We start from the raw sequence: 71,160 nt of genomic DNA on the forward strand, positions 1-71,160 counted from the left end.
GCAGTGTTGGTCCTGCTTTCCTGTCTCTCCTCTGCCTTTTCCTTCTCTTCACCAACTTCTACCGAGTGCCTCTGGTGTCCCAGACAGTGGCAGTGGGAGGACAAAGGCTAATAAACCCGGCCCTGGTCCTCAAAGAATTGATGTTTTCGGTGCAGACATTAAGTTACACTGTCATATATAGTGTTGACAGACATTGACACAGATTTCCTGTGAAGTGCAGAAGCACCATCCTGGAAGCAGAGATGCAGAGGCAGCACTGGTGACTCACACATGGAGAGCTGGAGTTCTTGGTCTAGTGGGATAAACTGACCTGGACATCATTTCAGTGCAGCGGAGTGAGTGCTGGGATGGGCTCCCTCGGGGCATCTGGGGCTGGGTTTGTCTGGTGTTTAGTCTCCTGCTTGGTACTTAGAGTTTATCAGTAAGATGAGCATTGGGAGGTTTCTAAGTGAAAGGAAAGGCAATCACTTACCTGAAACCTGAAATTTGTAGGTGTTCTGGGCCATTTATAATTCACTGAATCTGTTTTGTCAGAACAAGTCTATCATCTATTGTTTTGGATGGAGTGTGGCCAGCCCTGTCTTGCGATGTAAGGAAGTCCGGAAACGCCTGTCAGGTGTCAACACCATGCCAGACACTCTTCTAGGGGTTTCCATGTAAATCACTGTATTCATTTCTGTTGCTGCTTTACCACATTTCCACAAATTTCGGGGCTTAAAACAATTGAAATTGTATCATCTCACAGTTCTGTGGGACAGAAGTCTGACGTGGGTGTCACTGGGCAAAAATCACCATGTGGGCTGGGCTGCATTCCTCACTGGAGAATTGTTTCCAAGCACTTTTGGCCAAACATAGTTCTTTGTGGTTGCAGGACTGAGGTGTCTGTTCCCTTGCTGGCCATCTGTTGGGGGCTGCCCACAGCTCCTGAGACCTCTATCTGGTCTTTGCACGTGGTCCCATCAGCTCAGGACTAGCTAGGCCAGGGACCTGGTCAGCCTCTCCAGTTCCCCTGTGTGCCTTTCTCTTCTTCCACTCGGAGAAAGTTCTATGCCCTATTTTAAAATTTTTTTTGAGATGGAGTCTCACACTGTTGCCCAGGCTGGAGTGCAGTGGCGTGATCTCAGCTCACTGCAACCTCTACTTCCTAGGTTCAAGTGATTCTCCTGCTTCAGCCTCCTGAGTAGCTGGAACTACAGGTGCCCGCCACAACACCCGACTAATTTTTGTATTTTTAGTAGAGATGGGGTTTCACCATTTTAGCCAGGATGGTTTCCATCTCTTGATCTCGTGATCCGCCTGCCTTAGCCTCCCAATGTGTGGAGATTACAGGCAAGAGCCACCGTGCCTGGCCAGTTCTATGCTCTTAGAGGCTCATGGGATTAGACTGGACCTCCCTGGATAGCCCAGGATACTCCTCCTAAGGCCTGTGGCAAAGCCCTTTTGCTGTGTGACATAGTCACAGGTCTCGGGGGGGTTGGAATCTCCCATCACAGTTACTGATCCAGTTACTACAGCAGCCTGGGAGGTGCTTTTCATTGCCTCTGGTTAACAGATACCAATTTTTTTTTTTCATTTTTGCAAATTGGCAAGAACATGAAGATCCCTCTTTTTTTTTTTTTCCAGACGGAGTCTCATTCTCTTGCCCAGGCTGGAGTGCAGTGGTGCAATCTTGGCTCACCACAATTTCCACCTCCCGGGTTCAAGCAGTTCTCCTGCCTCAGCCTCATGAGTAGCTGGGACTACAGACATGTGCCACCAGGCCCGGCTAATTTTTGTATTTTTAGTAGAGACAGGGTTTCACTATGTTGGCCGGGCTGGTCACAAACTTGTTAACTTGTGATTTGCCCACCTTGGCCTCCCAAAGTGCTGGGATTACAGGCGTGAGCCACCACACCCAGCCATGAAGATCCTTCTTAAGTGAAAAAACCGTTCCTCTGACTTGATGTGAGGCTGTTGGTGAGATTGATAGCAATGGAGACAGGTCCATTAGAAATGGAGCTAAACTTTGTGTTTTGGAGTATTTTGATGGCCTGCCCTGATTATGTAAGTTTTGCTAAGAAGTCATTAGAGTCATTCCTCTACTGGAAGAAACACCCATATGGGGAATTTGGGACCTTGCCTTTTCAAGTTTTACACAAAGGACTCTCTATGAGTGAAAAGTACGTGATTCCAGGTCCATTTCTAGAATGGAAACAGCTGCATCAGCCCAACAGCGATTCACATTCCTGAGTTTGAGAGAATCTGACTATTTCAAGGCTGAAGCCAAAAGCCCGATAAACAATGTTTGTACCTTTATTCATAGTTAGGACTTAGGTGCATCCTGTGGTCAAGAAAACAACTGATGGTGGCCAAGTAGTTTAAAACCAAGCAGGACCTCATTTTATCATGTGGGTGTTTTTGATTTTTTAAATGAAGTTTTTATTTTCCTGTGCAATAAATGACAAGCTCTGACTTGAAATACATTTCCTTTAATAAACCAGAATCTAGGGCTGGGCGCGGTGGCTACGCCTGTAATCCCAGACTTTGGGAGGCCGAGGAGGGCAGATCACGAGGTCAGGAGATTGAGACCAACCTGGCTATGGTGAAACCCTGCCTCTATTAAAAATACAAAAAATTAGCCGGGCATGGTGGTGGGCGCCTGTAGTCCCAGCTACTCAGGAGGCTGAGGCAGGAGAATGGTGTAAACCCATGAGGCGGAGCTTGCAGTGAGCCGAGATCACACCACTGCACTCCAGCCTGGACGACAAAGCGAGACTCTGTCTCAAAAAAAAAAAAAAAGAAAAAAAAAAGAAACCAGAATCTATAATCCTAAGGTTTTTAACCTGGCTTTCAGAAATGTATGAAGTCCCCAAAATCCTGTGCAACAATTTTGTGTATATGCATCCATGTGTGTTTATGGGGAGACGATTTATAGCTCTCCATACATTTTCAAAGTGGTTGGATTCCAAAAAATTTTAGAATACGCCACTTGGGCTTGGTGTGGTGACTCACATCTGTAATCCCAGCACTTAGGGAGGCTGAGGCAGTAGGATCCACTGAGATCAGGAGTTTAAGACCAGCAACATAACGAGACCTCCACCTCTACCAAAAAAAAAAAAAAAAAATGCTGGGCGTGGGGGTGCATACCTGCGGTTCTAGCTGCTCGGGAGGTTGATCACCTGATCCCAATAATCTGAGGCTGTGGTGAGTTAGAATTATACCACGGCACTCCTCCCTGGGCAACAGAGCAAGACCCTCTCAAACAAAAACAAAAAACTATATCACTTAATATACTATTGTTGTTGGTCAAGTATCAGATTTTGTTTAAAAATTAAATACTCTTTCTTTTTTTTTCAGATGGAGTCTCGCTGTGTCGCCCAGGCTGGATTGCAGTGGCATGGTCTGAGCTCACTGCAAGCTCTGCCTCCTGGGTTCGCACCATTCTCCTGCCTGAGCCTCCTGAGTAGCTGGGATTACAGGTGCCCACCACCATGCCTGGCTAATATTTTGTATTTTTAGTAGAGATGGAGTTTCACCGTGTTAGCCAGGATGGTCTCGATCTCCTGACCTCGTGATCCGCCCACCTTGGCTTCCCAAAGTGCTGGGATTACAGGTAAATACTCATTTTTGCAAAGTTGTACAGGCATACAGCTCTAAGAGTCAGAAATTAACAAGGCTTACAATAAAACCCAGCAATCCCCCACCTTACCCTTCACCCTGATCCCTGCTCCTTGGAGGTTACTATGTTTATGTTTTAGCTGGTTCTTCTAGATTGTGTGGAAGACAAGGATTCAGGTTGCTTACCCTCTCCCCTCCTCCTGTTGCCCACGTTTTTCTCCCCCATCCTCTCAGTATAATTATTGTGATAGTGAGGCCAGGCATGGTGGCTTGTGACTTATCCCAGATTTTTGGGAGGCCGAGGCAGGCAAATCACTTGAGGCCAGGAGTTGAAGGCCAGCCTGGCCAACACAGTGAAACCCTGTCCTACTAAAAAATACAAAAATTCGTCAGTTGTAGTGTCGCACACCTGTAGTCCCGCTACTCAGGAGTGTGAGGCACAAGAATTGCTTGAACCTGGGAGGTGGAGGTTGCAGTGAGCTGAGATCGCATCATAAGCTGTACACACCACTGTACTCCAACCTGGGCAACAGAGGTCGACGCTGTCTCAAAAATAAAAAGTATTGTGATAGTGGGATACATAGTACAATAGTGTATATATTTAGTATTCTTCCTGGTTTTTGGCCCAGAGCTTCTAAAACCCTTGTAATTTCCTGAGTGATAGGAACATCATTGGTTATAATATTTGGTCTTAGGTTTCAATACCTGACACAAGAGCTTCTAAGACTTTTGGAATCTCTGGGGTGATAGGAGTGTCTTTTGTATGATAATGAGATGACAGGTGGCTTCGGGCCCCTGGACAGGTTCAGGATTGGGGCTGGTTGCCAGAAAGATGAGTCATGAGTAAAGAGTTGGACATACCAGCCCCACCCCTACCTCTGGGAGGGGAGACGAGACAGGCTGGAGATTGAGCTAGTCATGGGTGGCCAATGGCTTCATCATGTCTATGTTATGAAAACTCCATAAAACCCTCTAAATACTGGGTTTGGAGAGCTTCTGGTTTGGTGAACTCATTTGGTGCTGGGGAGGTGGCACTTCCAGGGACGGCATGGGAGCCCCGACCTCTCTGCCCCGTGGTGTGCTCTGTGCATCTCTTGCATTTGGCTGCTCGTGTGTTCTCTTCTTTGTAATAAACCAGTAAGAGTAAGTAAGTGCCAAGCACTTTGCGTCTGTCACCTCTCTTACTTTTTCAGCAACACTGTGTGGCGGATAATGTCCTCATTTTGCTGGTGACAAAATGAGATTGATGCCTTGAGTAACTTGCTCAAGGTCACCTAATAAGTGGAATTCAAGCTCTGACTCCGAAGCCTGTGCTTTTAACCAGCATGCTGCATAGCCGCCTCTTTATTTGTTAGGATTTTTGGTGTCTTTAGGGCCTGACACCAAGTTGGTCGTTGTGGCCTAGAGCTGTTATAAGGGAGCTTTTAGCAGCCCTGCTGAGAACAGAGCCAGCACCTCCGGATTGGCAGGGCAGGGGCTGTTCCTGCTGGGAGCCGCAGGCCATTCATTCCCTGTGGCCCTTGGCTATCTTGCTCATCCACTCCCTCCTTCATTCAGTAGGTCCTGAGTGCCGCCTCCGTGTGGAGGAGAAGGAGGCAGCCTTCCAGCCCAGGTGGGGCCTGCAGGTACACACAGGGAGAGGCAGCTGTGCACTGAGCTGGCTGTCGGCTGGGACAGTGTGGCTCCAGAGGTGGCGATAGAATGCTCTGGGACTGCAGAGGGAGCACGTGCTTGTGAAAAGGAGGAAGGGGCAGGCACCGCAGAGGAGGTGTACGTGAGTTGGACTTTGAGGGAGGAGTTGCATTTCCACAGTGGAACCGAGCAGCTGAGGCTTTCTCAGCAGCTGAAGATTACAGCCAGCCAGCCTCAAATGTTCAGCTTTTCCTGAATTCTCTTCTTTACAACACTGCAGTAAGTTTTCAACAGAGATGAAGCAGTCACCTCCATGTCATTAATGTTCTGCAAATCCTGTGTGTAGTTTTCGATGCTTAGCAGATGGGGGCAGCCTGGGCCATAAGAGAAGAGCCTGTGTGTCCACCTATTGGGACAGCAGTCAGGTGTGGCACAGGGCAGTGATCACTGCCTGCCCCTGAGGAACTCAGTTGTACTTTTATGTGGAGAGGCCAAAGAAAGCTGTGGTACAGGGGGCAGGAGACATTTCACCTCCAAAGCAAGGCACAAAATACATAGTCTGTGCCCTGCATGAGAAACCGAGCAGAACCGTGTGCTGATTCCCACCCCTGCCTCCCCTCCTGAGAGCGAACCGTCCATTGTACTATGGCGGAAGGCATTTCTGCAGCCTCTGCAATTGGAGTGATCTGTCACTTGCCCATTGAGCCTTAGGGGCAGCAACCAAGTGGTGTGGCTGAAACACAGGCCTTGGCCAGACCTGGTTGGATATGTTGGTTCTGCCACTGATTGTGAATTACAAAACCTTGGAGAAGTCATTATCTTTCTCTGTGCCTCTCATGTAAGATGGGGAACACTGCGGCCATTGCAGAAAAGCAGATAGGTGGAGCGAGTATGAAGTGCTTTGTGTGTGTGTCACACGGTGAATGAAATGGCACTGATTGACATTATTGATAGTAATGACAGGATTCATTCAGGAACAAAACCAGTAAAGTAAGCCAGGTGCAGTGACTCACGCCTGTAATCCCACCACTTTGGGAGGCCGAGGCAGGCGGATCATGAGGTCAGGAGTTTGAGACCAGCCTGACCAATATGGTGAAACCCCATCTTTACTAAGAATACAAAAACTAGCTGGGTGTGGTGGTATGCCTGTAGTCCCAGGTACTTGGGAGGTTGAAACAGGAGAATCATTTGAACCCAGGAGGCAGAGGTTATAGTGAGCCAAGATGGCGTCACTGCACTCCAGCCTGGGCGACAGAGTGAAACTCTGTCTCGAAAAAAAAAAAAAAAATCTGGTGAAGTGTTTTACCCAGCCTAGGTACGTGTGGCAGAGCCAAATGAAAGCTTAGAAAAAGATGACTTGAGAACTAGCCCAGCAGAAGAATCAGGCGGGATGTGTTGTTACTGAGTAAGTGAAATTTGCACCTGCTTTCTCCCAGGCCTCGCTGAGTTGTGTACAACAGAGAGCTCAGGTGTTGGGGGCAGTTGACCGGTTGAAGAATGCATTGCTATTATGTGAGGAACATTGGGCTTTGAAAAAGCAGAACTGGATCCACGTTCTTGCCTGGTAACTCTAATTATCATCTAGTTTGTAAAGGGGAATACAGTTCACTGAAAAATTCGTATGACAGTGGGACAAGGATTGGGCCTCTGCATTGGTTTGTGTAATATAGGTCATATGAAAGAGCATTTAGGCTGCAGGGAGACTTTTCATCTCTATAACTTTACTTTCACAGGACAATTCCATCATGATTTGAAGATTTTGGAGTCAAAACTACATTGTTCTGGTATGTGTTTCGGGGCAAATTTATGCATACAATTTGCTTAAATATTTCAGATGATACAAGAATATATGTGTGGGGTAAAAAGCTGAAATTTGCATTCCCCCTTCTCTAGAAGTAACCATTGTGAATAGTTAACTCTGTATTCCAGCTATTTTGTATATTATAAATACACTGTGAACATTTGAGTGTATATAGACATGTATGTTACACACATTTTTAGAGATGGAATATTGCTGTGTTGCCCATGCTAGTCTCAAACTCCTGGGCTCAAGGGACCCTCTCGCCTTAGTCTCCCAAAGTTTTGGAATTACAGGCGTGAGCCACAGCGCCTGGCCTGCATGAGTATATTTACTAATTGCTAAGTTACTCTGTTCAATACGTGTCTATTGAACTCCCCATGTGCCAAGCATTGTTCTGAATACCTTATATGCACCAATTCACTTAATTTTTAGAGCAGCTCTATTATTGTGGCCCTTTTACAGTGAGGAAACTGAACCACAGAGAGGCTGGGGACGTTGTCTAACATCACACAGCCAGTGCTGTTGGAATTGAGGTTTGAACCCAGACAGTTGGCTTCAGATCTCTTAGCTGGTATCATAGATGGCACACCCAAACCTTAGGGCCACCTCCCAAGCCTTGCCTCTGATACGGGCTCGCCTGAGCTCTGCGAGAGCCGTGTACATGAGGTTTCTTTCCTCTTTAAGAACACAAGTCTTGAAATTGTCCCAGACCCTGGAAGGACCTCTTGAGGACCAAAAACAGGGATTCTTCAAGCCTGCCCCAAGGGCCAGATCTCTGATTTAGCTACTTGGAAGGTAGATGTAGAAGAGAGTAATTTTGCCAGAACAAAATGTCAGGATGGCTGGGCTGACTCGGCCAGATGCAGTGGCTCATGCCTGTAATCCCAGCAATTTGGGAGGCCAAAGCAGGTGGATTACCTGAGGTCGGGTGTTCGAGAGCAGCCTGGCCAACAAGTTGAAACTCCGTCTCTACTAAAAATATAAAAATTAGCTGGGCGTGGTATCGGGTGTCTGTAATCCCAGGTACTTGGGAGACTGAGGCAGGAGAATTGCTTTAACCCGGTTTACAGAGGTGGTAGTGAGCTAAGATTACGCCACTGCATCCAGCTTAGGTGACAGAGTGAGACTCCATTTAAAAAAAAAAAAAAAAAAGAAGAAGAAGAAGAAGGGGGAAGGAGAATGGCTGGGCTGACTCATAGGGTAGAGGCCCTACAGCGGCCGTAGGACCTTGGCCACTTGGGTGGAAAAGAAGGAAGGAAGAGCTTCACCCAGGGCGGTGACCTGGACTGCAGAAACCACACTAAACATCCACATCCTAGAGCCTGGCCACCCCATTTGCTTCTCTTCTCCTTGGGTAGAGGGTGTGGGGAGCTTTCTACCCTGGAGGCTGAGCAGCGCAGCTTCCAACCAGGGTAGGCGTTTGTCTGTCCCTGGGAATACAGACAGCATTCTCATAAGCAGCCCAAATACTCCTGAACAGCTTTTTGTAGGGTGGGGCGGGGCGGGGCAGAGGGTCATTTTGACTCATAGGTACCTTTTCCACTTTCACTGCTGATAACTGTGTTACAGATTAAAGTTTTGTTTTTGATACTGAAGAGGGCTTAAGAGAGTGAGCTATTATGGCACATCTAAGTCTGCTAAAATAGAACCACGGGGTAGTGTAGGAAAATCTCTTCTAAATTATGGATGATATATGGTGAACGTTAGAAGCCATGTGTACCTAAGTTGAAAAATCAAAACATGTCTTGTATTTGGGTGACCCCGGTAAGTCTGGATGCCACTGCGCCTTGTGTGAACACAGGATGCTGAGGTGTAGGGACCAACAGGCTTTTTCTGGACATCTTGTGCTTCTCCCTTGGGGTAAAGTGGGGCGGCAGTAGGAGCGCACAGCTGTTGGGCCCCTGATATTTGTCAGCTGGTTTACATGTGGGATTCCATTTAATGCAATCTTGGAGGTAAAATGATTTTATTGAAGATGAAGATAGAGGCTTAGAGAAGTTAAGAAAATTGTTCAATGTCACGTCATTTGTTTTGTTTTGTTTTGTTTTGAGGCAGAGTTTTGCTCTTCTTGCCCAGGCTGGAGTGCAATGGCACGATCTCGGCTCACCACAACCTCTACTTCCCTGGTTCAAGTGATTCTCCTGCCTCAGCCTCCTGAGTAGCTGGGATGACAGGCATGCACCACCACGCCAGGCTGATTTTGTATTTTTAGTAGGGACGGGGTTTTTTCATGTTGGTTAGGCTGGCCTTGAACTCCCAACCATGAGTGATCTGCCCAACTCGGACTCCCCAACTGCTGGGATTACAGGTGTGAGCCACCACACCTGGCCGAGGCCATGTAATTTGTTAAGTGGAAAGATGAAGTACTTGATGAACTCAGAAGTTTGACTTCAAGGCCCTTCATCTTTCCATAACACGTGGTTCCTTCCCTGGTTGGTGGGAGTGACTGAAGAACTCAAGGAAGCTGTGTTTTGTGGAAAGAAGACCTGAGGGGTGTATGGTCTTTCCAGGCTTGGAATCTGCCATGCTGGGCTTCTGAATTGTATAGCTTGGCCATATAGAGAGAAGCCCCTCATTTAAGACTTATTCTTTGGGGGAAATAAAGGAAGGCCGCCCGCATGAGACAGGCAGAGGTGATTTTCTCAGAACTGCTGTGGCAAGAGAGTCAGCACCATTACTTGCGTGTGGCAGAGACTGACATGCAAGTGAGTGGCTGATGAAGAGTGGGGAAATTTCAGGATGGAAAAGAACGGCTCCCAGTGGAGGCTGTTGTGGGGACTGGAGGCGGCTGTGCAGAAGTGGGTTGTCCTATGTGATTGGTTAGGGGCGTATTTGGCTTTCTCTGAATGATCCTAACTGGAAACAGGGGCCAAAATTAGGGTAGCTGTCAGTTTTGAGTCAAGTCCTGGCCACATGGACAGAGTTGTGGTTTAGTTTCTGGGTTGTGGAGAGAGAGCAGTCTGGCTTCCTGCCTGATGTGCTAGCCTGGCTGGCCTCCTGGCTGTTGACTGTAGATAGGGGATTGGTTTCCTGGGTGGGCAGCTACAGGTTGTGGTCTGAGTTCTGTCTTTATACATATGATCAGGCATGGTCTGTTTGTATATTCAGTCCCTCATTTTTCTTGTCAGTAAAAATATCAAATGACAAATTGGATACATTGGGAACTTTTTAGATGTCTGTGTCCCCTGGAGGAAGTTTTCATGTTCACATTTAATCAGAATGAATATAAACAATTGGGCATTTATCTTAAGATTTAAAATAGGAAATCTTCCACAATACTACCTCGGCGCCATTGCCTCTCTGTCTGTCGTTAGGGAATGTGTTTTTATCCACCCCCGGCTCATCGTCCACCAGTTTGTGGTTGATCCAGTTCTCTATACGTCTTGTCTTGTGTGCATCTCATTGTTTGCTAGTGTTAGCTTTCCCCTTCGTCAGTGTAGTTTATTTGTGTAGCATCTGTTGGTAGGAAGTTATTTGTGGAATTTGTGAATGGAAGGGACCTTGGAGGTCCGCTAGGTCAGCCCAGTGATTTTCAAGATAAATGGAAATACAGGGAAATGTTCCAGCTTTTTTGGTGGCAAAACCAGGAATAGAAAGCAGTGTTCTTTGTGCCACAATGTCATTGAAAGACAGCTCAATGTGGGTCTAAAATGCAGAGTAACTAACTTTCATTTATCTCTGCTTCTGACTCTTGTTATCAGACATTTTAAATTGACCTTAATGTGTTAGCAGAAATATGAAAAGTCCTGACTTGTTTACATATAAGGTACTTCTTTGCCTACTCATTTGGTTGTTTTTTTCAACAGGATTGAAAAGACATTGTTCTAAACTGAATGTTTATGTCTCCCCCAGATTCTTGTACTGGAGCCCTAACTGCCAGTGTGATGGTATTAGGCGGTAGGACCTTTGGGAGGTGATAAGTGTTAGAGGAGGTCATGAGCGTGGGCCCTTGTCTCACAGGATTAGTGCCCTTAGAAGAAGAGAAACCAGGCCGGGTGTGGTGGCTCACACCTGTAATCCCGGCACTTTGGGAGGCCGAGGTGGGCAGATCACGAGGTCAGGAGATTGAGACCATCCTGAAACCCTGTTTCTACTAAAAATACAAAAATTAGTTGGGTTTGGTGACACGTGCCTGTAATCCCAGCTACTCGGGCGGCTGAGGCAGGAGAGTTGCTTGAACCAGAGAGTCAGAGGTTGCAGTGAGCTGAGATTGTGCCACTACACTCCAGCCTGGTGACAGAGCGAGACTCTGTCTCAAAAAAAAAGAAAGAGAAAGCAGGCAGCTCCCACTGCCCTGGTGTGAGGAAACAAGAAGAAAGGTGGCTGTCTGCAAGCCAGGAAGAGGTCCCTGTCCCGGAACTGAGTTGGCCAACACTTTGATCTTGGACTTCCAGCCTCCAGAGCTGTGAGAAATAAACTAATGTTTAAACCACATAGCCTATGGCGTTTTTTATGGTATTTGCCTATGGTATTATGGCCATCTGATTTGACTGATACAGAGATGGTTCCAGAATACTGTAGCCTGTATCTAAGTTGGTGATACCATGAAAATAAATGTGGTAGTTCATTCCTTTATATGAAGATAGCGCTGTGAGCCCAGGGCCTTTGCTCATGTCTTAGTTGAGTCTTGTTTTCTTATAATAGCTTCCTAAATTCTCTTTTCCCCCTCTAATTTATATTATATATCTGAATTAATTCATATATGGTATGATTTTATACTTCATGTCTATACAAACTTTTAGTGATTTTATTTCATTTGATTTGATTTTTGAGACATGCCCTTGCTCTGTTGCTCAGGCTGGAATGCAGGCGTACCATCACAGCTCACTGTAACCCTAAATTCCTGGGCTCAAGTGATCCTCCCGCCTCAGCCTCCTGAGTAGCTGGGACTACAGGTGTGCTATCCTTAGCAGTCCTCTCGCCTCAGCCTCTCAAAGCACTGGATTACAGGCATGAGCCGCCACACCCAGCCCAGTGATTTTTCATTATTAAGATCAAGGACGGGTTCCCTGGCTTGGCATTCAAGGCTCATGATCAGGGCGTGATATGCAAGTTTGGGTTTCAGTGTTTCCATTCCCACCATCAGCCTTGCGTTCCAGCTTCTTTCCTAAGCCCTGTTCTGAAGCCCAGCCTCAGAGCTGCACTTAGAATTTATACCTTCTCATCTCTTCATCGTCTTCGCCTATGTTCTAATCTCCATCTGGGACATCGTCTTCGCCTATGTTCTTATCTCCATCTGGGACATCATCTCCACACTTCCGCCTCTTTAAATCTTCTCTATCCTTCAAGACTTGAAATACTCATTTCCTTTACATGATCCCTACTCTGACATCCAAGCTAGAATTAATCTTTCTTCCTTTGAACTCTGATAGTGCTTAATATTTTTCATTCTTTAATTATACAGCAGTCCTGTGTGTTAGATATTCTTATTCTCCCAGTTTTTCATAGTTTCTTTGAAAATATTTGCTGTAGTCATGTATTTTGAATATGTAATGTGAGTGACATTCAAAAGGTCCTGGAGAGTGAAAGGCAGTCCTACTCCCATCACTGCCCTGTGACCACTGTTGCCAGTTTTTGTTTGTTTGTTTGTTTTTCCAAGGCAGAGTCTTGCTCTGTCACCAGGCTGGCGTGATCTCAGATCTCTGCAACCTCTGCCTCCCGGTTTCAAGGGATTCTCCTGCCTCAACCTCCTGAGTAGCTGGGACTACAGGCGTGCGCCACCACGCCCAGATAATTTTTGTATTTTTCGAAGAGACGGGGTTTCACCATGTTGGCCAAGATGGTCTGGATATCTTGGCCTCGTGAGCCACCTGCCTCAGCCTCTCAAAGTGCTGGGATTACAGGCGTGAGCCACTGCGCCGAGCCTATGTGTCTTGTTTTTAAAAACACAGATGTTGGCATAAGATAAACACGGTTGTCCGCCGGTAAGTATTTAGGTTGTTCCCAACCGTTTGGATTAATCAATGCTGAGTTGTACATAATTCTTGCATATTTGCGTGAATATGTTCATAGGATGCATTGCTAGAAATGGAATTGAGGGATCCAGGGTTCTGCGCATTTTAAATTTTGATGGGTGTTGCTGGATTCCCTTCCGTTAGGGCCATACCGTTATCTCACTGTCAATGTGTAAGGGCGACTATTTCTATTTCCTTGCCACAGTTTCTTCTCAGCTGTTTTCTTTGACATCACACACACACAAATACCCCTTGTTCCAAAAACATGGACATTTTACATATCTACTTAAAGTGTGCATACACTGATTGAAGCTCTGTGTTGCAGTGATATGTGCTGCTAGGATTGTGGCTCTGTTTCGAATCTGCTAGCCAGGCTATGGCTTTCCAGTCAGGTATTTTTTGTTTTGTTCATGCTGTTGCTGTCATTGGGCTGTGTGAATTTCCCTCCATTGCCCATCCAGATTTCCTTTCCGGTGGGCGGGCTTAGTGTCTAATCTGGCAGCCCTGTTTCCTAGTGACCTGGGCCGAGTGTCTCATTCGGCAGCCCTGTTTCCTGGTGATCTGGGCTGAGTGTCTCTTTCGGCAGCCCTGTTTCCTGGTGATCTGGGCCCCATGTCTCATCCAACAGCCCTGTTTCCTGGTGATCTGGGCCGAGTGTCTCATCCGGCAGCCCTGTTTCCTGGTGATCTGGGCCAAGTGTCTCCCAGCAGCCCTGTTTCCTGGTGATCTGGGCTGAATGTCTCCATGAGAAGTTGCACCCATCTTCTCCAGTAGTGCATCTTTTCACAGCAAGCAAAACATTTTCACCACGTTTCCAGTGGGACAGGCACTAGCTCTTTTCTGGGCATCAGGAGACCTGGCTTTGTTCTGGTTCAAGCAACAGCTGGTGAGTTACCAAAGACAATTCGCATCTGGCCCCTGGTCCTTTTCTTTATAAGTAGAATCACAGTCCGAGTGGGCATCACTGCCCTGGTCTCTATGCGGTGCTGAGTGTTGTGGGGATGATGGCTAAGTGTCAGGGTGCATTTCCACCACTAGGGGATTACAGGCCAGCCAAAGACACAGGAGGAAAGCTAACAGCCCCGGGCAGGTACACAGAACCAGAGGAGTTTGGAAGGGTGGTTCCAAGCTCCTTGGTGTGATTGATGTGATCACAATAAACATTTTATCTCTAAGTCTTGGGCCGTTGGACCAAGAGAAGAGAGAGCTGGTGTTGAGTTGTAGTGAGAGGTGCGTGGTTCCTGTACCTGCTGAACCTGGCTGGGACTCAATTCCATTGAGTCCCATTCCATTTAACCTTCTGTTTCCACCTTTTTCATGCTCCTGCTTGTTTCTCCAGAAAAAAATGCAATAAATTCCTTTCAAAAACTTTACAAAAGCCATAGACGCTTATTGAAAATAGTTCAAATGATATGGAAGTCAGAAAGATAGTGAGTGTTTTTCTGTTGTGTGTTTGGATGAATGTGTCTTTGGGGTAGTCACTATTAACACTGGGTGTATTTCCTTCAAGATCTTTTCCAGTGTGCCTACAAATATGTATGTACACACTGTAAAAAACAAAATAGTACCTGATCAACATTGAGTTCCCCTATTCTCACTGCGTAGTCGACATGGACATCCTTTCATGGTGATACGATGAGGCCTGATCGACTCCTTTTGTTCGCTGGAGTGGCAGGTAATAATAGCTACAGATAACTCACCTTCAGTGGGCATTTACCATGTGACAGGGTCTGTGCTCCAGGCAGGCTACATGAAGTGGGTCTTAAGGCTTTTTACAACAATGCTATGGGTGAACACAGTAATTGTTAACATTTTGCAAATGATAGAATTGCAGTAGAGAGAAGCAAAGCTGCTTGCTCAAACTCATGGCACGATTCCTGAGAGAGAGAGAGAGAGAGAACACTTTTAAAACAGTTGTTGTTATAGTCAGTTGATTTATGATCATTTCAAGAAATAGTGCATTCAGTGAATACATTTCAGGGTCTGGTACAGTCTGGGAACTGGTTCTGAAAATGCTCTGCGCTAGAGGTAAGGGAGCAATCCATTGGCCCTGGGCTCCTAGTGCAAGGAGGGAGGTCCCGGGGAGAGGGGGCATGGAGAGGAGGTCTCTGAACAAACCTTGCAACATCCATTTCTGCTGAGTCTGGTCCGAGGTCTGGTTCTTGACATGTACACTTTTCAGAGATACTTGGTTTTGATTTTTATCATGGCTCAGCTGAGCAGCCATGGTTGCAAACTGCCTGGAGATGTGGTCTGGCAGGCCAGTGCTATGCCCATCCCTCCCGCTCCTGCAGGAGGGGAGTCATCCTGGGACTAGAGGGCTTCGCCTGTAATCAGCTATCTCATAATAAGTGGATTTGATGCTGGGTTCGCTAGGTCAGGAAATTTCCCATTTAGAAGGAAAACTGATACTTGTTTTTGGGTTTTGCTGAGGAGCCACAGGGTTTAGAGCAGGGACTGGAAGTTTGCTGAGACACACGTGAGTGCACTCAAACATCTTCCATGAAACGTGGAAATAAAGACAGTGTTCCAGAGAGGTCCCTGGCTTTGGGATATAAATATTTCTGTAACAGAATGGCACTGGCTGTCTGCTGTATTTTTTTCTCTGCTATTTTGGCAAGTTTTATTTGGGTGTGTGTCTCCTGTACAGAAGGTATGACATCAGTTTTTGCCACCAAGTATTTACAGCCGTTGGTACCTCCTGTGTGGGTCACTTTTGTGCCGTGGTTTCTTTGGGGAAATTGTAGGTCTCCTACCCAAAGCACATTGCCCATTTCAAGGTGCTCCTGGTTTCTGAACACCTGTGGCAGTGCCTTCCATGTGGGTGAAGCCAGCCGAGAAAGTACCCCACCCCAGGAGGTGGGGACTGGTGATTGCCTGAGTGAGGAGGCCGGGGATGAGCCCTGGACTAGAACTTGTGACCGGCTGCTTTTCCTTCCCCTCCTCTCCGTCCTATTTTGCCACCACCCCCACTTTTGAAAAATTTCTTATTAAAAATTAAGCAACTATTTTGGTTTCCTTTATTCGCTATTCCTTGCTAATCGTACGCAGAGTGAGCCTGGGACAGTGGAAAGGAAAGTTGTACTTAGCTTCAGATGATCCTACCAGTCCCGCATTGAAGGGTTTCTGCCAGGCGGCATTGTCAAGTGGCGTTGTGGAGGTTCTCCTTTCAGTCCTCAGCATTAACCAACAGAGGCAGGTGGTACTTATTCCTGGTTAATGTTGAGGAGGTTGAGCTCAAATTGGCTAAGGGAACTTCCCAAAGTCACATAGGAAGTAGCAGAGTAGAACCAAACACAGATTGTCTCTGAATCAGGCAGGTTGTCAGATTCCAAAATAGGCTCTTAATTTTTGGAGGTCAAAAAGCTGAACAGACACAGATATTTCTTTTTTCTTCTTCTTCTTCTTCTTCTTCTTTTTTTTTTTTTTTTTTTTTTTTTTTTTTTTTTTTTTTGCGCTAGGGTTTCGCTATGCTGCCTAGGCTGGTCTAGGCTCAAGCTGTCCTCCTGCCTTAGCGTTGTGAGTGCTGGGCTTACAGGTTTGTGTCACCACACCCAATAAAACAGACATTTCTTTAAAGAAGACATACAAATGGCCAAAAAATATGTGAGAAAAATGCTCAGTATCACTTATAATCAGAGAAATGCAAATCAAAACCACAGTGAGGTATCATCTCACCTGTTAGGATGAGTATTATCAAAAAGACAAAAAATAGCAAGTGCTGGTGAGGCTATGGAGACAAGGGAGCTCTTACACACTGTAGGGGGGTGTGCACTAGAGCAGCTGGCTGGGCGCGGGGCGCACGCTGACATCTCAGCACTTTGGGAGGCCGAGGCGGGCAGATCACCTGATGTCAGGAGTTTGAACCAGCCTGGCCAACATGGTGAAACCCCGTCTCTACTAAAAACACAAAAATTAGCTGGGAGCGGTGGATCACACCTGTAATCCCAGCACCGTTGGGCAGCTGAGGTGGGTGGGTCACTTGAGACCAGGAGTTCAAGACCAGCCTGGCCAACGTGGTGAAACCCCATCTTTACTAAAAAATACAAAAATTTACCAGGTGCAGTGGTGGGCGCCCATAATCCCAGCTACTCAGGAGGCTGAGGCATGAGAACTACTGGAACCCTGGAGGCGGATGCTACAGTGAGCAAGCCGAGATTGCACCACTGTGTTCCAGCCTGGGCAACAGTGAGACTCTGTCTCGAAGAGAAAAAAAGAAAAAGAGTAAGAGTAAGCTACGGCACCCACTATGGCAAACAGTATGGAGGTTCCTCAGAAAACTGCAAATGAATTTACAGTGTGATCCAGCAGTCCCACTACAGTGTAGATACCCAAAGAAAAGGAAATCAGTGTCGGAGGGGCATCCGCACCTCTGTTTCCTACAGCACTGTTCACCATAGCCAAGATAAGGAATCAGCCTCGGTGTCCAACAGCAGATGATGGATAGAGAAAATGTGGTCTTTATACACAGTGGAGTACTATTCAGCCATAACACGGGAAGAAGTCCTGTTATTCTCAGCAACGTGGATGGAACTGGAAGATATTATGAAATAAGCCAGGGACAGAAAGTTACACAGCACATGTTCACTTATGTGGAAGGCAAAAAGGAGTGGATTTCATGGAATTTGAAAGTAGACAGAGGATCCTAGAGGGTGAGAAGGGTCGGGGAAGAGGCATATAGGGAGAAATTTGTTAAAGAATACAAAATTATAGCTGGATAGGAAAAAGTTCTAGTGTTCTATAACATAGGATGACTATAGTTAACAAGAATATATAGTTTCAGGCTGGGTGTGGTGGCTCATACCTGTAATCCTAGCACTTTGGGAGGCTGAGGTGGGTGGATCACCTGAGGTCAGGAGTTTGAGACAAGCCTGGCCAATGTGTAGAGAAACCCCGTCTCTACTAAAAATGCAAAAATTAGCCAGGCATAGTGGTGGGTGCCTTGTAACCCCAGTTACCAAGGAGGCCGAGGCAGGAGAATAGCTTCAACCTAGGAAGCAGATGTTGCAGTGAGCTGAGATCACACCACTGCACTCCAGCCTGGGCAACAGAGCCAGACTTTGTCTCAAAAAAAAATATATATATATATATAGTTCCAGATAATTGGAGAAAGGGCATTGAACGTTCCAACACAAAGAAATGATAAATGTTTGAGATGGTGGATATGCTAATTATGCTGATCACATACATTACATGTATTATAACATCACTATGTGTACTTCATACATATGTACAGTACACAATTATGTGTCAATTAAAAAAGAAAAGCTGAACTTAGATTGGAATGGCTATGAAGTAGCTAGGTTTTTCATATTTTTGATATAGACCCTAGGCATTTATTTTAAGTAAACTACAGTTGGCTTCAGGAAGTGCTTAGTATTTGAATTGTAGCCTTGCATTTTATAATACGGAGAAGTAAAACTGTAGGCTTGCTTTAGATACAGTCACAGGGGTTTGCCGTGATGACTTTTTTATGTAATAAGGGGGAAATGTACCTTAATTAATAGGCATATATGATCATTTTTCTCCCTCGTACACATTTTTAGTTGTTGTCCAGGCATTGTGATACTTATGTAAACAGTATGCGATACCTTAGGTAGGAATCAGAATTTTAAGGTAAGAATACTTAGAGTTATATATGTTTCAACCTTTCAAACTGGACATTTTACATGTCCATTATATAACTGTAATTAAATTTTCAAAAAGACAATGTGTGTCTTTAATATGGGTGATGCTCTATTTTTTTTTATTTTTTTTTTATTTTTTGAGACAGGGTCTCACTTTCTCCCAGGCTGGAGTGTAGTGGTGCGATCACGGCTCACTGCAGTCTCAGCCCCATAGGCTTGAGAGATCCTCCCACCTCAGCCTCCCAAGTAACTGGGACCACAGGTGTACAACACCATGCCCAGCTAATGTTTAAAATTTTTTGCAGAGATAGGGCCTCCGTCTGTTGCTCAGGCTGGTCTGGAATTCCTGGATTCAAGTGATTCTCCTGCTTCATCCTCCCAAAGTGCTGTGATTACAGGCATGTGCCACTGCCTGGCCCCATATAAGTGGGATGATGACTTGAGCCTAGGAGTTCCAGACCAGCCTGGGGAACATGGCACAAGACCCTGTCTCTACAAAAACTAACAAAATTAACTGGTCATGGTGGCACCTGCCTGTGGTCTCAGCTACTCCAGGAGGCTGAGGCAGGAGGATAACTTGAGCCCAGGAGTCGAGGCTGGAGGATAACTTGAGCCTAGGAGTCGAGGCTGCAGTGAGCTCTGATCCTGTCATTGCACTCCAGCCTGGGTGACAGAGTAGACCTTGTCTCTTAAAAAAAAGTTACTGGCTACCTGATTATTCATAGGAAAAAAACCTGAACTCTGATCGAAACCTCATACCTCGTACAAAAATTAACTCAAAATGGATCATGGACTAAAATGTAAAATGCAAAATAAAGATGAAAAGAGGAGCTAGAGACTGGGAGAAACTATTTGCAAACCACATGTCTGATGAAGGACTCATATCTATAATATATAAACAACTATCCAAATTCAGCAGTGAAACCAAGTCATCTAGTTTGAAAATGAATAAAAAACCTGAAGAGACATTTCAGATAACATATAAGCACATGAAAAGATGTTCAACATCATGAGCCATCAGAAAAATGCACACTAAAGCCACGTCACTACACACCTATCAGAATGCCTAAAATAAAAAGTAGTAACAAGAGCAATGCTGGTGAGGATGCGGGGAAACGGAATCACTCACACTTGGCTGGTGGGAATGGAAGATGGTACAGCCATTCTGGAAAACAGCTTGACAGTTTCTTAAAAAACTAAACGTGCAATTGCTGTAGGAGGCAGCACTCACATTCACGGGCAGTTATCCCAGATAAATGAGGACTTATGTTCACACAAAAACCTATACGTATCTGTTCATAGCAGCATTATTTATAAAGTCTAGAAACTGGACACAGCCCGGAGACTGCTCAGCAGGTGAATGGTTAAACAAACTGGTGCACCCAGGCCCCAGATACCACTCTGCAGTAGTTAATGACGTCCTTGTTCATCAGTCTTTCAACCTCGAAACCACCATCATGCTTAATCCCCTTTTTTCCATCCTGGGTCTGAGTGGACTTCATTTTGCATTTCTTTCTAATGCATTTTCCCTCTGTCCTTTCTGCTTGAGCCTCATGCCTCATTGGAACCATTGTAAGAGCCACCGAATTGTTTCTCTGCCTCATCATGGAATCCTTTCTACACTTCATGCCCCGCATTGCCATTGGAACAATCTTTCCAAAACATGAACAAACTAACTTAAAAGAAATATCCCAGGTAGCCTTCCAAATAAGTATAAGCTTTCTGTTAGAAGTTTGACGTCTTGTCTATAGGGAACCCCAGGACTGTAGAGAGACAGATTTGCTGTCTGCATTTTAAGATCAGGCAGAAATCCCTGGAGGGGCCCATGTGGAATAGTGGCACAAATACTGGTTCTAGAATCAGAAGCCCTCATATCCTGGTTCTAACACTAGCTGGATGTTCTTGGGAAAGTTTTGGTTTCAAACCTCAGTATGAGGAAGCATCCTCAAGGGATCACACAAGGCTGCTGGGAGGAGCAGATGAGGGCCATGGTGAACATGCTGTGTAATCCGTGAAGCACGTCGTATGTGTGAGAAGTGGAGCTGTGTGGATAGCGGTTCTGGAATCATTGTATGAAAACGATGGAAAGCACATTCGTAGTTCTGCCTGATGATACCACTGGGCACCTGGGTTGTACACGCCTGCAACATGGGTGAGGCCCAGGTCAGTACAGCTCACAGTTTGGTTTTCATGCAGTTAGAAAGGCCCGAGAGGACCCTTCCCCCCTCCAGCTGTAGGAAGGAGGCGGCTGTCTCCTGCTTATATTTGGTGGGATTGTCTGTGGCTCCTTGGGGACAGGAATGCAGGGAGTGGGGGAAGAAAGCCGGCCTGACTGCTCGCTAGTCAGCCTTCCCCCAGGGAAGAGTGGAGGGGTCATTTCGTGGTAACTTGCCAGGTCTTTCTTAACCCATCTGCTCTTAGAAATGACCAGCATGACAAGTAAAAGACCCATTAGAGACAGATGGGCTGTGTGTCCCGTGCGTTTATGGCTTTGTGGTCTCAGAGCTGCCAGAACTCGATAGCTTTCTGGGGAATGCTGGGTCAGCCAAGGGGCTGAAAATAGTGAGAGGAAGAAAATTCCCCCTCGCTGCTCTGGTCTGGGAGTGATTAGTGAGTAGAGCGGCATGGAGGGCCCAGCCGTGGGGTCCCTCTCAAGCACACCCTCACTGCAGTGGGAACGCGGGTCTCAACCTCCCTAGGCCTCCGTGATTTTTGTCTGTCACATACTCACCTCCAGCAGGGATGTCTATGGTGATGAGATGAGGGAGCATCGTAGCACATGTGGCACTTAGTAGGCTTGTGGTGAGTGGACGCTGGCGTCAGTGGAACAGGAGACTGGGCGCTGCGTGTGGACGCACTCACGTACTGGTGGCATGGGTGGACAGAGGAGAGAGGGACGCTCTGCAGTTCTCCTTTTGGTCTGTCACCCCCGCTGTTGTGAGCAGAATCCGTGAGTGTATTCTGTTGCCCCAGTCAACCTGGTAGGCTGATTGCTCAATTTTCTGCTTCCACTTTTGATTTCTTAAGAATGGGAAAACGAATACTTCAGATACTTTTCTGGTTGATGCTATACATTCCTTGATATCACCTTAATGCTTTTTAATTTCTATGTATTTTGGATGTTGGAGCGTGCCTGACATCTGTGCTTTTATGTCTCAACCTCTCGCGTAACTGTTGGCCACACCAGAACCAGAGAGACGTGAGTAGACCGATTGGTAGCAGGGCTAGGACTGGAATTCCCCAGCCTTTTGGCACCCAGCAGGCTCTGTTTTCTGTATTGCACTGCTCTTCTCTATTTCGACCCCTGTTAGGACAGTGGATGTGAAATGTAGCTGGGCGCTTTTGGGGGTGTGCTAGGAGTGTGGCAGATGCCTCAGACTGGCATTTTCCCCTGATTCTGAATTCTCATGGCTCAGAGTCAGTCTCTAGGCTACTGACTGGGAAGATGCAGGAAGTTGTTTTGTATGGCAAACTATGCCAGGGCATTTTTTTCACCCGGCAATTTGTTTGGTTTGGACTGGAATAAATCTCTGATCTTGGTTTCTTTGTCTATATTATTAGGGAGTGGAGCCTGACTTGTTAACTTAGCCCAATTCATAGTGCTTAGAATCTCAGTGAGTGTGTGTTGAACTGAGCGGAAGTGTGAGAGCATCTTGGACAGTGGTTTGCAAACCTAGCTGCATCTGGGGGGCTGTGAAAAAAGCATGTGTGCTTACTCCCGACCAGTTGAAATAGAATCTGCAGGAATGGAGCCTGGGCAGGTATAGTGCTGTTAAAAACCCCCAGGTGGTTCTGATATACTGTAAAGGTTGAGATGCCCTGATCCACAGTGAATTGGAGTCCTGGATCATAGACATGCCTTATGCTTTCACCAGCTTAGAATGGTTCTTGTGCTTTAGAACTGTGAAAAAGTGTTATGCAAACAAATGTGGAAACAGCCTAAATGTCACATCCTGTTACTACCTGTCATGAAGTATATTTACCGGTTACTCACTCTACTCTGATCTCTACCCATTCCACCTTTTCTTCATGGTATGAAGTACTCTTTAGGCATTTATTGAACTCTTGTTTGTACCACCGCTGTGCTGGACAGTTTATAAATATTACTTCTTTAAACAAGGCCTATGGAGTCAGGCTGCCTGGGTTTTGCTAACTAGCTGTGTCATTTGGGGCAACTTTTTAAGCTTATATAAACCTGACTTTCATCTATGAAATGGGATGACAGGGGGTCATGATCATCTCACAGGATCATGCAAATGTGTGTGTAAAGTGCTTAGTTTGGTGCCTAACACATAGTAACTACTCAGTAAAGTTATTATTACACCATCATCATCATATTTAAATGTAAATATTAAGAGCTAATAAATTTGTAAAAGGTAGTATACCCTTACCCCTTGAACCAAAAACTACTTTAGTTTTAAGTGGTTGGGTTAATTTATCACTTAAATATTGGCCTCTTGAATACCTTGAATTTCAATTGAACGTAACCAGAGGATTTCATAATTGGACCGTTGCCTCTGGAAGTTGGAGCTTTGTTTGTTTGGTTTCACTTCCTACACTAAGCATATGGCTGTGCACATCTTTATGATGACTTTTGGTACTGGGGAATCAAAGCTTCATTCGCTTTTTGGAGGAGATGACCTTATGCTGTATGAAGCACTCAGACTTCGTTAACTATGTACCATCCAGACAAGACCAGGTGCTTCCCACGGCAGCCTGTCCTTTTCTTATCTCTCTCATCAATCTAGCATGTTCCTTCTATTCCTCTTTATATTAGAACTTCTCTTTGAACAAGGAATGTTGTTTTGTCACTGCTAGGTCCCCAGCAATTAGTAATGCCTAGCACATACTAGGTGCCTCCTGAATGTTAATAGGTGATAATCTAGCAGTACACAAGATAAATCCGCAGGTTGAGATTTAAGCTGTGTGGTATGAAGGCTGCATTGGCAAACTTAGTAAATCAATTTTGTTAATACAAGTTTAACATATCTTAGTAACTGACTTAGTTCAGGAATCATTTGCTGAGTGTCTTCTAGGCCAGACATTGGGGACAGAAAGGTAATAATATATGATCCCTGCCTCATGTGCAGGAAGTCTAGTGCGATGGACAGATGCATGCTAATGGCTGCCATGGAATACGGTGAGTATTAGATAAAGGGGCACCCTGTGTGCCCTTGGAGCATAGAGCAGGGCTTGTGTTCTGGGAACATGGGCTCCATGTGAAAACACAATTTAAATTCTCTTTTTTCTTTCTTTTTTTTTTTTTTTTTTTTTTTTTTTTTTTTTTTGAGACAGAGTCTTGCTCTGTGGTCCAGGCTGGAGTACATTGGTGTGATCTCGGCTCACTGCAACGTGCTCCCCCCAGGTTCAAGCGATTCTCGTACCTCAGCCTCCCGAGTAGCTGGGATAACAGGTGTGCGCCACCACGCCTGGCTAATTTTTGCATTTATAGTAGAGATGGAGTTTCACCATGCTGGCTGGGCTGGTCTTGGACTCCTGACATCAGGTGATCCTCCCGCCTCGGTCTTCCAAAGTTCTGGGATTATAGTCATGTATGTATTCATCCTTTTAAATATCTGCGGGTAGCATTTAACTTTAAATGGGTACTAATTAAACTATTGAATGACTTTAGTATGGATTGAATGACTTTGCTCGGGCCTCGTTTTTAATTTCCTTCATTAGAGAGAAAAAAAAAATGCAGGTTGAATATCCCTCATCCAAACTTCTTGGAATCAGAAGTGTCTCAGATTTTTTTCCTTTTTTGGATTTTTGAATATTTGCATTATACCTGCTGGTTGAGCATCCTGAATTCAAAAATCCAGAGTCTGAGCTGTTCCAATGAACATTTCATTGAGCATCACCTCGACACTCAAAAGTTGAGGATTTCGGAGTTTCTGGTTAGGGAGACTCATCCTGTATGGGTGCTGGGTTGTTGCAGGAGTTTTGGACCAGAGGTTGGGTGACTAGGCTTTGGTTTTCGCTTTGTTATTAAACGGGCTGTTTTATTCCATAATCTCAGCTTTAGATTCCCCGGTTGTCAAAGAAGGGAATGGGCCATCTGATGTTTAAGGCCTCTGTTAGTTCTGACTTGGAGACACCTGGCTTCCGTTCATCTTCCTTAGGAGTGGACAAAGAATATGGGAATTTTGAAATCGTTAGTCAACATCTACAGGGTCATTGCAGCCTGGTTTTGGGTAAGGTCATCTTTAGTGAGCCCAGGGAGAAACAGTGGTTTAGCTGTCAGCTGAGAGGGGTAAGCGGTCCTATTAATTTTCCTCTGTGTTAGTGAAAGCATTGTTAAGGGTCACAGCGTTAGTGGAGCTGGCTGGAAAGAGGAGGGGAACTCACTGTTACAGGTTATATTGAATGTCTTTTCAGTCACTAAATGCTTTTTATGATATGTTTTTCAGGATTTCAGTGTTGTATGATTTCTCTGTGTTAAGCACAGGAAATTTAACATCAGCAAAAAAGAATGCTCTTTCTTTTTTTTTCCTTTGAGATGGAGTTTCGTTCTTGTCGCCCAGGCTGGAGTGCAGTGGCGTGATCTCAGCTCACTGCAACCTTGGCCTCCTGAGTTCAAGCGATTTTCCTGCCTCAGCCTCCCGAGTAGCTGGGATTACAGGTGCCCACCAGCATGCCTGGCTAATTTTTGTATTTTTAGTACAGATGAGGCTTTGCCATATTGGCCAGGCTGTTCTTGAACTTCTGACCTCAGGTGATCCTCCTGCCTCGGCTTCCCAAATTGCTGGGATTACAGGCATGTGCCGCGATGCCTGGCCTTGAATGTTCTTTCTATGGGAATTTACAAAAGCCAGCTTTTGAGTCTAGTGGCAGAAAACCTCTTCATTGTTTAGCTGTGCTGTGAGCTTGGAGGGCTTCAAGCCCAGCTGAAAAAGCTGTAGTATTCTATGTCAGTTGGCTGTCTTGGAGAACTTAATGAGCACTGGACTGGAGTGATACTGTCAGAGTTCATGAGCGGTTTGAGGCTCTCAAAGTCTAGATACTGGGGTTGCCCAAATACATCAGCTGGACTCACTATTTCTCTCGGGAGTCGGGGGGTGGAAAATGCTGTGGTCTTAACTCTGCTCTTAATTTTACAGTGCTGTTATTAATGGTAAGAATGATTTCATACGTTTGCATTTTGCTTTGTAATTCACAGAGAATTTTAAAATCTGTTATCTGATTTTATTCCCTCAGCAGTTCTGTGAAAAAGGTAGAGCACTTTCATATCTTCTGTTTTTCCATGATTCTCTTGTGGCTCACAGAAGCTAAGAGCCTTCACCAAGGTCATAGGGTGAATGAGTTGCAGAGCTGGGAGTAGAGGCTCAGGCTTCTAGGGACCCTGTTTCTTCCTTGATAGCTTGCTCTGGTGGCGCTGTGCTCAGGTAACTGCACATGCTCGGTTTGGTCTTTTGTAAATCCTTGCCCCATTTCGGGGGAAGTTCTTGGGAGGCTTCTATTCATTTTGGAGCATTTAAGTATCTTGTCCTCTCTCCCTCTTCCCAGATGCATGGGCATTTCTGCAGGCCCCCAGGCTGGCCCTTGTGCGTGGGGGCGTCTCCTGTCTCCACGTTGCTTGCACGCCCCGGGGCCCCCTCGTGCCTGCCTCCACACTGCAAGCTGTTTGGTAAATGTTACTAAGTCAGCATCGTTGTTTTCTAGAAATGGGACGGGGTATGGATGCCACGTTCTTTTCTGTGTGAAGTCTGCGATTGTATCATCTTGCCTTCCCCGTGTGTGCTCCTTGAGGGTGTCGCTGTGCTGCGGTCATCTGTGTTCCCTAGGGTGCCTCCCTTGGAGTTCGGGCGGTAGTAGACATGCAGTCAGTGTTCACGGCCTGAATGAGAGGAAGGCCAACAGAGCCATTAAATCTGGAAAATGACAAGTGAGGGAAAGGAATTTTTATTGAAGGCATGTGAAAAAGAAATCTTTTTGGAAAAGTTGACCTGTTTCTCAACTGGAGTTGAATTTCAGCTCAGAAAAGCAGCTGTGTGCCCAGAGGGATTTGGGATTTCAGTTTGTGACAGATGAATTGAATTTGTTGTTGTATGAATGTATTATCCTTTTGTGGTTTTGTTAGGCCTTTCTCCCAAATGCAATCGATTTTTCTATAAAAGTCACACTTCCTTTTTGAGAAGTGTAACACTAATTGTATGGGATGGTCTCCCAAAAGATTACCTGCCAGGAACCAAACACACTGCCTGAGACTTACGGCCCCTGGTTTCTGCCTGTGCAGCTGCAGGGCAGAGAGGCACGCTCGAGCTGAAATCAAGACGCGTGTCTGCATCTTCTCTTTCTTGACTGCTGTTTCGTCTCTGAGCTGGCCTGCCTTCAATGTCTAGGAGCTTGGTGGGTGTAGACACATTACGGTATGGAGGAGGGATATGGTGTCGCCACAGCCAGGAGGCTCGCTGAAGTCTCTGTTCTCTTCCTGCTCACTGCTCTGACTTTGTATGAGTCACATTTGTAGGGCTGTGCACAGCGGCTTACACCTGTAATCCCAGCACTTTGGGAGGCCGACCTGGGAGAATCTCTTGAGCCCAGAGTTTGGAACCAGTCTGGGCAACATGGTGAAACCCCATTCCTACAAAAAATAAAAATTAAAAAATTAGCCAGATGTGGTGGCTCCTGCCTGTAATCCCAGCTACTGGAGAGGCTGAGGTTCGAGAATCACTTGAGCCTGGGAAGTCGAGGCTGCAGTGAACCATCATCACGCCACTGCACTCCAGTCTGGTCAGAGCAAGACCTTGTCCCCAAAAAAACAAACAAACAAACAAAAATTCATTTGTAATAGTGGCAGTAGTTAACTTTTGAAAGTTTGAAGAAAAGTTTCTAAATAACCTGTGACCATGGACAACTTACTTAGCCTTTCTATGCCTCAGTTTCCTCATCTATGAAAAATGAGAGAATATGGTACTGATCTTACAGGATTTCAATGAGAACTAGACGAGATCAAACTCAGAGCCTGGCACCTCGTGAGTGCACACTCAATGTTATTATTTCAACATTTTAGAGGAAAAAGAATGCTAATGGGTCACTATGGCTAAACATAGTCTATCACTGGCGTTACTCATGGTATTGGAAGGAAGTTGAATTCCATATAGATAGTGTGATGGAGAAAGTATTTTCGGCATTGGCAGTATTTATTCAAAGAACAAAGGATGTGTCTGTCCTGTGTGGAGAGCCGTTTCCGCTTGTTTCTTTAAATGTTATGGGAAAAGCACTCGACCTTGTGCTCTCTGCCGGACAGCTTCAGTCTCCGCGTATTGATTTGGCCAATGGTCGCTCGCCATCATCATGGCAGCAGCAGTTGAAGGGACAGCTTGTCTTGATTTGCATTTTTGGGTGTTTGTGCTATTTATAGACAATTAAGACTTGGAAGCCTGTTTATGGCAAGCTGGTAAATTCAGCAAAACATGGAAAAACCTGTTAGCAGAGTTTGCACGTGTGCAGGCACAGAGCAGCCAAATAAACACACAAATTTTCCTGTATTTTAAAACTCTCTGGAAAAAAAAAAAAGACATTAAACCATTGCCCAGATGGCTTATAGAGCTAGAGCTTTTTCCTTGAAGTACGTGAGTATGACTGTCAGACATCTGAAACCCCAAGCCATCTTAAAACATCATTTGGATGCTACCCCCTACCCACCCTTTTTTTCCATTTGTAAGGGACAAGGATCCAGGAAGGAAAGTATTAGTTTACAAAGGCTTTTGTTACAATTAATCGTTCATGTTCTTTCTTTTGGTATCTTATTCTCTGTTTACATTTTTTTTTAATTTTTACATTTTTTGAGACAGAGTCTTGCTCTGTCACCCAGGCTGGAGTGCAGTGGCACGCTCTCAGCTCACTCCAACCTCTGCCTCCCAGGTTCAAGTGATTCTTGTGCCTCAGCTTCCTGAGTAACTGAGATTACAGGCGTGTGCCACCACGTCCAGCTAATTTTTATGTTTTTAGTAGAGACAAGGTTTCGCCGCATTGGTCAGGCTGATCTTGAACTCCTGAACTCAGGTGATCTGCCTGCCTCAGGCTCCCAAAGAGCTGAGAATACAGGTGTGAGCCACCGCGCCCGGCCGCTGTTTCCATTTTGTAAACACTAGCGTCACCCCAGTGTAGGGTGGCTAGGGGTATTCTTCTTTCCTGTTTCCTGGTGTATTTTCCTCTACAGCGTTGATCACTCTTTAACATACTTTTTGGTTATCTGTCTCTACCTACAAAAATATATGTTCGCTGTTATATCACCAGTGCCTGGCACGTAGATAGTCAGTCAATATTTGTTGAATGAATGAATGAATGAATGGGCTGAAAGAACCTTATTCTTTCTTCTGTCACTTCACACCAAATGCTTTTGGAAAATGCTATGTGAACAGGGATCGTAAGCAGCAGAGGTTATACACGTGGCTGTGGGATAGCCCGTCATCCTCAGATACTTGTCTGGAAGGAGGTGGAGTACATGAGTAGAAATGATACAAGATAACTTCTTCAGGAAATCAGCCAGGTGTCACAACTTTTCACATAGGCGTGTGATGTTAGTGTATGTGTGTATGAAGAGCTGTCGTGGCCTAGAATCACGGGCCTTTAGATCCCTTGTACAGATAGAAAAGTAAAGGTGGAGGCCCAGGAATGCTGTAGGCCACCGAGGTAGAGTCCCTGTCTATCCTTCTCAGTGTCCGGTCGCTTCTCAGTGCACTCCCCTCTTTACTGCTAAAGCCACTTTCCCTGACTCTGAATGTGTAACCACGAGGGGGAAAATGTCCTCCAGGCTCACAATTTGTGGAGAAAAAGCCCAGCACCTAAAATAATGTTCACGAAGTTTGTACCTAGAAAACGTGGCCATTTCTATCATATCTTTGAATTTCCCTCTTTCTCATACATTTTATAAACAAGACAGTAGAAGGAGATTTGTGAACAGCCACTTTAGAACAAGGGGGAAAAAATCAAATCTAGAACATTCCAGTTTCTGTTTTCTTCTCAGTTTAGGGCTGAGGCACTTTAGCTTCCTGTCTAAGGTACTACTCAAATCTGATTAGAAGCCATTGTGGGCTGGTAATTATCCGTAATTTTAGGAAGACAGATGCAGCACCAACTCTATTCTCTGATAGTAGGCTTAAGAATTTTAAATTTGCATGGCAGGAGAATCAGATGGTGAGGTGGGATAAGCGTTCAGATGCTTGGTCATTGATAGCTTTTTACTTCCACGTATCACATGGGGATTTGGGACTCGGGAAGCCCGCTGAGAACTGATGACTATCTGTCCCCTGAACAGCTGGGGTCTTTTTCATCCTGAGCTCAGAAAGATTGCTCCTACTGCAGCCAGGGAAGACAGGTTGTTGACTGGTTAGAAATCATGGCAGGTTATTTTCTCCACCCGCAGTTCGCAGTTGAAAAGCAGAGCTATCAAAAAGTTGTCTTCTCTGTTGTATTTCAAATCTGGGTGTTTAAAAAATTATGTAAGCAAATTAAGCATTTCTGTAATGGTAGTTGTGTGTGTTCTTGATGCGAATGAGAGGTGCATTCCCTTGTAAAATCTCTGGGACTTTATAGGAGTATGTGAGCCTTAGAACAAAAGTTGGTTTTCTAGATGATCACGTAGATATGATGCTGAGCACTAGACAAAGATGTTGATTGAAGCGATTTAAAAAAATTTTTTCTGAGTTCAGATTTTACACCAATATTTAGAAAATCAGCAAAAGAACTTGGAGGAATGTTCTCAGGCATCCAGTTCAGCCCCCTGCGCACATTGTCATAAAATCCGAGTGTGTGTACAGGGAGACGCATTCCTTTCTGTTCTCATCACTGGTCCTTTCCTGGCTCTGCACCTGCCTGTCATGCGCGTCCGCGCGAAGAGACCACCAAACAGGCTTTGTGTGAGCAATAAAGCTTTTTAATCATCTGGGTGCAGGCGGGCTGAGTCCAAAAAAGAGAGTCAGCAAAGGGTTATAAGGGTGGGGCCGTTTTATAGGGTTTGGGTAGGTAAAGGAAAATTACAGTCAAAAGGGGGTTCTGTGGCGGGCAGGAGTGAGGGTCACAAGGTGCTCAGTGTGGGAGCTTTTTGAGCCAGGATGAGCCAGGAAAAGGAATTTCACAAGATAATATAATCACTTAAGGCAAGGACCTGTCATTTTCACTTCTTTTGTGGTAGAATGTCATCAGTTAAGGTGGGACAGGGCATTTGCACTTCTTTTGTGATTCTTCAGTTACTTCAGGCCATCTGGGCATATACCTGCAAGTCACAGGGGATGCGATGGCTTGGCTTGGGCTCAGAAGCATGACATTGCCCTCTTCCCGACCTTCCCTACCTTTTCCCTCCTGTGCGGTTCTCTCACAAAGTGAATGGCCTCAGCCACAGCTTCTCTGCAGCTGCATCAGACTGTGGCGACAGGAGTGGTGGCTCCTGCAGGGCCTGCTGTCCCCACGGAGCCCAGTCTTGCTTGCGGCTGGAACCTGGTCACCATTTTGCACCGAAAGTACGTAATTCTACAGAACGAGAGCCAACATGCTGGGAATGGAGGTGTCTTTATCACGGTGCTCTGCATATTTTAATCTTGGGTAGAAAGTATGGAAAAGTATGTGATGCCTGTGGTTTGATGTCAGAAGGATGTTGTGAACTTGATGTGGACTGAGGATGTTCAGGTGCAACAGGCACCCCGGCTTCATTAAATGAGACTTCCCCACCTCCCTGCCAGGCATGCACAGGTGTATGGCCACATCTTATGTGTCATCCTTATCTAGAGTGCGCCTTGTCATGCTTAAAGTTACATGATGATATTCTGCCTCATAGAGTAGGTCCCAAACCGCATTCAACACAGAAATATACTCTTGCTATTATACATAGAAAGGGCTTTCATATACCAAGCGGGAGAGCAGTCCTAAAATCTGGGCTGGAATCACAGAAGGAAGGCTTTGGGAAGCAACAGATTCCCTAGTCCAAAGCTGGTTTTTGATGAACCTAGAAACAGGACCAAGAGAAGTGAATTTGCCTAAGGCCCTGACAGTGTCTCACGGTAGCATTTGAACCTAGCAGTTTCTTGACCTATTTCTTTAAATGATTAGTCATGCTTCCTCTGATTCCTATATAAACGTATTCCTCATTCATTCTTTTGTTTCAGTGAATTATTGCAGTGCTACCCCGTAACAGTATTGGAGTCAAAATGTGGCAGTGTTTATCCCTTTCCAAGGTTTTTAGTTGCACAGTTTGTCAAAGTTGTGCTAACAGTTTCTTGTTGGTTGCAAGGTGTCCTTTCAGAAGCCAATTGTGTGGTATATTGACGTTGATTGTTGGAGGTAGTTTGGTTAGAACGTACTTCGAGTGGCTGGCGTGGGCCTGGGGAACAGTGACAACTGCCTGCTTCATGGGCAGAGATGAAGTAATTGCTTCCTGGGAAGTACCATCCTCCTGGCCACACTCTCCAGCCCATTTCGTTTGTGTTGGTTTCCTCGCATCTGCACGTTTCTGGCTTCATGTGAGTCTCATTTATTGTAGCATATGACTTCAGGCTGTGGGGAAGAATGGCCATTTTAGCACAGAGATGCACACAAAGGAACAACTGGCTAAATGTGAGAGAAGACATTCTTAGAGGGGTTTCATTTTTTTTATTCTTTAACAGGCAGTCTGGGAAGCATTCTGGACATGTGGCCTGCGCTGTCACAGTTCCTCCCTGCAGGATCCCAGATGTTTGGAGATTTTAGTGATAACTGTTATCATTGAGAATGTCATTCTCACAGGCTCTAATAAGTCAGGATTTATTCAGTGTTAATTTGTTAAAGACAACTGTATTTCTAGCCAAATCCATGTGAGACGTTTCTCCTGGCAGTGTTGCTGGGGGTATTCCCGTGGCTTAGTCTTCGGGCAGCACACGCCTTTGAATACTGCTGAAGCTGTGAGTACCCAAAGCGCACTGGAGTACTTTTGCCATACGGGGTGTTAGTCACTGATACACGTCTCAGTCAGACCTGATGGATTCTTGACCCCTTCCTTTCTTAATTTTTTAATTTTTATTTTTTATTTTTGTTTTTTAAGAGCATAACCCCTAAGGTGGCCACCATGAATCTCTGGTGTTTTCAGTTGGCTGCAGCCTATTTGCCGTCTCTGGTTCAAACATATTCGAAGCCTGATGATGCTTCCCTCGGTTGTTCTTCTGCTGTGTGACCTCCGTGCCCGCAGGGTTCAAGAGTGTCAGAGCTGGGAGCCACCTTCACAACTACCAGGGTTTCCGGAACCTCCTTTATCTAGCCCTGGGGACGGAAGAGGTGTCATCAGAGTCGGAGGCTTATTAGGGTTACACGCCATTGATAACAAATGAGGAGGTTTTCTTTTATATAAGGGGAGCTTCTTATAATGTGCTTTAGTAGGGTAAAGAAGCTTTTGAGATTTGCTTTCTCTGGAAAGATAATTTGTGATCCTGCTGTTGCTTTCAACAAAAATATAATTTGCATACCAGTGCATGTTGTATTACTGAGCACTGGCTGACAAATGGTTCTTAACTCATCATTCACTCCGCCACTGTTTCTTGAATGGCATATGTGTGCCAGCTGTAGTAGGAACTTGCTAGGCTCTAGGACTAACCCTTATGAAATAGGGGTCCTGGGGGAAGCAAATGCATATAACTATAAACGTTTGAGGGGATATCAGAGGGGTGCCTATAGGTACAAAACTTTGTTCATTCATTGTCCCATCTAGGAGGTTTTGTGTCTTAGCAGCGTGTTCCATAGCAACCCATCCCTCTATCAAAATATTCATCATATTATTTTGAAATTCTCTGCTTAGGTATGTGTTTTTCTGACTACGTTTAGAACTGGTTAAGGACAGGCTATGGGGTAGGTATTATATATATCTACACACACACATATATTTATATATATACACATTACCATTGTAAATATACTATATATATATATACTCATATATATATTTCTCCCTCTCTATATATACATACACACCACACACATATATATACACACATATATATGAAATACACACACACACACACACACACACACACACACACTTCTACTGCCAAGCACAGAAAGTCAATACTAGGCAAGAGTTCTTTTAGTGTTCATGAAAAAATAGATGTGTTAGTTGAGAGCATCCTTAAGTTGCCAGGGGAAAGACAGGATGGAGTCACAAAGGGAGATAGTGTGTTTTTTTTCCTTTGTTTAACTCTTGAATTCGAAATAATCCAGACTTATGGAAAAGTTGCAAAAATAGTACAGAGAATTCCCATATACTCTTCCCTCAGATTCCCCAAACATTTCACCCCATTTGTACTTTCTTTCTCTGTGGATATAATTTTTTTTTTCTGAAATGTTTGAGAGTGGAAGGTAGCATGCAGGCAGGATGAAAGGCGGAAGGAGAGAGGTGGGTTGGGAGGCTTTTTTTTTTTTTTTGACCTTCTGAGATGGCGTTTCACTCTTGTCACCCAGGCTGGAGTGCAATGGCACGATCTTGGCTCACTGTAACCTCTGTCTTCTGAGTTCAAGTGATTCTCCTGCTTCAGCCTCTGGGATAGCTGGGATTACAGGCGCCCACCACCATGGTTGCCTAATTTTTTGTATTTTTAGTAGGGGCATTTCACCATTTTGGTCAGGCTGGTCTTGAGCTCCTGACCTCTGATGATCCACCTGCCTTGGCCTACCAAAGTGCTGGGATTACAGGCGTGAGCCACTGTGGCTGGCGATTGGGAGGCTTTTGCAGTAACCCAGAGCGCTATGATGAGGGCTGGACCTGGTTGGAAATGATGAGAAAGGTGAGAAGTGGTTAGGTCTGGCATATATTTTGAAAGGAGAGTTTAAATGGGTTGGATGACAAGAGAGAGAAAAAGAAGTTTTAAGGATGATGTCAAGGATTTTGGCCTGAGTAACTGGAAGACTAGAGATGCTGTTATTGGGATCGGGAAGACTATGGGAGGAGTGGGTTATAGCAGGGGGAATCAAAAGTGTGTTTTCGGCATGCTAAATTTGAGGTCCAAAAAGGGATATCAAGAAGTGTTGGCTGGGCGCGGTGCCTCACGCCTGTAATTCCAGCACTTTGGGAGGCTGAGGCGGGCAGATCACCTGAGGTCAAGAGTTCGAGACCAGCCTGATAATTATTAAAATCGATCATTGATGTTTACTAATTAATCATATTATTGCTCCTAATACTGCAGGGGGTGTATACCTACCTGTGATGTTGTTCCTAATATCCAGGGACAGAGAGCATGATTTTAGTTTTAATATCACAGTAGGTGTACACTCACCATGTGAAACTGATCCTAATATCCAGGGGGGTAGAATATGACATGACTCCCAACATAGCAATGAATGGACAGCCACCTGGTGATATTACTCCTAATATACACAGAAGAAGCGTATGATATTACTCCCAATATCCCAGGGAGGGTACAGCTCCTCTGTGATATGGTTCCTAGTATCTGGAGGGGGAGAGGATGATAATAATTCCAGTATCACAGGCTGTGTTCACCCGCCCTGTGATATTGTTATTAATATTCTGGAAGGGAGAGGATGATATGATTCCCCATAGAGCAGGAGGCGTACACCCAGCCTGGGATATTGTTCCTAATATCCATGGAGAGGAGAGGCTGATGTTACTCTCAATATGGCAGGGGGTGTACATCCACCCTGTGATATTCTTCTTAATATTCCAAGGCTGAGAGGTTGATACTACTCCCAGTATCGCAGACACCGTACACCCCCATGTGATATTCTTCCTGATATCTGGAAGGGGAGAAGATGGTATTAATCCCCATATCGCAGGAGGTGAACACCCACTTTGTGATATCTTTCCTAATATGCAGAGGGAGAGAGGATAATATTATTCCCAATATTGCAGAAGATGTACACGCCCCCCCATGATATTGTCCTTAATATTCCAAGGCACAGAAGACGATGTTACTCCCAATATCGCAGAAAGTGTACACCCCCCAGTGATGTTGTTCCCATGATCCAGGAGGGAAGAGGATGATATGACTTTCAACCCCTGCACCCTGCAATGCTCTCACCCTGCAACACCGACACCAGCTCAATCTGACATGGGACGAGAGGTGCTGGCTGGGGGTGTTCATTGCTTCTCTTTTCTCCCTTGCCAGACTCAGTAGAGGAAGCTGAGACCGAGCAGCCGCAGGAACAAGGTAGGTTTTGCCCGTGGCTCAGGCTTCCTCTGGTTATGAGCTGGGTCTTGGAGTAACACCGGGGGAGGGGACAGAGCTGAGTACAGTGGGCATTGGATGTGGCTGTCACCCCTCTGTGGTGTGGGCCGGGGACTTGAGGGACATCGCCTGAGGTGGGCCTGAACCTCCCGTCTACTCTGGCACTGGAGGCCGTGGGGTCCCACACTTCTTCCAATGAACATGCTGACCCCTGCCTGGTCACCGACCGAGGTGGGACATCCTTTCCACTGCTGGAGACCACATGTAGCTGTGGGTTCCTTCTTCATGACCTGGAGAAGCTGCAGTTCACCCTGTGCTCCGCCTCAGAGATGGGAGGCCACACTGCCCTCAGCGGGTAGCAGAATGCAGAGCTTTAGGTTGCAGGGGCCTCAACTGAGGTCCCTGAAGGGTCTGCTCCTTCCTGAGGGGAGCCAGTGGGGAAGGGAAGGCTGTTGTAGGTTTGCCTCAGGGAGGGGGTGGTTCCACCCTCTGCCAAAGTCACTGGAGCAAAGGCACGTGGCTCTCCAGCTGCCCCGGAGGCCAGGGTAGTGGCTGGGAGGGGCTGTGTGCCTCTGCCGGATTGGGGAGATTTCTTAGCTAATCTAGTGTAGTCAAGTCAGACATTTGCCTCTAAATCATATTTATTTATTTTTTTAATTCCAAGGCTTTACAGATGAATAAGGAGGCAGTTTGTACTGAAAATATTTTTTACATGTGAGCTTGAAACAGAGAGTCTGTTTAAATCTAGTTTTTTTCCTTCCCAGTAATGCCTCCTTTCATCCCAGGTTTTCCAACAGGAAATGTGCTTGTTTGCTCACCTCTGGGAGAGGGCTTTGGCTAGGAATCCACCAAAGCCAGCAGGCACCAGTGGGCTGCTGGAGCACGCTGGCCTTTGTTAACCCTTTAGGAACTGTGGGCTTCAGGTTTTCAGACCATTGAAGGTGAAGGTGGCCACAGGGGCCTGGAAGCTTTCCCATCCTTCCTGCAGCGATGGTCCGTTTCCCTGCACGGAGATGGGTACATGGGTACAAAAGCCCTGTCCTGTGCCGTCAGTGGCTTTACCAATTTTGCATAGCAGCTTTTGAGCTGATCAATAGCTCTGATTGGCTGTTGAGGATTTCATGGATTCCTGTACCCCACCGGGGGGCCCAATATGCTGACAAAAGTTACATTTGTAGTTGTAGTGCTGCATATACATGGGTCCAGTTAGAAGGCTTTGATTCTTTCTAAAGGGAAAGGCATCTCTGAGGGATCACTGAGCTGACATAGTCTCCTAAAACCATGCTGTGAGGTGGGCGACAAAGCAGGACAGGAGGGTGATTTTGTAGGAGAGTCGGGCCACGGGCCTGCGTGTTCTCTCTGTCCCCATAGTGCCGGAGTTCCTATGTGCTCCAGGCCCGGGTTTGCATTGCACATAATTCTCAAGGGCTCATGGCAAGCTGTGCCAGGGACACAGAGAGGGGGGATGTGGGGACCTTGTCCCCAGTGGACCAAGGACTCAATGCTGAACTCTAATCTGTCTAGGTGTTTTTGTGACTTGCAGAAATACCTCCACCTTGCCTGGGCCTGGAGCCACAGGCGACCCTGCCGAAGGTGAAGAATGTTCTAGAACAATGCAAGACCTGCCCAGGCTGCCCCCAGGAGCCAGCATCCTGGGGTCTCTGTGCGGCATCCAGCAACATGAGCTTGCAGGACCCCGAGGAGCCTTCCTTCTTCTTGGAAGCTGAGGACGACTGGGAGGACCCAGAGGCCCTGACCTCACTGCTGTGTTCCTGAACGCCCCCGGGTACAAGGCCAGCTTCTGTGGCCTGTACGGTGTGGCATGGCCATGGCTGAGCGGCATGTTCTGCAGCTTTAGCGACGAGGAGGAGCTGACTGGGCGCCTGGCACAGGCCCGAGGGGTGGCCAAGAAAGCTGGCCTCTTCATGGCCCTGGCCAGACTCTGCTTCCTCCTGGGGCCGCTGTGCAGCAGGAGGCTCAAGCTGTCCCGGGCCCGGGTGTACTTGGAGGAAGCACTGGGGTCCCTGGAGGGCAGCTTTGGGGACCTGTTCCTGGTGGTGGCTGTGTACGCCAACCTGGCCAGCATTTACCGGAAGCAGAACGGAGAAGTGTACACAGGTGGTTCCCAAAGCCATGGCCCTGCTCCTGGGGACGCTGGGTCACATCTGCAGCACCGAGGTGGAGGGAGAGCTCCTGCAGCTGGCCCTGCAGCAGATGGTGGGTGGCCAGAGCCTGCAGGCCGCGGCCCGGGCCTGCTTCCTGCTGGCCAGGCACCATGTGCACCTCAAGCAGCTCGAGGAGGCCCTGCCCTTCCTAGAGCTGCTGCTGCTTTTGCACAGGGACTCGGGAGCCCCAGAGGCTGCGTGGCTCTCAGACTGCTCCCTACTGCTGGCTGACATCTACTCCTGGCTCCTACTCCTGGCCGCAAGTGCCTGCCCCACCTCGTGCTGAGCCTGTGTCACGGTGGCCTCATTGAGGACACAGGACTCGCTGGCCGGCTCACTAAGAAGCGTGAACCTGCTGCTCCAGAATGCCCTCCAGCCCCACAGCCGCCCCACCCAGACTTCCCACTACCTCAGGCGAGCGCTGGCCTCCCTAACCCCGGGCACAGGCCACGTGCTGCGCGGCCTTCTCCACGCCAGCCTGGCCCAACTGTACAGCCACCGTGGCTATCACGGCCCAGCCATCACCTTCATGACACAGGCGGTGGAAGCCAGTGCTGTTGCCGGAGTCTGTGCCATCGTGGACCCCCTGGTGGCCCTGGCCTGGCTGCACGTGCTTCATGGACAGAGCCCGGTGGCCCTGAACATCCTGCAGTCTATCCAGGATGCAGTGGTGGCCAGCGAGGACCAGGAGGGTGTGATTGCCAACATGGTGGCCGTGGCTCTGAAGAGGACAGGCCAGACGAGGCAGGCAGCCGAGGGCTACTACTGCGCCCTACGGGCGGCTTGGTACCTGGGCCAGCGGAGGAACCAGGCAGTGGTGCTGGCCAACTTCGGGACCCTGTGCCTGCTCTGGGGTGCCAGAAGGCTGGCCCAGCACTACCTCCTGGAGGCCGTGCGGCTGTTCTCGAGGCTGCCCTGCAGGGAGTGTGGCCAGGACTTCACCCACGTGCTCCTGTAGCTGGGCCACCTCTGCACCCGCCAGGGCCCAGCCCAGCAGGACAAGGGCTACTATGAGTGGGCCCTTCTGGTCGCCGTGGAGATGGGCCATGTGGAGAGTGAGTGCCCCAGTTCCCCCTGTGCGCCTTCCGGGGCCACTCAGGTCAGGGCACACCTGGGGTTTGTGATTCGGAAACAAGTGGTGGTTTTTCCACCATCGAAAGTGCTGAGTCATGGCCAGCAGCCGATGTTGGCAAGCGCCCTGGAGACAGGCGGTTCCCATGCAGGGCCAGGTCCTCTGTGCCCTACTGAGGCAGCCAGCTCTTCCTGGTTTGCCCAGGGACCATCCTGCCTTGAGCATGGAAAGTCCTGCTTGCTGGGAATCCCTAGACATAACCCTGGGATCAAGGCAGGCTCTGCTGCGCTGGGACTTGGGGCCCCTCCATGAGCCAGGCCCTGACACCGGTTCTTGTGCCCGTGTGATCTGCTTGGTATGTTGGCAGCCTGCGCACCTGTCATCCCACTTCACAGGGGACAGGGGGTGGGTGATTGCCCAAAGCCGCAGAGCAGTTCATGCAGAGTGTGTCAGGCCCCACCCACAAATGGGGCTTGTGGAGTCCTCAGGTGGCAGGGACTGAGTGTGGGAATGGGAGCTTCAGGCCAGAGAAGCCACAAAAGTGTGAGTGGCGTGATGGCGGGGCACCAGTTGGCCCCGGGTTAGGGAAGCCTCTTTAGTGTGGAACCAGAGGGTTGAGAGGATTTAGTCAAGTAATAGGTGGTGGGGGAGGGGCTGGTGGTGTAGCCTGTGTGAAGCACCAGGGATGAGCGAGTGGGGGTGAGTGAGCGGGAGTGTGAGCGGGGATGAGTGAGTTGGGGTGAGTGAGCGGAGGTGTGATGGGGGTGAGTGAGCGGGAGTGTGAGCGGGGATGAGTGGGTTGTGAGCAGGGGTGCGTGAGTGGGGTGAGTGAGCGGGAGTGTGAGCGGGGATGAGTGGGTTGTGAGCAGGGGTGCGTGAGTGGGGGTGAGTGAGTGGGAGTGTGAGCGGGGATGAGTGGGGTGTGAGTGGGGGTGAGTGAGCGGGAGTGTGAGCGGGGATGAGTGGGGTGTGAGTGGGGGTGAGTGAATGGGGTGTGAGTGAACAGGAGTGTGAGCGGGGATGAGTGGGGTGTGAGCGGGGATGAGTGAGTGGGGTGAGTGAGCGGGAGTGTGAGCGGGGATGAGTGAGTGGGGTGAGTGAGCGGGAGTGTGAGCGGGGATGAGTGGGGTGTGAGCGGGGATGAGTGAGTGGGGGTGAGTGAGCGGGAGTGTGAGCAGGGATGAGTGGGGTATGAGCGGGGGTGAGTGAGCAGGGCTTATGCAGGGAGGTGCAGAGTTGGGAGCGGGTGGGTTGGGTGCTGGATGGTGAGAAGCTCTTCTGGAGAGCTAAGCAGGGCCTGGGGCCTCAGGCTGTGGCTTGGCCTTTTCCCCAAGAGCACTGGGGAGCCATGGGGTGCTATCGAACAGTCACTGCAGACTGAGCAGTGAACGGACAGTAGGTGGGCAGGGCTGTCTGAAATCTAGGCCGCAGAGGATAGATGAGGAAGTTGAGTCCAGGAAAATGGCTGAGTCGAGGGATACTGTTGAGTCCCCTCTGCCTTGCAGCGCTTTGTCATGGCATCGTGAGACCACTCAGAGGTGCCTCCTGTGGCCTGGGCCAGAGCCCCAGGGGCTGTGACCAAACCTGCCTATTTCCCAGCACAGGCCTGGCACCCACTCCTGGCCCTAGGAGGGATGAGATTTTGGAAAGGACCATGTGAAGGGGCCCTGGTCCCATATATCTGCCCAAGGAGGGGTGGGGGGTTCTGACCCAGGCTTCTTCCCCAGGGGCATTCTCTGACTGGAAGGAGACCCTCCAGGAACCCAGCGCCCCAGCCCCCACTGCAGCTTCCGGTGGCTCCTGGCACAACAGCCTGTGGCACCTCCTCCTACGAGGCCCTCCCCGGCGTGCTGGGGGATTCAGACTTGGAAATGCAGGCCAGGGAACGGGGATCATGCTTCCCTGTCTCCCCACCCTGAGCTGAACAGTCGAGGAGACCGAGGGTGCCGCTGATACCCCACATGCTTCCTTGGGGTCATTTTTGAGTCACTTTCGGTAGTTTGTGTCCTTCTAGGAGTGTGGCTGTTGTGTCTGGATGGTCTGATTTCTTGGTGTACAATTGTTCGTAGTGTTTTCATGGAATCCTTTTATTTCTGTCAGGTCGGCAATAATGTTTCCTCTTTCATTTCTGATTTTAGAAACTTGGGTTTTTATTTATTTATTTTTATTAGGGATGGGGTCTCATCATGTTCCCCCAGGCTGGTCTTGAATGCTGGCCTCAGCGATCCTTCCACTTCCGCCTCACAAAGCGCTGGGATGACAGGCGTGAGCCATGGTGCTCAGTCTCTGATTTTAGTCATTTGTGTCCCGTCTTTCTTTTCTTGGTCAGTCTGGAGAAATATTCGTCAATTTTGTTATTATCTTCAAAAAACCCACCTTCGGTTCTGTTGATTATCTCTTTTGTTTTTCCATTCTCTGTATTTTTACTTCCCATTTCCACTCTCACATTTATTATTTTCTTCCTTTTATTCACTTTGGGTTTAGTTCTTTTTCTAGTTTCTCAAGGTGGAAGGTTAAGTTATTGACTTGAGATTTTTCTTCTTTCTTTGAATGTAGACATTTACAGTTATAAATTTCCCTTTCAGTGCTGCCTTAGCTGCATCTTGGAATTTTTGATACGCTGCGCTATTTTTTTTTTTGTTTTAAAGACAGAGTTGTGCTCTATTGCCCAGGCTGGGGTGCAGTGGTGCAATCTTGGCTCACTGCACCTTCTACCCAGGTTCAAGCCATTCTCATGCCTCAGCCTCCCGAGTAGCTGGAATTACAGATGTGCACCACCCCACCTGGCTAATTTTTTTTTTTTTTTTTTTAATAGAGCGAGACGGGATTTCACCATGTTTCCCAGGCTGATCTCAAACTCCTGGACTCAAGAGATCCTCCCGCCTCAACCTCCCACAGTGCTGGGATGAGAGGCGTGAGCCACTGCGCTGGCCCGGGCTGTGCATTTGTTTGCATTCTTCTCAAATTAGTTTTCGGTTTCCCTGATGGTCTCTTTGACTCACTGGTTGTTTAGCAGTGTGTAATTTCCACGTATTTTTGAATCTCCCACATTTCCTTCACTGTTGATTTCCAGTTTCGTGCCAGTACAGCTGAAGAACACCTCTGCTTTTGTCTCAGTCCTTCTCCATTCACTGAGGCTCATTTTGTGACCTGGCACATGGTCTGTCATGGGGAATGTCCCATGGGTGCTCGAGAGGACGGTGTATTCAGCTGTTGTTGGGTGGCGTGTGTGACAGATGTCCATTCGGCGTACCTGGTTTCCGGTGTTAATCTCCGGAATGTTTCTGACACTAGAAAATCAGAAGCTTTTGACCGTTCCCAGTGCCCTGGCTTTGGGAGAGGCCAGTGAACCTGTGGGTTTGGAGCCTGGTGCCATGAGAGAAGCATGTGTGGGAACGCCAGGGGCCGGCTTTGAATCCCATTCCCCCAACATGATGCCGTGTGTGGCAGACATGACGCTTGGCTTTGCTCTCTCAGGGTTCCATCTGCGACAGGGGCTACTTGTGCCCCTGGCCTCATCAGCTCAGGCTGAAGGCGGCCCTGGTCCTGGCCAGAGGGGCTTTGTGAAGCAGAAATAGATGGCCTGGTGCAGGGGCCGAGCCTGGCCAGGACCTCGGCCCTGGGAGTTGTAAAGAAGGCCGGCCTGTACCATGAGCATCTGCATCAAGCTGTGCCCATGTCACGGTGTGCTCGGTGTCTGCCCTGGCACGGGTACATGGCCTGTCTGCACTCAGGCTCCCCGCCTATGGGGCCCAGGCTCACAGAGGTATGAAAGAGGCAAGCACGGCACCGGGGTCTCCGACCCCAGCCAGCCTCGCTTCGATGCTGGGAGACTAACGTCTTCCATTTTGTCCTCTGCCCAGGCCAGCTGCAGGCCGTCTAGCGGCTGTGGTACTTCTACAGCGCCGTCATGCCCAGCGAGGCCCAGTGTGTCATCTACCACGAGCTCCAGCTCTCCCTGGCCCGCAAGGTGGCCGACAAGGTGCTGGAGGGGCACATCCTGAAGACCATCAGTCAGCTCTACCTGTCCCTGGGCACGGAGTGGTAAGGGCTGGCTTTGCAGTGGTGGAGGTGGGGGCAGGCAGGGCAGGGAGAGGGGCACAGGGAAGCTGGCCCAGGGCGCCAGCAGCCCCTCTCCTTTTGATCATTTGGTTCTTTGGCATCAGATGCTTTGAGCTGGTGGGCCTGGGGTCGTTCCAGGGCTGCTGCTGGCCCGTGAGTCCCAGCTTGAGCCTCCCTTGTTGGGTCAAAGGTCATCTCAACCCCAGCAGAGGCAGTACGTGCACTCTGGGCTGTTCTTCCTACTGTGGTGGCTTTTGTCGTCTGACCTCTGCCTGCCCCGAATCTTCCCTCCTGGCCTTCATCTGTCCCCTTAAATGTGACCACAGCAGCCACCTGTGGCTTCTCTCCCACAGAAGACAGAGCCAGTTGTGTCACCTGCTTCCCTGGGGCACGGTTTCCAAGGTCTCACGTCCCATAAGTGGCCTACTCGGCTTCCCCCAAGCATCCTGACCTGTTGGGGTAACCATGGCCCTGGCCACCCCACCCATAGGGCCCAGTGACATTGCTGCAGTCACACCCCCTCGAGTGTTGGACTTACTGAGAGAGCAGGGAAGGAGCCAGATTCCATGGCGACCCAGGAGACTGGCTCCAGTCTTGGCCTCAGGTTCACAGAAGGAAATGGGCCAGTGTGCTAGAGCCATGCTTCTCAAAGTGTAGTCCCTGGACCAGTAGAGCAGCATCCATGTCACCTAGGAGTTTGTGGCAAGTGGGAGTTCTAGGGCCTGCCCCAGGCCTGTGGAACCAGAAGCTCTGGGGGCAGGGCCAGCAATCTGTACAGACCGGCCTCCGGGTGACTGTGATGCCTGCACACCTTGGGAACCATCGGCCCAGATAGCCTCTGAACACTAACGGCTCCTGGTGCATCTGGAGAAGACACAGGCCATGTCTGGGAGGCAGGGGAGATGGACTAGCACACTCCTCCTGCCACAGGGCAGCATGATGCTCGATTCCCTCAGAAGGATGTCCTTCATCTTTTCCATGCCGTGTGTGTTCACCCTGGCCCTCCCAGCAGCCTGGGAAGGGCAGAACACTGCACACACGAGAGGGCCGTTCCCAGTCCCCACATTCCAGGTTCATCTGTCACCAGACCCACGGGTGGAGGCAGACTGGTTCCAGGAGGATGAGAGCCCTTGTTCTGACACCTGTGTCTGATTCCAGGGCCTACAAATCCGCTCTGGACTACACCAAACGAAGTCTGGGGATTTTCATTGACCTCCAGAGGAAAGAGAAGGAGGCGTATGCCTGGCTGCAAGCAGGGAAGATCTATTACATCTTGCGGCAGAGCGAGCTGGTGACCTGTACATCCAAGTGAGTGGCAAGGGATGCAGGAGGACCCCTGTGCTGTTCACTCTCTGTCCATCCACCCATCCATTCATCCTTCCATCATTTATTTACCTGTTCATCCTTCCATCCATCCATCCATTCTTCTGTCCATCCATCCATCATCCATCCATCCACCATTCATCCATCCTTTTATCATCCATTTATTCACCCGTCTATCCATCCATTCACCTGTCCATCCACCCATCCATTCATCCTTCCATCATCTATCTGTTTACCTGCTCATCCTTCTATCCATCAATCCATCATCCATCCATCCATCCATTCTTCCATCATCTTCCCATACACCTGTGGGTCCTTCCATCCATCCATCCATCATCCATCCATCCATCCATCCTTCCATCCTTCCATCATCCATCCATTCATCTGTTCGTCTTTCCACGAATCCATCCATCCATCCATCATCCATCCCTCCGTCCATCCATCTATCATCCATCCATCCTTTTATCATCCATTCATTCACCTGTCCATCCATCCATCCATTCACCTGTTCGTCCATCCATTCACCTGTTCGTCCATCTATCCATCCTTCCATCTATCTTTCCATCATCCATCCAACTGTTCATCCTTCTATCCATCTATCCATCCATCATTCTTCTGTTCACCTCTTCGTCCATCCATTCACCTCTTCGTCCGTCCATCCATCCATCCTTCCATCCATCCATCCTTCCATCCATCCATTCTTCTGTCCATCCATCCTTCCATCCATCCTTCCATCCATCTTTCCATTATCCATCCAACCATCTTCCATCCATCCATGATCCATCCATTCACCTGTCCATCCATCCATCCATTCATTCATCATCCATCCTTTTATCATCCATCCATCCATTCACCTGTTCATCCATCCCTCCATCCATTCTTCCATCCTTCCATCATCCATTCACCTGTTCATTCTTCCATCCATCCATCATCCATCCATCCTTCCATCATTCATCCACTCGTCTGCTCATCCTTCCATCCATCCATCCATCCTTCTATCATCCATCCATTCACCTGTTAATCGTTCCATTCATCTGTTCATCCTTCCATTCATCCATCCATCATCCATCCATCCATCCATTCGTCCATCCATCATTCATTCATTCAGCCACCATCCATCCACCTGTTCATCCATTCATCCATCCATCCTTCCATCATCCGTCCATTCACCTGTTCATCCTTCCATCCATCCATCCTTCATCCATCCATCCATTTATCCATTCATCCATATATCCATCAATCCATCTATCATCCATCTATCCTTCCATCATCCATCCACTCACCTCCTGTTCATCCTTCCATCCATCCATTTATCCATTCATTCATCCATCCATCCTTCCATCCTTCCATCATCCATCCATCTTTCCATCATCCATCCTTCCATCATCCATCCATTCATCCATTCATCCTTCCATCCATCCATCATCCATCCAGCCATCATCCATCCATCTGTCCATTCATCCATCCATCCTTTTATCATCCATCCTTCATCCATTTATCATCCATCCATTCACCCGTCTATCCATCCATTCACCTGTTCATCCATCCATCCGTCCATTCATCCTTCCATCAACCATCCATTCACCTGTTCATCCTTCCATCCTTCCATCCATCCACCTGTTCATCCTTCCATCCATCCACCATTCATCCATCCACCATTCATCCATCCATCATTCATCCATCCATCCATTTATCCATTCATCCATTTATCCATTCGTCCATATATCCATCCATCATCCATCCATCCTTCCATCAACCATCTACTCACCTCCTGTTCATCCTTCCATCCATCCATCATTCATCCATCTATCCATCTATCCATTCATCCATCCATCCTTCCATCATCCATCCATTCATCTGTTCATCCTTCCATCCATCCATCCATCCATCCATCATCCATCCATCCATCATCCATCCATCTGTCCATTCATCCATCAGTCCATTCATCCATCCATCATTCATCCATTCTTTTATCCATCCATTCACCCGTCTATCCATCCATTCACCTGTTGTTCCATCCATGTGTCCATTCATCCTTCCATCATCCATCCATTCACCTGTTCATCCTTCCATCCATACATCATCCATCCACATATCTGTTTATCCATCCATCCATCCATCCATCCATCATCTATCCATGCTTCCATCATCCATCCATGCTTCCATCATCCATCCATCCACCTGTTCATCCTTCCATCCTTCCATAATCCATCCTTTCTCCCATCCATCCATTCACCGTTCGTCCATCCATCCACCGTTCGTCCATCCATCCATCATTCATCCATCCACCCACCAATCTACCTATTAATCCATCCCTCCATTCATCTATCTGTCCATTTGTTTATCCACACATTCGTCTATCCACCATCTATCCATCCACATGTACATACATCATCTACCCTCCACCCATCCATACATTATCTACCCACCCATACATACATACAGACATACACACAAAATTCCACCCACCCACCCACCCATCCATCCATCCACCCACCCATCCACCCATCCATCCATCCATCCATCCAAGCATTCATCTATCCGCACACCCATCCATCCATCCATGTGTCTACATCTCCTCATCCATTCATCCATCCATCCACTCATTCCTAAACCACTGCTGAGCACCTGTTGTGTGCCTTTTCCCTCCCTCCAACTGGTTCCCTCACATCCTCCCCCAGTGGCCAGCATCTTCTCCCTGAGGGCAGAGGCGTGGCCCCTCACAGTGCACAGCACCTGCTGGTATACAGCACATGCTCAAATAATGTGACCACTCAGTTAACACACAGAAGAGCTTGCTCCAAGTGACACGTGGCACATCTCCTTACAAAATGAATCTATCATAGTGGCTGTTTTCAGAGGCTTTTCCAAACACAGTGTGATCTGGAACAAATTGTGAAGCCCACGAGCCTGGTGAAGCTTTCATTATTGAGCACCTGCTGTATATCTCCTTGAGCTGAGGAGAGGGATCAAGAGCTCATGGCCAAGAGAGGACCAGGCCCACCCACAAACACTGCTGATGTGGCAGGGATGTGGCAACGCAGAAAGGTGCCAGGGGCTGGGCTCCCAGCAATCTGGGGGCCACGGAGACTGTTTTGAGTGCAGGGGGAGTGGGCTAGGGCTAGCCTTGTTGGTAGGATTCACAGGTATCGGGCTCCTGGGCTGCAGCTGCTCAGTCACCTCCTGGCACTCAGGTGCATCAGTTCATTGTCCTCATGCCAGTGGTGGGGGCAGCCCTCATGCACAGGGTTTGAAAAATGCTCAGGTGTACCTGTAGTGTGTGAGAGGAAGGAGGCTGGCAAAGGTGCGCGTAGCCACCTCGCTAGGTGTGGGTCTTGAGGGAACTTCTGTCTCCTTTCAGGTGGCACAGAATGTGGACCTGTACACAGGGAACCCCAACCTGGGGCTGGAGCTGTTTGAGGCAGCTGGAGACATCTTCAACGGGGCCTGGGAGCGGGAGGAAGGCATGTCCTTCTACCGGGTGAGCTGGCCTGTGGGCTGATGTGGGTGGGCCTCAGTGGGGCACCTGGAGGCTGAGGTACAGGTGTGGCACGGTAGAGGTCTCCCACCTGGAGGCAGGGCCACCCATGCACATGATGAGTTTCCAAGTGGTCTCACCGGAATGATATTGACCGTGCCCCTGCCCGGGACAAACGCTCAGGCTCTGGACGTGACAATGGCTGTACCTTTGTACCTGATGACCTCAAGCAACCATGAGTGGGAAGTCCTGTCCCCATCTTCCAGATGAGGAAACTGAGGCTCAGAGAGGCACAGAGACATGTCAAAGGACACACAGCATCAGTGGGAGGCCCAGGTCTGCATGTACCCCGAAGTGGGATGGCTTCTCCCTTCCTCTGAGCTCACAGTGTGGCTCAGCCCTGGGCACAGATAAATGTGGTGTTTTTAGAGCAGAGAGGAGTGCTGGCTCCCCCCAGAGAGGAGTGCTGGTCCACCTCAGACCAGACTCCCGGTGCCCAGGTGGGAGAGGCTGGTCTGAGGCTGTCGAGTGTAGCTGGATGGGCCTCAGGTGACTCTTCAGCCCCCAACTTGGGTGTCTGAACTGTGTGTTATCCCAGAGCACAGAGCTGTGTTGAGGTGCAGGGGTAGCTGGGGCGTGGGAAGCTCCAAGTACATGTTTGAGCTCTGAGGAGGGCTGTGGGCAAGGTGGGTGCTGCGGGAAACCTGACCCCACCTGCCTGTGTGGTAGGACCAGGCCCTGCCCCTGGCAGTGACTACGGGCAACCGCGAGGCAGAGCTGCAGCTACAGCTGTGCAACAAGCTGGTGGCACTCCTGGCCACGCTGGAGAAGCCCCAGGAGGTCTTGGAGTTTGCCTACATGGCCCTAGCACTCAGCATCACTCTGGGTAAGTCCCCTGAGCCCCCACCCTGCCAGGACCCACATTTTGCCAGAGCCCAGCCTCCAGGTCTGCAGGCCAGGAGCTGAAACAGCTGCTGGATTTTCCTGGTCTCCTGTCCAGGCAGGCAGATCTGCCCAGCTGGCTTCCCCGTCCGGCTGTGGGGCACAGCCCGAGGTCTCTCACGCAGTACAGAGCTCCCTGCCTGACTGAGCTCTGCTTCCTCTGCCTGTTCCTGCTGCTGACCACAAGGGCCGCCCAGTGTGCCCTCTGCCTTCCAGACATGCCAGGCATCTCGTTGGTTCCTGTATGTGTCAGGCTGAGTGGCACATTCCCTTTCTCTTGTGCCCTTCCCACCCTTATCAACCACATGGCTCTCTGGCTGATAAAATCCCAGTTCCCCTTCCAGCAGTCTGCCCCTTAAGGCCAGGTATCCCCTGGTGCTGTGCCAGGGTCGTCTGTCCCCCTCCAGAGACAGGGAACCCTAGGCAGGCCACATGCCCCAGCGCCTTGTGCCCCGTGGCCCAGTACACAGTAGGTGTGTAGCTGACTCCCCAAGGTAGGGGTTCTGATCGTGACACACCCAGGAGGAGTCAGATGTCACGTCGTTGGGTTGCCTGGAGCCGGGGTCCCGGGAGCACCTGGACTGCATGGCTTTTGGGCTCCCCTGGTTAAAACCAGTGAGCAGCCGGGCGCGGTGGCTCACGCCTGTAATCCCAGCTCTCAGGGAGGCAGAGGCGGGAGGATAGCTTGAGCCCAGGAGTTCGAGACCTGCCTGGGTAATATAGCGAGACCCCGTTCTCCACAAAAAGGAAAAAAAAAAAAAAAAAAGACATAAACCCAGTGAGCAAAGGCAGGTGGCTATGTGTAGGCACAGAGCTGGGCCATCCAAGTCCGACTTTGCCAAAGCCTCACAGTAGACAGGGGCAGGCCTTATTAGTTCTGCTTTGCAGATGTGAAAGTGAGTCTGGGAACCTGGAAGGGAATGGCCAGAGCTGCCCAGGTGACCACAGGTGCCTGGAGGCAAGCCAGATGTGCTGCCCGGGGTCTGCATACCTGCTCCTGAGGGGCCTGTGCCCTCCCTGCCCCAGGGAGCCGCGTCCTCACACCTGCCCCTTTGGCCTGCATCCCAGGGGACCGGCTGAACGAACGCGTGGACTACCACCGGCTGGCAGCCCTGCACCACCGGTTGGGCCATGGCAAGCTGGCGGAGCACTTCTACCTCAAGGCCCTGTAGCTCTGCAACTTGCCCCTAGAGTTTGACGAGGAGACCCTCTACTACGTGAAGGTGTACCTGGTGCTCGGTGACATCATCTTCTACGACCTGAAGGTGGGTAGGAGGGGCAGGGCTTGGGGTGTTCCCGGCCCCCTTGGAGTGAGATCTCCACCCAGACCCCAGAGGCCTGGGTTCCAGCCTTCCTTAGGAATGGCCCAGTGGCCTCCTGAAGCTCTGTACCCAGCTGGAGGAGCCGGCAAGCTTAGCAGATACAACCCAGCTCCCAAGATGGCCAGGCCCCAGCCTCAGGAACTCAGTCTCAGCCAGGGAGGCTGACACATGAGTGTGCAATGGTGGCCTCCGAGTAAAGAAAGGGGATTGTAGTCAGGGGGGCCCTCCTGGAGGAGGTGACACCAAAGCTGAGTCTTGACAGTCAAGTGTCAAGTTGCATTTAACAAAGAAAACAGGGTTGGGAGAAGGACATTTCGGAGGACGGCATCATCCTCACATTGAATTCACGTTGCAAGATCAAATCCTGGCACCTCCTCTAGGAAGCCTGCCCAGGGTGCCAGCCTGCACTGAGCAACTCCTTCCTGGAGTCCCGAGACACCTTGAATCTTCACACCACCCAGGAAGGGTGGGGTGGGACCCCAGTGTCTTACCATTGGGTTCACAGACAGGGAAACCCCAGCTTAGGGCAGGTGCAGTGGGGCGGGGCCCCAGCCAGCCAGGCTGAGGCCTTGCTGGGTCGGGTCTGTCTCGAGGGAAGGTGCTGTGCTCCCTCTGCCCCCAGCCCTGCAGGGGTGGAGAGCTGGGACTGGCAGACTCAGACCTGGGGTGTCTCCACCCCTCTGCCCAGCAGGCACCGCTCCCCCTCAGCATCGCACCGGCGCCGCGTCAGTGCTCCTTATGGGCTGAGGGGCCAGGGCGCTCCAGTCCAGGGGCCGAGATCTTGGCGGCCTTAGAACAACATGGGGAGCTGCGGCAGCCCTAAGACCCCGCCCCGTTTCCCCCACCGCAGGCCTGGGGCTGCCCGGGAGCCCTCTGCCCAGTGCTGGCGACACCTGGTGGTCAGAAGTGGTCCCTGTGGTCTCCCAAGTCCCAGCCAGACAGGGAGGTGCCAGGTGTCAGGCCCAGAGGGACGCTGCTCACCGCTCAGGGGCTTGCCTGGGACCCAGGGGGACTGGCCTCCCAGAAGAGGCCTTTATCTCTCTTGGTCAAGCCTGCCGCCCATTCCGCCTGTCCAGGAGAAAGGAAAGGGCCAAGTAGTACCTGAGAGGCCAAAGTCCACGGTTGGGGTCGAGGGGCAGAGGCCTCCTTCACCTACTTCCCATGCACAGTCCTCCTTCCCATGTACAACCTTCCTTCACCTCCTTCCCGTGCACAACCTTCCTTCACCTCCTTCCCGTGCACAACCTTCCTTCACCTCCTTCCCTTGCACAGTCCTCCTTCACCTCCTTCCCATGCACAGCCCTCTGGGCCTCATCGTGACTATGCTGTCAGCGCGGGCCAGCTTCCCACAGGGAGGCTGCCTTGGAATTCCCCAAGGGCGGCTGTCTTTCCAAGGCTACACCCTCCTCCTTGTATAGGAGGCTCTGGACCCAGGGCCCAGAGGAGTGGGAGAAAAAGCCGGGCTGGATGGAGCCTGGAAGGCTGGCAGAGAAGCAGGGGTAAATGGGCATCTTTGCCAATTGCCTCTAAAATGGGGTCCCCTTTAGTCTACACGTGAGAGTGAGCCCTGGAATAGGGTGGATTAGGTGTGTCCTGGCTCAGCCTGCCACTCACTAGCTGCTTCACACACTACAGGCACATGGAAATGCACACGCAAATGCACACAGACACAGGCACATGCACACACAGGCACGCACACACACAGGCGCGCGCACACACAGGCATGCACATAGGCACACAAACATGCACAAGCACATGCACAGGCACACGCAGAGACATATGCTTTGGCTGGCTCCTTCCTGTTTAGTTGGGAAGCCCCCACCCCTTCAGGAAGCCTTTGCCTTCCACCCCCGGCTGAGTCTGGGGCCTCCTGGGCTTCCCTCTGCCACAGCCCGGGCCACCCTGTGTGGTCAGTGTTCACTCAAAGGTCCCTCAGACTGGGAGCAAGAACGTTAGGCTCAGCCACGCACCCAGCACAGAGTCCAGTGTTCGGCTGGGCTGGGGGGCATTGGGTGAGCAGTGGCGGTGACTCGGGGCCTTCTCACGCCCCTGCTCCGTGTGTGGGGTGGGGCAGTGAGGGAATGGACTGCTGCATCTTGGACTTTCTCATTGGCCCTGGGAGCCATCTTGAGATGGTAAAGAGGAACAGGCCAGGCATGGGTCTTAGAGAGGTCCCTTGGGTGACCCCCATGTGGAGGAGGTGCCTGGGGAGAAGCCGGGTGGGGGATGGGAGGGTCAAGGAGGAGGTCTGGGAGACGGCATCCCAACCCAGGGATGGTGAGTTTGAGCCAAAGATGCATTGAAAACAGGAGTGGATGTCTGGGGAGTCACACTCCGTCAGTATTTCAGGGAACATTGCCAGAGAGGACACCTGTGAGATGGTTTTGTACCTGGCCTGTCCCGTGGAGGGCCTGGAAATGGTCAGCATGGACAGGGGCCAGAGGGGAGCCTGGGTCACTCAACGCTGTGCCCCTGCTGTGGCTTGGAGCCAAGGGTCCTGCATGGAACTGTCAGAGCAGGCAGGATCTGCCCTGACCTCAGCCCATGGGGAAAGCAGCCACTGCCTGCAGAGAGGGTGGCACTGGGGCAGGAGGCTTGGGGTGAGTGGGGCGTAGGGACAGTCAGGAAGGCTTCCAGGGGTGTCAGGGTCATCCCCACCTGCAGCTGAGACCACAGCAGTGTCACAGGCTTCGGGGCTCATGGGGTGAGCCAGCATTGGCTGGACATGTGGAATGACCTGGAGACAGGAACGGCCTCTGGGAAGACGGGCTCCGAGTCCCCCTTTTGCTGAGCATGGCCTGTCCCTTTCAGGACCCCTTTTGATGCAGCCGGGTACTACCAGCTGGCACTGGCAGCTGCCATGGACCTGGGCAACAAGAAGGCACGGCTGAAGATCTACACGCGGCCGGCCACCATCTCCCACAACTTCCTCCTGGACCGCGAGAAGTTTATCCTCTTCTACCAGAATGCCAGGACCTTCGCCACAGAACTCAACGTCCGCAGGGTCAACCTACCTCCTCTGCCACTCTGCGGGTGGGCCCCCTGGTTGACCCTCAGCCACCCTCGCTGAGGACAGCATCCGAGGGAATGGGTTTTGTGCAAGGAGGATGGTCTCCTGCCTCTCCTGGTGTCTCCGTGGCTCATTTTCTGGGAAATGGAGGCATGAAAACAGGGTTCAAATAGCAATAAATGGTTTTTTTTGCAATAACATACCAAAGTCCCCAGGGCATCCTTCCCTGTGTGCTTCCTGGGCTGTGTCTAGGGGCCAGCTCCTTCCCTGGTGGCAGCCCTCTTGGGGATGAGAAGGACTGTGAGTCCAACAGACCTGGGCCAGGTCACCATGAGCCTAGGTTTCCTCGGCGGCCAGAGGGGAGATGGTGGTGGAACTCTGGGCACCTCCCTGCTCTCCCTGCTCAGAGCTTTTGCTGTAGGTCTCGTGCCACCGTTGCCTTTAACCTTCAGGCCACTGTGCCCGGATGTGGGGATGCTAGTGTCCCTGTTCGCCATTGGAGAAATAGAGGCACAGAGAGGTTAGGTGTCTGGCCGACCGTCACACAGCAGGTAGGGGCGGAGACGCAGAGCCCAGTACACTGACCACCACACCACCCTGTCAGCCTGCAGCCAGGAAGGTGTCCCCCATTAGGACCCAAGGTCAGCTCCTGGACCTCTCTTGTGGTGTCAGGAGAGCCACAGGCCAGTGAGGGTGGCGACGGGGATCCCTCAGTCAGTGTCCTCTGCTCCCAGACTTGGTTGGGCCGAGCCTGGCTAGTCCCACCTCTGGCCACTGGTCAGCCCTGTGGGAAGTGAGATGCAGGGATCTCCGCCTGTGTAGACGCTGTTACTTGGTATTGAAAGCCTTATCTGGGCTGACCGCAGCCATCCCCACATGCCCCTCCCCTTCCGGCCCCCGGCCCTCATCCCAGTCCCAGGAATCCCAGGTTTTCCTTCTTGGAATCTCTGGGCCCCAGGGAACACAGCTCACATGGTCTCTTTGCCAGTTTACGGCAAGGAAACCGAGGTTCAGAGACTGTGGGTGTCCCACGTGATTCTCACGTACACTGCACTCTCCCAGGCCCCTCTTTTAAACACTTTAAATGAGGTGACATTCACATCACATGCAATTAACTATTTCAACGCGATTAATGTGGTGGCATTTGTGCATTCACAGTCCTGTGCAACCACTCACGCCATCTAGTTTCAAAATGTGTTCATCTCCCCAGAAGAAACCTCCCATCCTCACTAAGCAGTTACCCCTCCTTGGTATCCCCCAAGCCCCTCGTTTAATGGAAGGGGAAACTGAGGCCCGCAGAGAGACTTGCCAGTGGATGGAGCTCTGATAATAAGGAATCAGGCACCCATCTGCTGGTTCAATCCTGGGTTGGTTTTCCACCTAGCAGAGGTGACAGAGCCAGGAGGTTCTGGGACCCCATGCTTGCAGCCAGAGCCCTACCCTGAGCCTCCCCACCAGGGGGCAGCAGAGAGCTTTCCAGAACCAGCCGCGGGGCTGGCAGGAAGCAGCGCGTCAGAACTGCTGACAAACCTCACGAGGACTCCAGATCGCTGTCTCTGTGGGTTGGGCTTGGGAATTGGAGAGGAGGCCGCATGATTGGAAATGAAGACAGCACGGCCTGGCTGGAGCAGCCGGAAGCGCCGTCACGTTGCCTGAGGACAGACTTCGTGCCCGCTGGGTTGGACCTGCAGCCATTCTTCTCGGGGTGGGGCCCCTAGGTCAGGGTTGCTCTTGGTCCCCGACCTGCCTCAGAGTCCGGGGGGCTTTGGAACTGTGCCTCCCCATCTCCACCCACCCTGGCTGGTGCCATGAGGGGCCTGTATCCTGGGATCCTGTTCCTCTTGGGCAGCAGAGACTGGGGGACCAGAGGAGATGACGGGTCTTCAAGCCCCACATTCAAACCCCAGCCCACCACTGACAGTCTGGGGGTTCGGGATGAGGGAGTTGATGTCTCTGAGCCCCAGTTTTGCCACCACTAAAATGAGGCTGACATACTGGGGCAGAGTGCCAGTCCCCGGGCTAACAGAGGCCTGTTTCCTACTGACAATCCCTCTTACCCCTAGGAACAGCTCCAACAACCACACACTAGAGAACACTCAACCCAGGCCAACTTGTCAGAGGCACGAGAACCAGAGTGACTCCATCTTGAATGGGGGCTGGGTAAAGGGAGGCTGAGACCTGCTGGGCCGCATTCCCAGGAGGCTAGGCATTCTTAGTCACAGGATGAGATAGGAGGTCCCCACAAGATACAGGTCATAAAGACCTTGCTGATAAAGCAAGTTGCAGTAAAGTCGGCCAAAGCCCACCAAACCCAAGATGGCCACGAGAGTGACCTCTGATTGTCCTCACGGCTCATTGTGTGCTAATTATAATGCATTAGCTGTTACAAGACACTCCGACCAGCGCCACGACAGTTTACAGATGCCATGGCAACATCTGGAGGTTGCCCTACATGGTCTTAGAAGGGAAGGCAGAAACTCTCAGTTCTGGGAATTGCCCACCCCTTTCCTGGAACACTCATGAATAGTCCAACCCTTGTTTAGCGTATGATCAAGAAATAACCATGAAAATGGGCAACCAGCAGCCTTTGGCGCCACTTTGCCTATGGAGCAGCCATTCTTTTTTTTCTTTTTTCTTTTTTTTTTTTTTTTTTTGAGATGGAGTCTCGCTCTGTTGGCCGAACTGGAATGCAGTGGCGTGATCTTGGCTCACTACAACCTCTACCTCTTGGGTTCAAGCGATTCTCTTGCCTCAGCCTTCCTAGTAGCTGGGATTACAGGCACCTGCCACCACGCCCAGTTAATGTTTTGTATTTTAGTGGCGACAGGGTTTTGCCATGTTGGACCAGGCTGGTCTCGAACTTCTCACCTCAGGTGATCCAGCTGCCTCGGCATCCCAAAGTTATAGGATTACAGGAGTGAGCCATTGCGCCCGGCCAGAGTAGCCATTCTTTTATTCCTTTCCTTTCCTAATAAACTTGATTTCACTTTATGGACTCGCCCCGAATTCTTTCTTCTGTGAGATCCAAGAAACCTCTCTTGGGGTCTGGATCGGAACCGCTTTCCAGTAACAAACTTGCTTAACCTCTCAGACCCTTTTTCTCTTCATCTGTAACCAAAGACAAAGACTCCCCCGAGGTTCCAAAAGTGTGGAGAGAACGCATGGGAAACGAGGGGCACAGAGTTGGTGTGCAGAACCAATATCACAAACTGAGTGTCAAGCCACTGTCATACTGGAAGGAATATCATGCTCTCCCCCACAAGTTATGAGGAACAATATCACAGGGAGGTGTGTACCTTCTCCGGTAGTGGGACTAGTATCATCATCTCTTCCTTTAGATGACAGGAACGATGTCACAGGGTGGGTGTACACCCCGTGTGTTTTTGGAAGCAATGTCATTCTCTCCTAGGTTTTACGATTCACATCACAGGCGGGGTGTACACCCCTTGTTATATTGGATGGCGTCTCATCCTCTTTCAACCTGTATCTTTAGAACAATATCCCATGGGGGTTGTATATCTCTTCAATATTGGTAGTAATACCATCTTCTCCTTTCCTGGATATGAGAAACAATATCACAGGAGGTGTGTACACCCCTTGCGATGTTGGTAGTAATATCACCTCTCCCCTGTGGTTATTAAGGACAAAATCCCAGGGTGGCTGTACAGTTCCTACTTTATTGGGAGTAATATCATCCATTCACCCCCTGGATATCAGGAACCATATCACAGAAGAGTTGTCCACCCCCTTCGATATTATCAGCCATGTCATCTTCTTCCCGCCTGGATATTAGGAACGATACCCGAGGTTTGGGGGCGGTGTACACCCACTGCGATATCGAAAGTAAAATCAGCCTCTTTCCCGCTGGATATTAGGAACGATATCACGGGTGTGTGTGCACCTTCTGGGATATTGGGAGTATTATCAGCCTCCACCCCGCTGCATATCAGGAACAACACAAAGGGGGCAGGGTGGTTACATCCCCTGTGATATTGAGAGCAATACTCTTTCCCCTGTACATTAGAAACTACATCACAGGGGTCTGTACACCTTCAGCGATATTGGGATTCATGTTATCCTCTCCCCCATTGAATGTCGAAAACGATATCACAGAAGGGTGTACACCCCCTGCAATATGGCCAGTAACATCATCGTCTCTACCTTTGGATACTAGGAACAACATCACAGAGGGTGTGTACACTCCCCTGCAATATTGGGCATAATGTTATCCTCTCTTCCCCTGAATATTAGAAACGATATCCCTGGTGGAGGGAGGTGGAGTACATTAAGAACAACATCACTGGGTGGGTGTACTCCCCCTGTGATACTGTGTGTAGTATCATCCTCTCTTGCCTAGGATATTAAGAACAATATCACAGGAGGGGGGTACAGCCACAGTCCCTGCGTTATTGGGAGTAATAGCGTCTTCTTCCACTCTAGATATAAGCAACAATATCCCTGGGTTTGTGTACATCCCTTGCGATATAGGGCATATTGTCATTGTCACCCAATGTGGATATTGGGTGCAGTGTCTCAGCGGGGTTTACACCTTCTTCGATATTGGGAGTAATATCATCCTCTCCCCTCAGGATCGTAGGCTAAATGTCAAAGGGGTTTTACAACTCGTACGATATGGGCAGTAATAGCATCCTATCCCCACCTGGATGTTAGGAACTATATCACAGGGGACTGTACACTTCTTGGCATATTGGGAATCTTATCATCCTCTCCCATTTTGGATATTATGAAAAATATTAGAAACGAGGTGTACACCCGCTGAGATATTGAGAGTAATATTATGCTCTCCTCTTCGGGATATTAGGAACAATATTGCAGGAGGTGTGTACAACCCCTGTGATATTGGGAGTAATATCATTCTCTCTCTTTGAATATAAGAAACCATATTACAGGAGGATGTACCCCCCCGGTGATACTGGGAGTCATATGATGTTATTCGGAACAATAGCACAGTGGGTGTGTAAAATCCCTGCAATATTGCCACTAGTATTATCTTCTCCATCCCAGGATATAAGGAAAAATATCACAAGGGGATGTACACCCCTGTGATATTGGGGATAATATCTTCCTCTCCCCGGCTGGCTATTAGTAATATCTTCCTCTCTCCGGCTGGATGTGAGGGAAAATATCACAGTGGAGGTCGACGCCCTTTGTGATATTGGGAGAAATATTATCCTCTCGCAGGTTGGATAGAGGGAAAAAGATGACCGAAAGGATGAATTACACGCTGCGGTAGTTTCATTAATGTCAGCCACTACCCCCTGCTTATTAGGAATAACATCATAGAGGAGTGAACACTTTCTTCGATATTGGGAGTAATATCATCTTCTCAATGCCAGATATCAGGAACAAGCTTATTAATTGTTAATATTAATAAATACAATAAAAATTGATACTAATCATCAACATTACTAATGACAAAAAAGATACTAAATATTATTGATTCAAAATGTTAACGATTAGTATTAATAATTAATAATCATAACACTATTAATAATAAAATAATGGGATCAATAAGTAACGTTACTTAAATCAATACAAAGTGATACTGGCAAAAACACAATAATTAATATTAAGAATTAATATTAATAAATGACATAATTATTAAAAATTAATTTTTGGCATCCATCATCATCTATTTAAAATAATTATCAATATTAATGAGAAAATATTAATTGATAATATTATTGATAATTATTATAATTGATTCTACATATTTAATAAATAATTCTATCATTGTTCCCTGAGCAATATTCTGAAGATACACACCCGTCTGTGAAAGAGTTAATCATTTCCAGAGAGAGAAACGATACTACTCGCAATATCGAAAACAGGATGTGAGTCCACAATGGCTCCCAATAGCCAAGGGGGGGAGAGGGGGTGGCTATTGGTCCCCACCTCGCGGGGGGTGGCTCACCCCCCTGCGAGGTGGCTCCCAATAGCCAAGGGGGGGAGAGGGGGTGGCTATTGGTCCCCACCTCGCGGGGGGTGGCTCACCCCCCTGCGAGGTGGCTCCCAATAGCCAAGGGGGGGAGAGGGGGTGGCTATTGGTCCCCACCTCGCGGGGGGTGGCTCACCCCCCTGCGAGGTGGCTCCCAATAGCCAAGGGGGGGAGAGGGGGTGGCTATTGGTCCCCACCTCGCGGGGGGTGGCTCACCCCCCTGCGAGGTGGCTCCCAATAGCCAAGGGGGGGAGAGGGGGTGGCTATTGGTCCCCACCTCGCGGGGGGTGGCTCACCCCCCTGCGAGGTGGCTCCCAATAGCCAAGGGGGGGAGAGGGGGTGGCTATTGGTCCCCACCTCGCGGGGGGTGGCTCACCCCCCTGCGAGGTGGCTCCCAATAGCCAAGGGGGGGAGAGGGGGTGGCTATTGGTCCCCACCTCGCGGGGGGTGGCTCACCCCCCTGCGAGGTGGCTCCCAATAGCCAAGGGGGGGAGAGGGGGTGGCTATTGGTCCCCACCTCGCGGGGGGTGGCTCACCCCCCTGCGAGGTGGCTCCCAATAGCCAAGGGGGGGAGAGGGGGTGGCTATTGGTCCCCACCTCGCGGGGGGTGGCTCACCCCCCTGCGAGGTGGCTCCCAATAGCCAAGGGGGGGAGAGGGGGTGGCTATTGGTCCCCACCTCGCGGGGGGTGGCTCACCCCCCTGCGAGGTGGCTCCCAATAGCCAAGGGGGGGAGAGGGGGTGGCTATTGGTCCCCACCTCGCGGGGGGTGGCTCACCCCCCTGCGAGGTGGCTCCCAATAGCCAAGGGGGGGAGAGGGGGTGGCTATTGGTCCCCACCTCGCGGGGGGTGGCTCACCCCCCTGCGAGGTGGCTCCCAATAGCCAAGGGGGGGAGAGGGGGTGGCTATTGGTCCCCACCTCGCGGGGGGTGGCTCACCCCCCTGCGAGGTGGCTCCCAATAGCCAAGGGGGGGAGAGGGGGTGGCTATTGGTCCCCACCTCGCGGGGGGTGGCTCACCCCCCTGCGAGGTGGCTCCCAATAGCCAAGGGGGGGAGAGGGGGTGGCTATTGGTCCCCACCTCGCGGGGGGTGGCTCACCCCCCTGCGAGGTGGCTCCCAATAGCCAAGGGGGGGAGAGGGGGTGGCTATTGGTCCCCACCTCGCGGGGGGTGGCTCACCCCCCTGCGAGGTGGCTCCCAATAGCCAAGGGGGGGAGAGGGGGTGGCTATTGGTCCCCACCTCGCGGGGGGTGGCTCACCCCCCTGCGAGGTGGCTCCCAATAGCCAAGGGGGGGAGAGGGGGTGGCTATTGGTCCCCACCTCGCGGGGGGTGGCTCACCCCCCTGCGAGGTGGCTCCCAATAGCCAAGGGGGGGAGAGGGGGTGGCTATTGGTCCCCACCTCGCGGGGGGTGGCTCACCCCCCTGCGAGGTGGCTCCCAATAGCCAAGGGGGGGAGAGGGGGTGGCTATTGGTCCCCACCTCGCGGGGGGTGGCTCACCCCCCTGCGAGGTGGCTCCCAATAGCCAAGGGGGGGAGAGGGGGTGGCTATTGGTCCCCACCTCGCGGGGGGTGGCTCACCCCCCTGCGAGGTGGCTCCCAATAGCCAAGGGGGGGAGAGGGGGTGGCTATTGGTCCCCACCTCGCGGGGGGTGGCTCACCCCCCTGCGAGGTGGCTCCCAATAGCCAAGGGGGGGAGAGGGGGTGGCTATTGGTCCCCACCTCGCGGGGGGTGGCTCACCCCCCTGCGAGGTGGCTCCCAATAGCCAAGGGGGGGAGAGGGGGTGGCTATTGGTCCCCACCTCGCGGGGGGTGGCTCACCCCCCTGCGAGGTGGCTCCCAATAGCCAAGGGGGGGAGAGGGGGTGGCTATTGGTCCCCACCTCGCGGGGGGTGGCTCACCCCCCTGCGAGGTGGCTCCCAATAGCCAAGGGGGGGAGAGGGGGTGGCTATTGGTCCCCACCTCGCGGGGGGTGGCTCACCCCCCTGCGAGGTGGCTCCCAATAGCCAAGGGGGGGAGAGGGGGTGGCTATTGGTCCCCACCTCGCGGGGGGTGGCTCACCCCCCTGCGAGGTGGCTCCCAATAGCCAAGGGGGGGAGAGGGGGTGGCTATTGGTCCCCACCTCGCGGGGGGTGGCTCACCCCCCTGCGAGGTGGCTCCCAATAGCCAAGGGGGGGAGAGGGGGTGGCTATTGGTCCCCACCTCGCGGGGGGTGGCTCACCCCCCTGCGAGGTGGCTCCCAATAGCCAAGGGGGGGAGAGGGGGTGGCTATTGGTCCCCACCTCGCGGGGGGTGGCTCACCCCCCTGCGAGGTGGCTCCCAATAGCCAAGGGGGGGAGAGGGGGTGGCTATTGGTCCCCACCTCGCGGGGGGTGGCTCACCCCCCTGCGAGGTGGCTCCCAATAGCCAAGGGGGGGAGAGGGGGTGGCTATTGGTCCCCACCTCGCGGGGGGTGGCTCACCCCCCTGCGAGGTGGCTCCCAATAGCCAAGGGGGGGAGAGGGGGTGGCTATTGGTCCCCACCTCGCGGGGGGTGGCTCACCCCCCTGCGAGGTGGCTCCCAATAGCCAAGGGGGGGAGAGGGGGTGGCTATTGGTCCCCACCTCGCGGGGGGTGGCTCACCCCCCTGCGAGGTGGCTCCCAATAGCCAAGGGGGGGAGAGGGGGTGGCTATTGGTCCCCACCTCGCGGGGGGTGGCTCACCCCCCTGCGAGGTGGCTCCCAATAGCCAAGGGGGGGAGAGGGGGTGGCTATTGGTCCCCACCTCGCGGGGGGTGGCTCACCCCCCTGCGAGGTGGCTCCCAATAGCCAAGGGGGGGAGAGGGGGTGGCTATTGGTCCCCACCTCGCGGGGGGTGGCTCACCCCCCTGCGAGGTGGCTCCCAATAGCCAAGGGGGGGAGAGGGGGTGGCTATTGGTCCCCACCTCGCGGGGGGTGGCTCACCCCCCTGCGAGGTGGCTCCCAATAGCCAAGGGGGGGAGAGGGGGTGGCTATTGGTCCCCACCTCGCGGGGGGTGGCTCACCCCCCTGCGAGGTGGCTCCCAATAGCCAAGGGGGGGAGAGGGGGTGGCTATTGGTCCCCACCTCGCGGGGGGTGGCTCACCCCCCTGCGAGGTGGCTCCCAATAGCCAAGGGGGGGAGAGGGGGTGGCTATTGGTCCCCACCTCGCGGGGGGTGGCTCACCCCCCTGCGAGGTGGCTCCCAATAGCCAAGGGGGGGAGAGGGGGTGGCTATTGGTCCCCACCTCGCGGGGGGTGGCTCACCCCCCTGCGAGGTGGCTCCCAATAGCCAAGGGGGGGAGAGGGGGTGGCTATTGGTCCCCACCTCGCGGGGGGTGGCTCACCCCCCTGCGAGGTGGCTCCCAATAGCCAAGGGGGGGAGAGGGGGTGGCTATTGGTCCCCACCTCGCGGGGGGTGGCTCACCCCCCTGCGAGGTGGCTCCCAATAGCCAAGGGGGGGAGAGGGGGTGGCTATTGGTCCCCACCTCGCGGGGGGTGGCTCACCCCCCTGCGAGGTGGCTCCCAATAGCCAAGGGGGGGAGAGGGGGTGGCTATTGGTCCCCACCTCGCGGGGGGTGGCTCACCCCCCTGCGAGGTGGCTCCCAATAGCCAAGGGGGGGAGAGGGGGTGGCTATTGGTCCCCACCTCGCGGGGGGTGGCTCACCCCCCTGCGAGGTGGCTCCCAATAGCCAAGGGGGGGAGAGGGGGTGGCTATTGGTCCCCACCTCGCGGGGGGTGGCTCACCCCCCTGCGAGGTGGCTCCCAATAGCCAAGGGGGGGAGAGGGGGTGGCTATTGGTCCCCACCTCGCGGGGGGTGGCTCACCCCCCTGCGAGGTGGCTCCCAATAGCCAAGGGGGGGAGAGGGGGTGGCTATTGGTCCCCACCTCGCGGGGGGTGGCTCACCCCCCTGCGAGGTGGCTCCCAATAGCCAAGGGGGGGAGAGGGGGTGGCTATTGGTCCCCACCTCGCGGGGGGTGGCTCACCCCCCTGCGAGGTGGCTCCCAATAGCCAAGGGGGGGAGAGGGGGTGGCTATTGGTCCCCACCTCGCGGGGGGTGGCTCACCCCCCTGCGAGGTGGCTCCCAATAGCCAAGGGGGGGAGAGGGGGTGGCTATTGGTCCCCACCTCGCGGGGGGTGGCTCACCCCCCTGCGAGGTGGCTCCCAATAGCCAAGGGGGGGAGAGGGGGTGGCTATTGGTCCCCACCTCGCGGGGGGTGGCTCACCCCCCTGCGAGGTGGCTCCCAATAGCCAAGGGGGGGAGAGGGGGTGGCTATTGGTCCCCACCTCGCGGGGGGTGGCTCACCCCCCTGCGAGGTGGCTCCCAATAGCCAAGGGGGGGAGAGGGGGTGGCTATTGGTCCCCACCTCGCGGGGGGTGGCTCACCCCCCTGCGAGGTGGCTCCCAATAGCCAAGGGGGGGAGAGGGGGTGGCTATTGGTCCCCACCTCGCGGGGGGTGGCTCACCCCCCTGCGAGGTGGCTCCCAATAGCCAAGGGGGGGAGAGGGGGTGGCTATTGGTCCCCACCTCGCGGGGGGTGGCTCACCCCCCTGCGAGGTGGCTCCCAATAGCCAAGGGGGGGAGAGGGGGTGGCTATTGGTCCCCACCTCGCGGGGGGTGGCTCACCCCCCTGCGAGGTGGCTCCCAATAGCCAAGGGGGGGAGAGGGGGTGGCTATTGGTCCCCACCTCGCGGGGGGTGGCTCACCCCCCTGCGAGGTGGCTCCCAATAGCCAAGGGGGGGAGAGGGGGTGGCTATTGGTCCCCACCTCGCGGGGGGTGGCTCACCCCCCTGCGAGGTGGCTCCCAATAGCCAAGGGGGGGAGAGGGGGTGGCTATTGGTCCCCACCTCGCGGGGGGTGGCTCACCCCCCTGCGAGGTGGCTCCCAATAGCCAAGGGGGGGAGAGGGGGTGGCTATTGGTCCCCACCTCGCGGGGGGTGGCTCACCCCCCTGCGAGGTGGCTCCCAATAGCCAAGGGGGGGAGAGGGGGTGGCTATTGGTCCCCACCTCGCGGGGGGTGGCTCACCCCCCTGCGAGGTGGCTCCCAATAGCCAAGGGGGGGAGAGGGGGTGGCTATTGGTCCCCACCTCGCGGGGGGTGGCTCACCCCCCTGCGAGGTGGCTCCCAATAGCCAAGGGGGGGAGAGGGGGTGGCTATTGGTCCCCACCTCGCGGGGGGTGGCTCACCCCCCTGCGAGGTGGCTCCCAATAGCCAAGGGGGGGAGAGGGGGTGGCTATTGGTCCCCACCTCGCGGGGGGTGGCTCACCCCCCTGCGAGGTGGCTCCCAATAGCCAAGGGGGGGAGAGGGGGTGGCTATTGGTCCCCACCTCGCGGGGGGTGGCTCACCCCCCTGCCATATTGGAAGTAATGTCAGCCTCTCCTCTCCGTGAATATTAGGAGCACTATCCCAGGCTAGGTGTACGCCTCCTGCTCTATGAGACGTCGTATCATTCTCTTCCTTCCAGGATATTAATAACAGTATCACAGGCCGGGTGAACACAGCTTTCCATACTGTGATTATTATCATACTCTCCCCCTCCGGATACTAGGAACCATATCACAGAAGACCTGTACTCTCCCTGGGATATTGGGAGTAATATCATAAGCTTCTTCCGTGAATATTAGGAGCAATTTCACCAGGTGGCTGTCCATTCTTTGTTATGTTTCGTTTCATGTCCTACTGTTTCACCGTAGATATTAGGATTAATGTCACCACGTGAGTGTACACCTACTGCGATATTAAAACTAGTATCGTGATCTCCATCCCTGGATATTAGGAATGACATCACAGGTAGGTGTACACTCCTTGTGTTATTAGGAGTAATAATATGATTAATTATTAAACATAAATGATTGATTTTAATAATTATCAATGACACTATTAATTAGTAAATACCGTTATTAATTTTGGATAACTCTTTTACATATGTGATTATGCACGCTTAAAATTAATTATTAATTTTAATGTCTTTTAACAATATTATTAGTTCTTAATATGAATCATTATTTTATTACCAACATCTCTTAGTAATGATTTAAGCAACATTAATTGTTGAAATCATTATTTTATTATTAATAATATTACTATTAATTATTAGTATTAATCATTAACATTTTAAACCAGTATTAATTTTTACTATCTTAATTATGATTATTAATATCGATGATTATTATTAATTTTTATATTTATTAATATTAATAATTAATAGACTTGTTCCTGATATCCAGCGGGAAGAAGATGATATTACTCCCAACATCGAGGAAAGTGTACACCCCTCTATGATGTTATTCCTAATAGCCAGGGGGTATAAGATAACATTATTGAAACTACCGCAGTGGGTGTCTGTCCCCTCGGTGGTCTTGTTTCTTATATCCTGGGTGGGAGAGGATGATATGACTCCCAATATCGCAGTGGGTGTAGACCTCCCCCGTTATATTGTCCCTAACATCCAAAGGTGGAGAGGATGATACTTCTTTCTATTTCACAGTGGGTGTACACTACCCCTGTGATATGATTCCTAATATCCAGTGGGCGAGAGGAATAGTCTCAATATTGCAGGAGGTGTACACTGCCGAGTGATATTGTTCCTAATATTCAGGGATGGAGAAGATATCACCCCCTATAGAGCAGTGGGTATTCACTCCTTCTGTGACATTGTTCCTAATAGCCAGCTGGGGAGAGGAAGACATTACTCCCAATATTGTAGGGGGTATACACCGCCTTGTGATATTGTTTCCTATATCCTGGGAGGGAGACGATGATGCCAGCAGCAATATCGCAGGGGGTGTACACACCCACTGTGATATTGTTCTGAATATCCAGAGGGAAAGAAAATGATATGACTCCCAATATCACAGGGGGTGTACATCCTCCTGTGATATTGTTTCTTATATTCAGGGGGAGAGGATGATATGACTCCCAATATCACAGGGGTTGTACACACCTCCTGCGATATTGTTCCTAATGTCCCAAAGGGGAGAGCATAATATTTCTCTCAATATCGTAGGGGGTGTACACCTACTTTGTAATATTGTTCTTAATATCCACGATGGGAGAGGATGATATGACTCCCAATATCACAAGAAGTGTACAGCCACCTGTGATATAGTTCCTAACATCTGGGTGAGGAGAGGATGATATTACTGCCCATACCGCTCGAGTTGTAAAACCGCTTTGATATTTTGCCTATAATCCTGAGGGGAGAGGATGATATTGCTCCCAATATCGAAGAAGGCGTACACTCCCCTGTGACACTATGCCTAATATCCACTTTGGGAGACGATGACACTACGCCCAATATCGCAGGGGATGTACACCCACACTGGGATATTGTTCCTTATGTAGAGAATGGGAGAAGATGCTATTGCTCCCAATAGCACAGGGACTGTGGCTGTACACCCCTCCTGTGATACTGTTCTTAATATGCTAGGGAAGAGAGGATGATACTACACCCAATATTGCAGGGGAAGTACACCCACCCAGTGATATTGTTCTTAATGTACTCCACCTCCCACCACCAGGGATATCGTTCCTAATATCCAGGGGAAGAGAGGATAACATTAAGCCCAATATCGTGGGGCAGTGTCACACCCTCTGTGATGTTGTTCCTAGTATGGAAAGGTAGAGACAATGATATTACTGGCCATATGGCAGGGGGTGTACACCTTTCTGTGATATCGTTTTGGACATTCAGTGGGGGAGAGGATAACATGAATCCCAATATCGCTGAAGGTGTACAGACCTCTGTGATGTAGTTCCTAATATACAGGGGAAAGAGAAGAATATTGCTCTCAATATCGCAGGGGGTGTAACCACCCTGCCCCCTGTATATTGTTCCTGATATGCAGCGGGGTGGAGGCTGACAGTACTCCCAATATCCCAGAAGGTGCACACACACCCGTGATATCGTTCCTAATATCCAGTGGGAAAGAGGCTGATTTTACTTTCGATATCGCAGTGGGTGTACACCGCCCCCAAACCTCGGGTATCGTTCCTAATATCCAGGTGGGAAGAAGATGACATGGCTGATAATATCGAAGGGGGTGGACACCTCTTCCGTGATATGGTTCCTCTTATCCAGGGGGTGAATGGATGATATTACTCCCAATAAAGTAGGAACCGTACAGCCACCTTGGGATTTTGTCCTTAATAACCACAGGGGAGAGGTGATATTACTACCAACATCGCAAGGGGTGTACACCCCTCCTGTGATATTCTTTCTTACATCCAGGAAAGGAGAAGATGGTATTACTACCAATATTGAAGGGATGGACAGCCCCCAAGAGATATTGTTCTAAAGATACAGGTTGAAGGAGGATGAGATTCCATCCAATATAACAAGGGGTGTACACCCCGCCTGTGATATGAATCGTAAAACCTAGAAGAAGAGAGAATGACATTGCTTCCAAAAACACACGGGGTTAACACCCACCCTGTGATATTGTTCCTGTCATCCAAAGGAAGAGATGATGATACTACTCCAACTAACGGAGAAGGTACACACCCCCTGTGATATTGTTCCTCATAAGTTGTGGGGGAGAGCATGATATTACTTCCAGTATGACAGTGGCTTGACACCTAGTCTGTGATATTGCTCCTAATTTCCAGTAGGTAAAGTACGATGTTCCTGCCAAGAGAGTAGTGGATGTACAGCTGCCCTGTGATATGTCTCTGAATATTCAGGGAAACAAAGGAGGACATTACCCCAAATCTCCCAAAAAGTGTACACCCGTTGTGTGGTATGGTTGCTAATATCCGGAGATGCAGAGGATGGTATTTGTTCTCCTGTCGCAGGCTGTGTACACACAACCTGTGAAATTGTTCCTAATATCCTGAACAAAAGAGATGCTAATAATGGACACACATTGCAGGGGGGAGTAATTGGCTATTACGATCCACATCGCAGGGGGTGAGGCACTCCCCACGATATGGGGAGTAATAACAACCCCCTCTCCCCACTGGCTATTACGATCCATGTCGCAGGGCACTTCAGGACACCTGCCCTGCCCCAACCTTAACCGAGACAGTGGGTGTCATGGGACCACCTCAGGGTGGGTGGCAGCTCAGCTCGAAGGTATCCCTGCTGCCAAAGACCAACTGCTCCTGCTAGTTTGAATCTGGCCACAGGGTCTCTGTTGGTGAGACAGGTGACCTTGAGGCAGACACCCTGAAATCTAGCACGACAGAGCTCAACGCCCCCATGAGAGGCATCATAGCACGCAGACTTTGCAGACATTCTAGCGAAGGCCGCAGCAGGCCCTGAGTGAGGAACAAGCTGACCAAGATCCTGGGGTTCTGCCACACAGCCCTTAAACCAGGGACTGGAAACTGTTTCCCTAAAGAGCCAGGAGTCAGTATTTTCAGCTTTGCCAACTGATCTTTGCCTCAAGGATGCAACTCTGCCATGACTGCACGACAGCAGCCTTCTGCAGGTGGCCTGTGAAGAGATGGGCATGACTGCACCCCCATCAAACTTTACTTACGGACATGGACACTTCTCAGTGACATGAAGTGTTATTTTTTATTTGTTCAACCATTTGGAAATGTAAAATCCATTCTTGATTCACAGGCCACAAGAGGAAGCAGGTACGGGCTGCCCCTGGCCGACCTCTGGAATGAGCTTAGAGAAGGAAATGACAGGCTTGGCCAGCATAGCCTCCTCACAGCAGATCCACTGCAAGAGGGTCCTTCATAGCAATCACTTCTCATCCTTCATCTTGGCTTCAAGTGCAGTTCAGGTGGAGAAAGAGAGACAGAACCCGCCTCAGCAAGAAGAAGGAAGGAGATGCAGGGTCAAGCAGCTGTGTGGATCCATCACACTCAACATTCACACCAAGAGGAGCACAGGCAGGACCAGCCCCAGGGGGCTGAAGTGGAGGCTCTCTGGGGTGGAGGACCTCTGGGTGGGCAAGATTCTCTACCTAAAACTCACATAGAAGATCTACACAGCAGTAGTTACAGAAAACACACACTAAGAAAAAGGCCAAAATAAAAATAGGACACCAAGTTTGGCCAAACGGGTCTCACAAGCCAGTAGGTAAGAAAGCCCAGGAGGGCCCACCAGAGGAGCTGGGGTTGGGTTCCTGCCTGCAGGGGGCCTGGGACACCCCATTCCCAAAGAGGAGGACCCAAGCTTTGGGGAAGAAGCTGTCAGAGTCACCCAGTGAGCTGCTCAGAGCTGGAGCCACAGAGCAGGTGAGGAGCCCTGGCCACGTCCCCGTACGGGCTGAGAAGCTGGGGTGGGGCACACCCCCCAGGGATAAATGCAAACAGTGGACCATGGGCCCTCCTCCTGCCCAGAGGATGCTCAGCTCCCAAGGGACCACCAAGGCCTGGAACCCAGGGACACACCACCTGACCATCATGCCCAGGCCTCCTGGACCAGGCAATGTCCAGTACAGGCAGGCAGTCTGGGCTTGGGGCCAGGACAGGGGTGGATGGTCCTGCTAGGCAGGCCTCCTTCTCCCTACCAGCTGGGCTGGTGGCACTGTAGTTTTGTTCTGGCAACATATTGCTGCCCACTTTGGCCACACCAGTCCCTGGCTCCCTGGATAGACCCAGTGCTGTCCAACACACCTACACAGGCCCCACTAACCCAGTGCCCACCAGTCTCCCGTCAGCCAGGAGGACTCATGCTCACCCCCTGAAGTATCCGTGGGAACCTGCATCCCACAGGGACCCACAGCTCAGGGCCAACCTCCATGGGGGCCTCTTGGTTGTGGTGGTAGGGGCAGGGGGCAGTTGACCTCCAGCCCTCCCATCCTGGCCACTGTGTTTTGTGGGGATCATTCGGTCCTGGGAGCTTCCTGGGGATCCCAGAAGGAAGAGAACAAGGTGGTCATGGCAGCCTCAGCCCCAGGCTCTGGGCCCAAGCGCAACAGAAGGAAGAGAACAGGGTGGTCATGGCAGCCTCAGAACCAGACTCTGGGCCCAAGTGCTACAGTCTTTCGGTTCTGGTTTGATCTGCTTGGTAACAACATGTCTTGTCATTCACACAAGCATTGGCTTCAATATAATGCATCAAGGGACTGTGGAGGACACAGATCAGCCTCCAGGCCAGTTACACCTGGTGACTTAGCCAATGCAGGCTGGGGAGTGGAAAAGCTGACCCCTGATCTACCCACCTACCCTGCCCACCAGATGCCAGTAGGGGCCAGGGATCCCTGACTTCAGGCAGAGGCAGACAGCACAGTTGCTGCCTCCCTTGATCCCATCCCAGGGCCCACAGGGCCTGGAGAAACCTGGCAGGGGCTGAGTTGGGAGAATCGGGCAGGGAGATGCCAAGTGAAGAATGTGAGGGACTGGGTATGAGGGGCACTAGGGTACAGGGTCTGCTTCCCCTGGGGAGGTGGCAGTGAGACATATAGTAGCCAAGCCTCCACAGGCACCACCCTGCTGCCAGGCACACGTGGTGCCCATACCCACCCCAATGGCTGCAGGAAGGTTCTTCATCAACAAAAGGGGAGGACGCACCCACAGCCACATAGGCATTGGTGCCCACACACACCAGAGAAGATAATTGCTGCTGTGCCCAAGGTGTGGGGAAAGGGGCAATGTCCCCTTCCTCCCCATGGTGGGTCCAAAATTACCCGCTCCTGCCAGCACCCCCTCCCCCAACTCCACAAGCTGCTGACCTCCACCACGGTGCCATGCCACGTGCCAAGAACAGCTCAGCGGTACATCCCAAAGGGTGCTATCCTGGAGCGGCTGTGCTGGGCAAGGGACACGTTTCCTAGTCACAGAGGTTTTCTTTCTTTACCGCTCACCGGCCCTGTGCCTCGGTTTCCCCCACTGTGGCACAGTGTAAAAATCCCATCTTGAAGGTTAGGAACCCAGAAAGGTCACCACACCTGGTGAAATGGGGGGTGAAACTCCCTGCCTTGGACCTCTTGCTCCAGCACTGATGTCCACTGGGACATGGCCAGGCCAGCATCCTGGGGAGGGCTGCATTCCCTGCCTGGGGAACCTTGCTCCCAGTTAGGGGTCACTGGAGTTGAGGCCCCTAATGGATTGGGGGAGGCACAGGGGTAGAATGGAGGTAGCCCCATCATACGGGCCTGTGTAGACCCCAGAAAACAAGCA

General features: G+C 50.6%; 1 pseudogene; it reads left to right on the forward strand.

The window, feature by feature from the left end:
- The first annotated feature begins 14,519 nt into the window (after positions 1-14,519).
- LOC107126523 (SH3 domain and tetratricopeptide repeat-containing protein 1-like) lies at positions 14,520-50,942 on the forward strand (annotated as a pseudogene).
- The last annotated feature ends 20,218 nt before the right edge of the window (positions 50,943-71,160 follow it).

Source organism: Macaca fascicularis, chromosome 3, assembly GCF_037993035.2.
Source record: "Macaca fascicularis isolate 582-1 chromosome 3, T2T-MFA8v1.1".
In the NCBI taxonomy this organism is placed as follows: Eukaryota; Metazoa; Chordata; class Mammalia; order Primates; family Cercopithecidae; genus Macaca; species Macaca fascicularis.